Raw genomic sequence first — 72,089 nt, forward strand, 5'->3', positions numbered from 1 at the left:
GTGGGGGACCACATGGTCCCGGTATGAGTGAGTAAGCTATAGCAGAACAGAAAAAGCAGAGGAAAGAGAGTGACTGTCTCACGGTGTGCTCCAGTCTGAGGACCTGTAGAGGCCACCAAGAAGGGTTTCCTGGAGACAAGGTTGTCAAGAATAAGGAGGACTCCCTGACCGATGTGGGTCAGTGGGTTGGGCATCATCCTGCAAAGCAAAAGGTCACAGGTTCAATCCCTGATCAGGGCACATGCCTGGGGTTGCTGGTTCGAGTACCCAGTATGGGCAGTCAGGTCTTGAACGAGAGGCAACCAATTGATGTTTCTCTCTCACATCGATGTTACTCTCCTCTCTCTCTCTCCTTTCCCCTCTCTTTAAAAATAAATTTAAAAAACCTTAAAAAGAAAAAGGAATGAGAAGGATTTGGAAAGTGAAAGGAAGAAGGGAAGAAAGGTGAAGGGGAACCTGAAGGAAGGCACCGAGGCAGCGCTGAGCACAGGCATGGAGGTGAGGAGGCCTGTTTGCAGAGGTGAGGGGACAAACAACCTTCCTCGTCAGGGTTGCCTGCGGTTCACAGCCTGCTGGACCCCTGGGAGTCCATGCACACAGCCTGGCAGCCCTGAGGGGCAGAGATCACCATCCCACTTTCCCGAGGAGGAAATCACACAGGAAGTCATGGGAATTACAAGAGGGAGGTCAAGGGGCCACAGGTTTTGTGTCTGTTCTCGTGCGAGGAGTTGACCTTTCCCTGATTTTTAAAAGCTCTTGGCAGCTGCTTTACCAGGGCAGACCATACAGTCCACTCCACAGCGGGCTGTGGTTTCTCTTTCGCCTGATTTTTGTCCTGTTCCAGTTGGCACTTTAAAACACGATCAACGCTCTTGCCTTCTTTAAGCCGTTTGACTATGACTCCTCCTCTTCTTGGTTCCCTGCAATACGTTTTTCATCCCATAGCCATGGGAAAGGGAGGAAAGGTTTCTTCCTTCCCTCCCAAAGCTCACCACGTGCCGGGACCATGCCGAGTACGTGTATGTGTGACAACTCACTTAGTCCACGCCACCAGTGGCTGAGGATGTTGTGGACAATGACATGGATTCTGAGCAAGATACAGCCAGTTGCCTGAGCTCACACTGGGAGGCGGTGGGGCTGAGCTCCGACCTTAAAGCTGTTTGAATTCAGATGAGCAGAATAAGCAATGTCAGCTGGGAAAAAAGCTCAGGACACAGAGCCTCACCAGAGTGTGAGTGGGCAGTGGGAAAATGTTTCCAAAACAAGATGTACTCTTTCATGGGTTCATACCTCTTCACGTGCTAGCCTGCTTCCTGTCCTTTCCCACCTCTGCCCAGCAGCTCCTGTTTATCTTGCAGGCATCCTGGGGATGCCTTCAAGGGCCTCTGCCTGCAGTAGCTCCTCTTCCAACCTCCCATTTCTTCGTATGGATCCTTAGTGCACAATCTATTACGATGAATATTTTCCTGGGCTTCTTTTTCAACTGAGTATAAACTCCCAGAAGCGGTGTTTTTAGGGGGCTCCAAATGCTCAACTCCTAGTGCAGCACTTTGATTACCACACAGAAGCTGCATCAGTAGATTCCTGTTGCATAAGTGAGTGAACAGTTGAAAGACTGAGTCTTGTCCTCAGATTTATTTCGCCAGGGTTGACCTAGTACCCCATCCTCCATGTTAGGCCTAAGGAGATTCAGAGAGGTGAAGTGGCATGCCCGAAGTCCCATGGGTAGCCAGAACAAAGCTAGCTAAACAAAACCGAACAAAGCAACAAGAGCCGCTTGCACCACCAAACAATGTCCGCTGTCCTGTAACACTTTGCAGAGATCAACCACCCAAAACTTCTATCCACGACTCTGCCGCTCTGACGATCAGCTCTGGAATTGTGGCAGAGATTGCTAGGTGCCTGCCCGATATCCATTCTCTTCTTGCTTAAGTGAAGAAGTTAAGTTAGTTAATTGGGGGTTGCAATAGGCCCAATTTAAACAGGACATTTCAAAGCCTCCTTACCAGCAAGGTGTGGCTCTGTGCCCAAGTTCTGGCCAATGAGATATAAGAAGTTTGGGGGTGGGAAGTAGAGGAAAGCCCCTTAAAAAGGAGGAGGACAGATACAAGCCTCTTCCTCCTCCTCTTTTTTCTCCTTTTCCTTTTAGAATGTGACATAATGATTATGACAGAGTTGCAGAATCAATCTGGGACCATGAGACAACCTTGAGGGCGGATGTGGTTTATTTTGAGGTTGAAGGAACAGAAAGTCAGGAGGAAGTTGAGCCCTAAGGACCACGGAGCCCTGAAAAGCTTGCTTCTAGACTTCTTATGTGGAGAAAAATACAGATGTCTAATTTGTTTCTGTCACTCTTATCGACTTCTGTTTTTTAATCAGAAAACACAGGAAGGCGAGTAAGGGGTCATTGGCTCTGGATCTGGTGGGCTAGGCTGTTTTCAGAAATAGAGTCCAGGAAGCTGCCAGAGGTGAACGGGTGTCCTGAGGTCAGAGATCAGGGCTATGAAGTCCCAGTTCACTCGCCAGTGCCACCTCCCCATTCAGGAGGAACCGGGCAGGGTGTGGAGGCTGGGAGACAGGTGGGTGGGGTTTCAGTTCTTCCCACAGCAGTCCATGACCTTGGATTGATCTCAGCTGGTTGCACTTTGGGGGTTCGAATAGACTTTGGAGAACCAGAGTCTGTGTCAGATAAGGGGTCACCTGCCTAGCAGCCATTTCCACTTCAGTTTTCCTTGTCAGAACACTGATTTTGTTGCTTATTATGTTAATTCTTTTTCCCTTTCACTGACTTGTTTAGGTAGAGGGCAGGGGATCATCCTCCCGGCTCCAATCCCCCCACCCCCACTCTATGAACGACAAGGGGCACATCTGGAAAAGTTTTCCTTATTCTTTTCTACAGAAGAGGCCCAAGACAAACACTAACCTCCTCTTGCCTTTGGGCATTACTGAGTGAGGGTGTGAAGCTGGAAGCTGCGGGAGCCATCTTGACACCATTAAAGAATCACCTAGAAACTGGCTTGTGGCCCTGATACCTTTCTTATGTATGTATGTATGTATTTTTAGAGAGAAGGGAAGGTAGGGAGAAAGAAAGGGAGAGAAATATCAATGTGTAATGTGAGAGAGAAACTTTGATTGGCTGCCTCTTACATGCCCCCAATCAGAGACCTGGTCTGTAACCCAGGCATGGGCCCTGACTGGGAATCGAACCGGTGACCCTTTGATTTGCAGGACAATGTCTAGCCCACTGAGTCACACCAATGAAAGGGACCCTGACACCTTTGAGTCACTGGAATACCCAACCTGGGACACCTACATCTGGACTTCTTACTATATGAGATAACAGATAGTGTTATTAGCACTTTTTTCTTGCAGCCATAAGTGTTCTAACTTAGATAGAATTTGACCTCTTTATTTGACAAGTGGGGAGAAGGAGAATGAAGCTCAGAGAAGGAAAGAAACCCTCCCAAGGTCATACTGTGGCATAACAGTGGCAACCTGGAATTCTATTCTTCTATCTTCCTCTCTAATAATCAGAAAAAAATTTTTCTGCATAACACATGGAGTCATTTTAAGAAAAAGTAAAATTCTGCATGTGTTTGGGATACATGGATGCCATCTCAATGGTTTTTCCCTTTTCAGATGAGGAGTCACAGGCATGGGGTCAAGTCCAATTCTACTACAATGAACATGATTCCTTGTGACAACAAAAAGAATAATCATTTCTCAAATTTATAGAGCACTTCATCATTTATAGAGCTGGCCAAGGTTTTCATGTCCATAATTTCAACATTTGCCAAGGTTTTCATAGCCATAATTTCATTAGATTCTCACTAATGAATCTAATGGATCTAATAGATCTATGGATCTAATGAAATTAGAGGCATTGAATCTAATTTCATTAGATTCATTAGTAGGGTGGGCCAGGCCAGAATTATTATTCCCATTTTACAGATGAGGACCCTGAGGGTTAGAGAGGCGAACTGATCCAGTTGAGGGAATCCCAGCCCGAGGTGTGAGTGGATTAGTACAGGCCTACCCTTTACTGTTCGCAGCACCCTGTTTCCTGCTGGGGTCTAGGGTAAGAGCCACAGGACTCTGCAAAATGGGCCAAATGAGTATTGCTATTGCCACTTTAGACTTGAAGATGTAGAGGCTTGGAGAGGTGGACCATGTGCTTAAGATCAGAGCCAGGCTGTTTTGCCTACAAGTTGTCATCTTTCCATGACTCCACCGCATTATCTATAATCATTCTCAATATCAATACCTGACTTTGTGGTGAGCAGGGCAGACAGTTATAGCCACCTAGTATACGGAACATGTCACAGTGGGAGTGGGAAGGTCAGTGACTTGGCCGAGATGACTGTGCCAGTAGCAAACATATGAATCTGGGCCTCCTGACTCCCTGTCCTTTGCTCTCCTCCCTCTCCTTCCGGCTTCCATAGCCATAGATGATATTGGCTTATGTTACCTCTTGAAGGAATCATTTTTCCTTTTGTCTCTCCAGGGAATGGGCCCATTTTAACTACTGCTGTACCTGATTGCCTGGACCAGTGTCTGGATCAATATAAATATTTGTTGAATGAATAGATAAATCTATAAATTCCAAGCAAATATTTATTGGTGGTCAGCCATCTGGTGGGCCTTGGGAGGAGGTGAGAGGGTCAAGGTCAGCAGTGACAAGGTACATATTGGAGTCCACCTATGAGTTCTCCTTGTCTGCTTTGCTCTCTGTCCACATGGGCCAAGTGTAACATCCTACACATGGCTCAGACTTGAGCAATCTGAGCAGCCCCAGCAACAGCTCTGGTGGGGCTTAGAACAGGCATTGCTGTCAATGTAGCCTAAAGGTCTGTATATTCACTTTATTCACCCATGCATTCATTCACTCCATCCATTCATTCACTTGTACAACAAACACACGCACTGTTGGGTCCTGGGGATACCAAGACACACAGTTTCTGCCCATGAATTGCTTGCAGTTTAGTAGGGCCACAAGTAATTAGCAAATATCAAAACAGTGGGATAAATGGCTGCCATAGCAATAGGCAATAGAAGAAGGGCACCTTATCCAATCCAGGGCCCCCAAAATGCTTCATACACAACTACAGCTGCCATTCATTGAGGTTTTCCATGTGCCAAGTTCTGTGCCATGCTCTTTACGTTCATTGGCCAATTTACTTCTCACAATTACCTTGTGAAGAAAGTGTTATCATTTCCACTTTACAGATGAACAAACTCAAGCTCAGAGATGGGAGGTGACTGTCCCAAAGCCACAGAGCTCACGTGTGCCAGTGCTGAGGTCTGACTCAAACAGCTGGGCTCCTAACAACTGCCCTGCATGCTGAACAGACTGCCTCCTGGCTAATAAGGTTATACTTGGGTTGTATTTTGAAGGATTGGTATGAGTCAACCAAGTAAATTGACTGCAGCAAGGAGACATTGTAGGAATTGTGGATTTGAAAGATCGGTAAAGGCATTTGAGACTAAAGGAAACTGCATGGGCAAAGGTAGAGAGGTTGAAAATAGCAGGCTGTGTGTGAGTGGGGCAAATGAATGGAAGGGAGGTCCTCCCATTGATCTTTGTGGAGTAATTATACAGGGAATCTTCCTGAGTGATGGAGCCACGGTGCATCGTCTCATTACCCTGACAATCCCGTTGGGACTATAACCTTTGAGTGACTGGGTGACTGGGTACATTAAACATCACACGGGGAAGTCCTGTTGGAAAGACAAACCATAGCTGGGCTTCGTGAATTTGTAATTTTTGGCCAGGAGGACTGAAAAATAAATGCCTGGACCTAGCTGTCAGAGAGAGGAGTGGGAGTGTGGCTTTCCCGTGGCTGAGGGGATAGGAGGAACGGCTGGGTGCGTTGCTGATGCTGTTGGAGGGGGGTGGCTCTATTCCTCCTCTCCCCTTCCTATCTGTCTTCTTGCCTGCTGTACACACTCACTGAACACACAGTGCGTGTCCAGTTTGGGGCCATGGTAGGTACGTGGATGAGTCAGTTCTGGTCACTACTCTCAGAGCATCTACAGTCTAGGAGGCGATGGGACGTATTGATAGATGTTCTAGTTAATGATTCTGGAGGGAGAATCAGTTATGAACTGTTTTTTTTTGTTGGATATACATTTCTAGGAAACCATGTGTGCCCAGGTGTAGGAAAACAGACAAATATTATAGAACCCCTGTTTCTGAGAAGCCGTGGTTGAGAGAGTGTTACCATGGAAGCAGCACGGTGCACAGAGGATGGAGGAAGAGTGAGGGAAGCCACAGAGGTGAGAAGACATTTGAGCCAGACCTTCCTCCCAGCCAAGGGCAGTCACATTCATGGGTCATGCACATGTTCTCTGTGGAAATGGATTTTTGATCTAGTATTTGAGAATCCTTCACAGACTCTGTGAATTCCGTACAACAACCTCCATTTTTCTACTGAGGGAACTGAGGCCCAGAGAAGTGAGATAAACCACCCAAGACCCCACAGCTGGCAAGTGGCAGAGCTGGGGGCAAACCCAGGGCTCTGGGTTCATGTTCTTTTCAAGACACCCTGCTGCCTCTACAAACACAGGGGAGAGAGTGACAAGGGCCATGTGCCCATGGGCTGTCTACTTTTAGCTCTTTCATTGGACCAAGGCCCAGAAAGTGTCCCATTGTGTCACATCTGTTCAAGGTTGTGGGTGATCTGTGGGCTCAGGCTTAATCCAGTAGGAGGATTTATAACACAGGTTGCCCGGCCTCGCAGTGGGAGAGCTGGTTAATCCTCCCAAACCCCTGTTCCAGCCCCATCCCTCCGTCCTACTGCTGGGGATGGGCTCTGAGCCCCTTTGGAATGGAAATGGCTGCGCTCACCCTGAAGCTTTCCTTGAAGACCTGAAGCTTTTCTTGAAGTGAAGGTGCAAGGCAGAGCGCCTTGTCCAGGCAGTGAGGCGTGCAAAAGTGGGCGGGGGCCCTTTGAAGGGTTTCGAGAAAAGGGAAGGAAAGGGCCCTGAGGCTGACTGAGTGGGCACACTTTGCTAAATGCTTTACACACATCTGCGCGGGGCTCTGAAAACAGGGTCTCGCAGAGAGATGCCAGCAGCCCCTACTCTTTCCAGAGGAGCCAGTCAGACCCCAGCTCTGGAGGGCAGAGGCCATTTCCCCTAGAGAATGACCTCTTTCTCTCGAGAAGCTGCCTCTTTCAGAACTGTGGCTACCCCCAGCGCCAGCCACTGAATGCAATTGCACCAAGAAATAAATAGTTCTTGCGGCCAGAGAGACGCTTCTATACAGTTTAATTTGGCATAATGATAAGTTTCTTCAGCACATTTTATTATGTGCGTTGTTGTTGTAGCAAAACAATGTTTGGGTACATGAAGTTTTTTATTATTGAAAAAATAGTAATTTTAAAAAAGTTGTGAAGCACCCCCTTAAGGCTGATTCTCTCCCATAGTCACATGCGTCAGTGATAAGCACATTCTGAGGTTGCTTTTGCCTTTTCTCTACTTTATGTTTTGGAGAAACCGGGGAGACTAAATTATGTGGGATGATTCTAAAGGCCGTGAAGGCCAGGGAAGGGAGGAGGGGTGCCTCCTGAGATGGAGCACCCCTGGGCGTAGGCATCTCTGGCCAAGGACCCTGGCACACATGTTGTACCCCACAGGCCCCCAGGAGTGCCGGCTTAGGGGTCTGCTTAATCAGAATTCAAATCCTGGGTCTGTCCTTTGCTAGCTGTGTGACATTGGACAAATGACTTAACTTTGCTTCTTTCTTTCCTCCCCTTTGCTCCCCACGCTGAAGTGCAAAATTTCTAGAAAGATTATGTCACTATGCCGAGAAATGCGAAGTCACCCAGTCCATAAATAATTGACTTCCTAATGAGGCACCTCTTTTCATCAAAACATCAAGTGGGGAATGGGGGACACTTCTAGGGAAGTGCTAGGATTACACTGAGGAGGAACTTGGAGTCGGGGGCCCACGCCTGTACGGGCTAATTTTTGCTGTGTGCATGAGTGGGTGCTCTGGCAACAATAACATAATATTTGTAGTAAACACCAGCTAGGTGGTGAAGGAGACAGTTAGTCAAAGGCCCCTGACTAAAGGCCGAAGAGGTAACATTGAAGATATTTAATGTTTGTTTTAGCCTGTTATGTCTACACATTCTCTCTTAGTGCTTACACATTCTCTCTCTCTCTCTCTCTCTAAAGATACTTCTGAGACAAATGGGACAAGAATCAATTTCTTGTATAAAAATGGATGTAACATCCCTTGCTTAAGAGCAGTGGTATTGTGATTATGTAAGGGAACATACTTAAAATCATTTGAGGCTTGGTAATGAGTTTTTGATACAACACCAAAGACATGACTCATGAACAAAAAAGCTAGTGACTTAAACTTGATTAAAATTAAAAACTTATGCTCTGTAAAAGACACTATTAAGATAGACGATAAGCCAGTGAATGGGAGAAAATGCTTGCAAAAACATTTCTGATAGAGGACTTGTTTTCAAAACATACAAGAATACTTAAAACTCAGCAATAAGGAGATGGAGAAAAGACCTAAACCGACTCTTCACCAAAGAAAATACAAAGAAGGTAAATAATCACGTGAAAGAACGATCATTTGTCATTAGGGAACTGCAAAGTAAAGCAACAATGAAGTCTCACTGCACACCTATAAAAATGACCCAAATTCAAAACGCCGACAACACCAAATGTGGGCGAGGATGTGGAGCAACAGGCACTCTCATCTACTGCCGGTGAGAATGCAAATGGCACGGCCGCCTCAGCAGACAGCTTGGCAGTTTCTTACAAATATAAAAATATGCTCACTGTCGTCCTGCAACGCAGTCCTAGGTATTTCTCCAACTGGTTTGAAAACTAATGTCCAAACAGAAACCTAGTGTTTATAGAAACTTTATTCACAGTTGCCTTACACTGGATCCCCTCATGACACACACCCAAGATGTTCCTCGGTAGGTGCATAAACCATGGCATGTATGTCAAACAACAATTATTCCACAGTAGAAAAATAAAGAGCTATTAAACCGTGAAAAGATATGTATGAGTCTGAAGTGCATATTGCTAAGTGAAGGAGGCTTATCTGAACACTCCGCATACTCTACGATTCCAATTATGTGCCATTTTAGAAAAGGCAAAACTATAACACAGGTAAAAAGATCAGTAGTTGCCAGGGTTTTGGGGACAGGGTTGACTAGGTAAAGAAAGCATAGAGCATTTTTTGAGGTGTGGGGGTGAAACTATTCTGTATGATACTACAACTGGATACCTGATGTTATGCATTTATCAAAACATGTAGGGTTGTACAGCAGAGTGAACTTGAATGTATACAAATTTAAAAAATTACTTAGAAGGTCAAGAATTCCAGGATGGACTGTGGAATGTGACAAAACAATCTAATTATATGACAAACGTATGAGAAAACTTCAGTAATAGAGTTGGAGGAGGCAAGGTGCTGACCTCAGTCATTTTGGAAATGAGCAGAGTTTGTAAAACTAAATGCCAAAAAAAAAAAGGACTGTATGTAAGCACTGTACTCTAGTGGAAAAAATTTTTCCCATGGAATATAGGTTAACTCTTCTGATTCTGCTCTACAGTATACTAGCATTGAATAATAAGTGGATGGTGGGGGCCAGCTTTCTTACCATGGAGTGAGAATGCACGGTTGAGCCAGAGGAGGAAGCTAGAATCATCCATGGGGTGATGACTTAGAGTTGGAGGCATCAGTATGAACTCTGTGTAGTTTAACATAGATACAGGTGGTTACACACAGAAATATTTCTAGGTTACCAGATGAGTGTATACACACATATATTTCCTGGCTTTGTCAGCTGAGAACCTGGGAACAATGATGCTCCAGCCACAAGGAGCACACCTCGTACCATTCTGCAGTAAAAGGAACCAGTTCTCCTCACAGAACCTAAGACTGGGGCAGGAAGTGTGTAAGATGAGCCTAGAGCAACTCGAAGTATCAGAAAGTAAGAAAGTGCTCAGAGCCAAAACAGAACAATGATGGAGTGTGTCACAGGGATGCAGGAACCAAACGAACGAGCTCCCAAAGGCCAAAGCTGGCACAATTTGAGCAACAAAATAAATAAGCTCATATTGGATTATGATACAAAACAGAAAAATAAATCTCCATGAGTCCACACAAATATAAAGAAATGATTAAATAAATAGATCAATGGGGGAGAACATACCAAGTTTCCATATAGTAGAATTCCATACAGCAGACAATTTATGTAGCTTCTCTGCCTTCAGTGAGGGAAAGCATATCTCCTGACACTGTGATTTCCTTCCAAAGAGTGCTGTATGGAAAGAAGGAACCAGTGACTTCACAGAGGAGAAATCTGACAAACACCACCTCAGCCAGGTGTTCAAGGTCAACATCAACAGTGATAAGTCAAATTGGTGCTATGCATCTTTGGCACAATGTGATCAAAATGGCGCTTTACCTCCGTGGTCTTTCTCCCCAAACCCTGGTCTATCCAGTCATCAGAAAAACATCGGACAAAGCCTGACCAAGGGACAGTCTACAAAATACCTGGCCAGCATGTGGCAAAACTGTCAAGGCCATCGAAGACAAGGAAAGTCTGAGAAATTAGGAGTCACCACAGCTAAATATAATGTGTTTTCTGGGATGGGACTCTGGAACAGAAAAAGGATATGAGGTAAAAATTAAAGATACCTAAATAAACATGACCTTCACTTGATAATAGCGTGTCAGTATTGGCTCACTAATTCTAACAATGCACCCCATTCATGTACAGTGTTAAAAACTGGGCGTCTGGGTAGGACCCGAATGGGAATTCTGTGCTATCTTTGCGATGCTTCTGTCAATCTAGAACTGTTCTGAAATATGAAGTTTATTCCTTTAAAATGGGGTAGTACCATACAAAACCATTTGGTGAATTGTTGCTATGAAATGGTAATAAATGGTAATGAGACTGAGAAAGGTGCACTGACTTAGGTGGTGTACAAGGAGAAGAGCCCCCGGAGCCACAGCCTGAGAAGGCCTGTTTCTCCGGAAGCTGGAATTCCAAGGGCCCGCACCCTGGCAGAAGACAAGGTTTCACAGAAAAGGTATTATTCTTCATGAGATAAGGTGAGTTTTATTTCCTTTGGATAGGGAAGAGGAAACAGAATAAAACAATAATGGACATTTGTAGAGTACTGAATTATTTGCCAAGTGCTTTGTCTGTTGTAGGTGCTTTATCTCATTGAATCTTGATGAGGTTGGCACAACTATTTCCTTAGATGTAGGAAAAAAAGAGGGAAAACTGAGGCCCAGAGGACGTGACCTGCCTGATAATGTATAGCTGATACATTATAGCTGGACAGGGTGTATGAGGCAGGATTTGAACCCAGGAAGTTTGGCTGCAGAGCCCTCTCCATGAGGCTACTTGCCAGGAAATACGATGGTTCTCTGGTTCTCTGACCACTCACATCCTCTGCAATGTGCCCAAACTCCTGGAATGTGTAGTGTATGCATGTTTGTGGTAGACACGAGAAAAGGACCTGCATTTTCTATCTTGGATGACTCTGGACTATCAAAAACCAGTAAGAGTTTAGGTCAAGTTTACTTAAGTCTCTGAGTGTCAGGACAAGGGGGAAGTGGTGGAGGCATAGTACTTAGCTGACACTGGACAACACTATCGTTATTACTACTGGCCATCCCCTTCCTGCCCCACTACCTACTCACCCCTCACTCCAATGCCCTAGAGCTTCCTTCAAGCCGGGCCACTTCCTCAGGGGAAACAGGATGTCTTCCACAGGCTGGAGCCAGGTCTCTGGGGGTGGGAGGTGGGAAGAGGCTGTGTAATTGGTTGACACAGAGCTAGGCACCAGAGAGGAAGCAATGCTTCCGGGAGTTGAGGAAACTGTCATTTCCTCCTCCAGCAGGAAGCAGCCCGGGCTATTCTCAGCACCCGTGGCCATGCGGAGCAGTGGAAATCACAGCCTGGCAGTGTCTCACATTTGCCTCCTGCAGTTTAACAATCTCCCAGTCAAAATAAACTGGCTCCTTGGGTCTCCGGGGCATGGTTAAGGTAATAATTGAGAGAAAGAGAAGCCAGAGGTCTGGCTGTAGCACAAAGACGCGGAGAGACTTTTAAAATATCAGGCTGGTATTGACTGGTGGTGCCTCATTAAAGTGGTTTAATTGAAGCATTGTGAAGACAAACAAACCAAGAGATTTAGTTACAGTTTCTCCAACAGTCAGTCTCTCCACCTCATGAGAATCCAGACTGGTGTGGATAGGGGGGATTGTTGATCCTTTAAGCATATATGTAGATGAATTTTCAACAGGAAACCTCTATGATTCAGTAGAAAGGAAACTGGAAAATGAATCAGAGAGACCTGGGTTAGAATTTGAACTTCGGCTTCCATGCCATTTTGAGACAGTTACAACATGGCCGACCTAATCCTGTTCACGTAGCACAGCCCACCCTGTTTACCTCACCAAGCTACTCTGAAATCAAGCTTAATTCCTTCTTTCTTTTATCTGTTCATGTTTACTGGTTCCAGAGCCCCGGAGATTCCCTTCTCACCCCCTCCTTCATTCCTTCAGTCTTTCCATAAAAGTTTACTGAGCCCCTGCTTAATGTCTTGCCTTTGGAGAGTCAACAGGGAATGTTAGAGTTGATCTCCCTTTGAGAAAGCAGATAACAAACAAGCAAACACAAATATGTGAGGTAATTTTACACTGTGGTCATAAGCATATGGACATAAGGTGTAAGGACTTAAGCGTATGCCTTGACAGAAAGTGACCAGGATTGGCTGGGAGGGGCTGGGAGGAGGGGTTACTCTACATGAGGGGGTGGAGCCCTCCCTGAGGAGGTCACATGGGAGTGTTACCTCAGGGGTGGAATTGAGCCAGCTCTGCAAGGGGATGGGTCTTCGAGGGCATGGGGCCTCTGTTCATTGATTTCATGTGATTTACTGGGAGGTTATGGAAATAGGAGATGTGGTGGTGAGCCAGATGGTCAAGGTCACTGCGGTCTTGGAGCTTATATTTTGAAGGGGAAAGAGAGAAAAGTGAGCACACAAATAAATAAATAAATACAACTAGGTATTGATAAACACGCTGCAGAGAATTAAGACAAAGGTTGGTCCCAAAGTAGAGTAACTGGTTGATCAAGGAGAGGAAACAACAGTGTAGATAAAGGGCCTGAGGCAGGAAGGAACCTGCTGGTTAGATAAACAGAAGGACTAACCTGTTCCTCTGACCCTCACCTGGCCAGTTCTCTGTGCCCCACTGGTCATATTCGTCTGTGCTCAGATCACAGTGGCTCTGAGTCCCCACCCCATGTACGTGTTGACTTGAACAGAATTCCAGCCTGTTCCAGAGGTTCTTTCCGGGGAGTGCTTACAGACCTGCAGCTTGGGTGTTGCTGGGCCGCTGTCCCCTACTGGTGTGTCTGGAAATCCACAGACGGCTTGACCCATGTTCACATTCAGAACTGCCAAGCCCTCCCTGATGGTGGTCTCCCCCAGGACACAGGCGGGGTTGCTGAAGGTTTAACAACACTGATGTTGAGCGAAATGCAGAGCTACTTGCAGAGAGATGAGTCGATGAGATGAGACAGCGAGACCCCAGAGGGAGCCCAGCAGGAACCCAGAGGGCTGCCCTACCTTTGGGAAGCAGGTCATGTACCAGAGAGAGAGATCTGGGGCCAGTTTTCAAAAAAGTTTTTTTTACAGAGTGCCTGCTCTGTACTAGATTGATGCGAGGGGCTGGCAGTACCAGGGTAAATGGAAGTCTAGGCCTTGATCTCACCACTCATTGATCTCCCAGTTTCGTGGGCCTTTAATACCACGGTAAGGCATCTGGATGTAATTCAAAGAGCATCAGGAGGCATTTGAATCACCCAGGAGACTTTCTGTGGCAAGTTACAGAGAACCTAACCCATGCTGGCTTGAACAATAAAGTGGGTTTATTGGTTCACCATAACTGAAAGGTTGAAAGGTGGAGAGGCTTCAGATGTGGTGCGGTCAGGGCTCCAGCTCCGTGTCTCTGTGATTCCCTTGGCTCCGTCCACATCCCCATAGGCCAGCGCCTTCCTTAGGCCATGGGATGGCTGCAGCAGACACAGAGGCTGATTCCACTCAAATCCTGGAGGGACAGAGTGAGAGAGGAGAGCAGAAGATTACTCCCCACAACCGCAAAAGATACTCAGTGCCGAGCGTCTGACTAGCAGTCTCTCCTCACACCCCACCCAATTTCTGCAGCCCAATCTCTGTGACCAAGAGAATGCAAAGCCCAGATTACCAGCTTCTGCAGCGGGGCCAATGGGACTCCCAGGACTGGCCAGTTAGTCTCCCTTCTGGAGCAGGGATGGATGCTGCCCAAACCACAGCAGGAGGGATGCTGGGAAATAGCAACAATGCCTGTTACCATGGAAGATGTCAAGCACCAGGTTAATAGAACCTGATGTACATTTTTATACAGATCAGAAGAGTGAAAAAGAAGAAGCAGGAAAGACCATTAGGAGCTGCTACCCCAAAGAGAGACGGTGGTGGGCGGGACCGAGGGAAGGCAGGGGAGACACAGCAAAAAAAGGACACATTTGAATTCCCTTTTTATCATTTAGCAGCTGAGTGACAATGGCATGTGCCATTACTTTTCTATATCATTTCCCAACTATGTATGGTTATATAATTCTTAGCTTTATGACTGCTCTTAACATAGTTATAATTTTTAGCTTTCAGGATTTGAGAAGTCTGTTAAATGTGCCTACCACAATTTAGACCCTCAACAAATGGCTTTATTATTGTTAGTGTCCAAACTCCTTCGTGTGACATACAAGTCCCTTTATATTTTGGACTCAAGTGACTCTGGGTGGGGGAAGGGAGAGTCTCCTGTGTTCAGCTGATTCTTGTGGTCTTCCCATCAAATGATGGCACTTCCCCAAATGGGAAAAAGGTCCATAGCCAGTTATACAACTTCTTTTTTTGTTCGCAGGGATTTTGTCCCTATCAGTCAGTGTGCACATCTCGGACAGCAAAGTAAGCTGTTTGTCATGTTTTTAGTTCACAAATATTGACAAAAGAATGAGGGTTAACTCAGTGCATTTTAATGAATAACAACCCAGCCAGCTTGCTCAAATTTCCAGAAATGTTCTCCTGAACTGAGTTGCAGTGTGGTTTTTGCCCCTCCCTGAAGCCAGTGTCCCGGGCCCAGGAAAGCCCCTTGCCTGTCACTGTGACTCCAAAATGTTTGCTCCAGAATCAATGGGTTGAGTGTTCCCCTGAAAATCAAAATTCTGCACAATACAAATAAAGTCTTAGTCGGCAAGGGAGATAGGAATTCCCCGTGGAAATTGAGTCCACACTTAGTAGGGGGGCTGTTGGAGGAAATGGATAGGGTCGGAGAGGTACCACATTCCCTGCTTTTAGGTGAGTTTTACCTGGTGGGCACCTGTGAGTGTGAGGGTTAGAAAGGCTTGGGTTTTCCTCTCAGCTCTGACACTGATTACCTGTGAGACTGTTATGCATTCCAAACAGGCCAGGCACGGGGGATAAAAACGACAAACCCTGCTCCTAAGACATGACTATCCAACAGTGGCTACAGAGAAGTAGCTTTCAACAGAGTAGGATAGTGGGGGAAGCGGCAGTAGTGGGCATGGGAGTGCAGGGGGGCGCTGAGTCCCGCTTTGCTGTGGCATTTGGGGGAGAGCATCACGGAAATCTTCCCAAAAGAAGCCTAGGAGCACAGAGCAGTGCGAAGGAGGAGGCCCTGGCTTGGAGAAGTAGCCGGGCAGGGGGCACAGGGGCTGTGTCCCAGGCAGAAGGAAGTACACTCAGAGTTCTGGAGGCAAAAGTGAGTTGGTGTGTGATGGGGCAGTGGGGGCAGATGAGGCTGAGTGGGGAGCAGGGGTCCAATAGTGAAGGCCCTGTGACCCATTTTTGTTTCACTCTATCTGGGAATGAGGGAGGGGAGCTATTGAAGGGTTAGAAGCAGCAGAAAGGCACGGGCACGTAGATGTTTTAAAGCAGTTTTGGCTGATGTGCGAAGAATGGACTGAAGGGAACAAGACAGGAGGCTGGGACAAAAGAGCTGAGGTCATCCACAGTGTAGGTGAGAGATGATGGCAGCCTGGACGGAGTTTGTGGAGTTGGAGAGTAAGCGTAATCCATGGCATTGAGGGATATTTGGAATGTGGTTACTTGATCTGAGAGAAAGAGTGAAATGTGATGTGTTAGACACTCGGATTGCTTCATCCTACTCCTTGGAACACCCCTGTGAGGTGGGTGTGGCTCCCAGAGGTTAGGCAGCTTGTCCACAACTAGGAAATGGCAGGGGCCCAGGTCAAACCCAGGTCTGTCTGTCCTCCACGGCCCCTCGTTTTTCGTCACTAGGTTGTGCTGCTTTTCTAAGTTAAATATAATAATTTATTGCTTACCAGCTTCGATTAGGGCCATAGAAGTTACACTAATTCTGAAGGATTTAAATAAAAGGATGCAATGCAGATGGAAGAAAGTCGGCGGTTGATGTATGTGGGAGTCATGCTCTTCTCAGCGTCCACATCTGTGCACCACCCACCCACCACCCTCACTGGGAGTTTGACGAGGTCAGTTGCCATGTTTACTAGGAAGTCTTCCTGGGTAGACCTCCTTCCCCACCAGAATTGGTGGCATTCGCTACCCTCCCAGCCTCGACTCTTGGCACGATTTCTTCTCTGCACAGGCCTGGAAGCTTCTTGAGGGCACAGACAGTGCTTTCATCACTAGGAGATCCCAGAGCCTAGCTGAGGCTGTGTACTTGTGAAATATTGGATGAACGAGTGAAGGCAAGAAGATCACACTTGCAATGAGAGGGTCTGCTTGTCTTGGTGGTATGTGTAAGTGAAGGCTTAGTTCATGTCCACTATACCAAATGCTGTGCCCATCCTTAGGCCAAGTGTTGTCGCTTCTATGCCCTGGGAAATCATTCTCTGTGTTTTTGTCCCCTCTCTCTCTACGGAGCCAAGACTGCACAGCCGTGTCCCCTTTCTATGTATTCAGCGGCGTTCTTCCTTAGCCGCTGTTCTCCTGGCTCTTTTGCACAAATTACATATTCCTCCTAGCCTGGCTTTAATCACCACAACCTTGAATCCTCATCACATTCTCTGCCCCATCGCAAACCAGTGCTTAGAGGACACTGGTTTCTGAAGAAATGGTATAATTTTCATAAACATGGGTCATTTCCCCCTTGCCTCAATGTCAGATATGAAACCACCACTTAACAAAATGTACCAGAAATGAACAATGTCTGAACAAAGGCTGAGGACAATAGTTTTATTTTATGTTTTTGTAGTTCTGTGAAATTGCTTTCCTAAATAAAATATTCCTAATGCTTTATTTACCAAAGCTTTGGGTTTATTTTGGGAAAACTCTCCTGAACCCGAGTCTTTGGATGTGGTTCTTATCCTAGTCACATCCTGGGGAGGTGATTTGTGACTCGTTTGAATGGGCTCTGGCTTTTTCAGGGAGCCCCTGGCACTGAGGAAGAGGCAGGGACCAGAGGATGTCAACTCTCTGTTCATACAAAGACAGAGATGACAAACCACCGGCTTGGGTGGAAGTGCCCCCCGGCCCCCATCAAAGGAAGAGCTGAATCCCCCAGGCTCACACACTCCAGACAATGGCAGAAGTGAGCCCAGCTCCAACTTTATCGGTTATCTCTTCCAGGGAATGAAGTGTCTCACAGTTTCCAACATCTGAGTGATTTGTGAATATGAGGAATTCAGACACTGGGTGAGTAAAGCTGCCAGTGCTGGGAATTTTCTCACTTCAGGAAATTTTGGTGTGAGCCACGCTGGAACCTCACCAGCAGGTGGACCAAAGGGGAGGAAGTCTAGACAGGCGGTGGGAACGGCACTGTGAGAACGGACCAGAAGGCAATGCAAGGACGTGGCTCTTGTGTCAGACAGTTCTGTGTGGGATTCCTGCTCCCTGAGCCTTAGTGTCTTCACTAGCAAAATGGGGATGATGATATCTAACTTGCAGGGATGTTAATGAGAATTAAATTCAATAATGTCATACCCGATACACAGTCAGGACATGGGACAGATGAGTTCTACTCAGTATCTACAGGTGTGAGGTGAACTGAAGTATCACCCTGGTGAGGTTGGTCTAGTTTGAGGACAGACGGTGGTCAGTGGGCTATCTAAGCTGGACCTTGCAGTTCAAAGGACTGGGTCTGACTCTTAGAGGTAAGGGGAAGTGGCTGGCCAAGGTCAGGTGGGTTGTGGGGGTCATGCATAGTCTGGCTTTAGGGCGGGGCTTTAATCTGAACTTTGCTCCGTGATGAAGCTCACACGGTTCCAAGCACATCCCGGACCGTCTCATGCAGAGCAGCAGTTCTCAAAGCGTGGTCTGAGGACACTGGGGGAACCTGAGACACTTTCAGGGGTTCGTGGGACCAGAGTTATTTTCATGCTATTTGTCCTTTCTCTGCGTTGGTGTTTGTGGTGAGGGTGCAAAAGCCACAGAGGGCCAGCCTGCTGCACTTCGGGATGAGTCCAGGTGGTGGTGCCCGTCCGTAGCAGTGATCACCATGTGATCACCACCACACGTGTACGGAAAGTAAAGGCCAGTTTCCCTTAAGAATGTTCTTGATGAAGCAGTATAAACGGTCAAATACATTAAATTTCAACCCTGGGTATCTGCCTTTTCAATTTTTGTGTGATAAAATGGTGAGTGCACTTAGAGCATTTCCACTAGACCCCAAAGGACAGGGACAGTGTTGAGGAAAAGCGCTGTGCAATTGTGGGAGTCAGGAGCGGGGCCTTTTTTTTATGGAACGTTATTTCCCTGGAAAGAGCGACTGGCACACATACTACAGTTATTCAGTCATGGGTGGTTGGCAGATTTTAATTTTTTCCCAAATAATGAAGTGGGGGGGGGTGTCGCTTTAAGAAAGACAGGTGATGGTGTCTGCTGCGAATGGCAAAATTTGATTTCAAATAAAAATAAGAATTTAATAAAACTCGTATCTTTCACTATGAGCTGTCAGGTTCATCACAACTAGTCTTTAAAAAGACACAACCTATGTTTGGGTGTAGTCGTCAGACATTACAAAGATTTGCAACCTTGCGAAACATTGCTATTCTTACTAATTGTTATATAACTGTTTTTCATTAAAAAGTATGTTATTTAGATTAACATGTAATGAATTTACCACTGTTATTTTAAAGGAATTAATAAATAAATGTTTAAAAATGTTCTATATTCTAATTTCTAATGCAGTAATTATCACTAGATATGATTCACATAAAGGAAAGTTCTGTAGTATCTTCAGCCATTTTTAAGAGCGTTAAAGAAGTTTCAGTTCAAATCTTGGTTCTGCTATCCTAGGCAAATTACTTCTCTGAGCCTCATCTCCCCCCTCCCACAGAGATAATTTTAACCTCAGGAGGGTAAGCTGTGAGGACGGAAGAAAGCTTAACATATATGACTAACATACCTTCTGTCATAACGTAAGTGCTGTAGAAGTACTATAATAGCAATAGTCCCTATAACAGAGCTTTACAGTGTGTTGTTCTGTGTCCCCGCTGGTTTTCCCCACCAGAATCTGATCCATTTATCTCTATACCCTGGCTCAAAGCTTAGAACCCACTGGGTGGTCATAAGATTTGGAGAGTGAATGAACCAGAAGCTGGGAGGAGACAGGGCAGATCCCAGCTGGATTCCTGATAGAGAATTGAAATCATAAATGAAGAAGCTCAAGGTCAAAGTGGTAAGAATGAGACTTCCAGCAGGGGGAGGAGCCATGAACCAGACCTGAACTGAGGTGGGAGCATATACGGATGAGAGAAGAGGGTTTCGGATGTTTCCAGTGAATTCCACTTTGGTAGCCTTTCATGAGCAGCTGTCTGTTACAGGCCAGTGGGTGTACCAGGCTCTGTGGTGACACAGGGTGGAGACTGGCCCCACCTGCTGGTGGGGCTGGGTAACACTGCCTGCCTGACTCCACCTGGATTGGGAGACAGGCTTGCAAATAATGGCGACCCTATTGCTGCATGGAGTGAGGAGATCAGAGAGGAAAGAATTAAGGGTAGAACATCAAATATGGGTTCCTCCTAATTTTTCAAACTCACGGTTTACATGATTCAGTGTGTGTGTTTGACCATCTCGTCTTCATCAGTTGTTATTCTGAGGTGTTTTGGGACATGCAGGGAGGAAGGGAAAAATGTCATTCAGTGTCTACTCTGTGTCAGGTACTTTGTTTATGCTTCCCGATTTAATCCTCACAACAGGCTTGTGAAAAATGCACTAGTTCCTTCATTTTGGAGATGAGGAAACTGAGCCTCGGGGAATGTAAGGGATATCTCCATGGGCACATGGCTGGTCAGTGACTTAGCTGGGATGTAAAGCCACGTCTGTGTGACTACCAAGTCCGCACTCTTAAAAAAACCCAAATTTTATTGTATTTTTATTATATAACTAATGCATATTTGTGGCTAAGAAGGAGAAAATACTGATAGTAAGTAAAAAAAAAAAATCATCCATAAATGCTACCATTCAAATGCAGTCGTATCTCTGTGCTTGTTTGCTTCAGGACTCATCCAACCCTGTACTTGTTGCACTTCGACGAGGCAAAATCAACATGTTCCGGCACTTGGAGCTTGCCTGGGACTCATTGCACTTGAGAGAACTTGTATGAGTCATGACTCTGCCCTGCAAGAGAAGATGCCTCATTGTTCGGTACTCGTTGAACATTGTTCAGCACTTGTCACCCATTCCAGAACAAATTAATGACTGCGTAAGAGTATTGGTACATCTCTTCAGGTTTTTTCCATGTATAAATTTGTAACCTTCTTCTCTGCTTAACAATATATTATAAACGTCTTCCTGTGTCTATAAATGTGTTTCTGTATCATTTTAAAAGACCACATAGTATTTCATTCTATAGATGTAGCATTTTTAACCAATCTTCTGTTAAATATATATTTTATATGAAGTTTTTCACTAGTACTAAAATATACTGCAAGAAACATCTTTGCAGCTTAATCTTTGTGTATATCTTTATTTCCTTAGGGTAAATTCCTAGAAGTAAAATTGATTATTTAAAGTACATTTCAATATACTACACCACCAAATTGTTTCCCAGCAAAGTTACAAGAATTTTATTTTCCCACCAGCAGTGGGTGAATGATCCTGTTTCCCTGCTCCCTCAACAAGAGTTTAAATAGACCTCTTTCCAGTTGGATCGCCAAACACAAAATACCTGTTTCAGTAACTCCATATTCTTTTAATTCCCCCTTCTTCCTTCTTGACCCAGGTCCAGAAATACTATGTACTAGGATATAAAAAAATTAAATATGTAAGTTACCCAAGGAGAAAACCTCTGCTTCCTGTCTGAGCTGGGCAGGGTGGTGGTGGCCAGGGAGCCCAGTGGGAGGGAAGGTATGGGTCTCAGGGGGTTTGGCAATGAAACCAGTTGGATGGAGAGGAACGGGATACTGGAAATCATGCTCACCTACAGGGTGCTGGTCAGTGGTTAGAGGCTGGCCCAACTGCACAGGGGGCAGGGTGAGTCTTGCCCAGGGCACTTGCTCCCCAGGGACTTTGGTATGCAGTCCAGATAGAGAGCAGTTGCCAAGAAGTTCACCCAAGCAGATGAGGCCTATGGGCAGAGGGGGGCGCAGGCTCCCCTGTGGGCAGCAGCTTCAGGGAGACCGGAGAGAAGTGGAATTTCAAATGTAGAAAAGACTACTTTTGGTAGCTAAATAGCCTACCCAGTGATCCCAAAGGGCTTGGCCGCTGGAGGGTCTGTCTGTCTTATAAGGTGACATTCTCTCCTTTGGTGAATTCTCCTTGATCCGTGGGCATTCAGACTTAGACTCCTATTTCGTGAGGTTGCTGGCAGCCTGTCTGTGACTCGGGAGTAGACTCTCCTCATGAGATACAAGGAGGTCTCAGGAACCAAATTATTCGTGGAACTTGCTAAATTGAGGTTACAGGGATGGTATACTTCTGTTGTCATAATAGGCTCATGCTCTCCCTGCAAGCAGACCTCCTGGGAGGGCTGTGCGGTACATGTGACCTAGGAACAAGGAGAAATAGATACGTCAAATGTTTAATGACATCTTTGTAAGACTTCTCAATTACTAATCCCATAGCAGGAGCAGTCCTGCCAATGGGGCTATACTGTTATCACAAGATGTTGGATCAAATCTTTGACTTTGTGACCTTCTCTTTTTTTCAATAGCAAAGGTTGGTGAGCTGTGCTGTGCTGTGACTCATCTTTCTTCGTGAGCCGTGGGGGTTTCCAGCCTCTCAGGCCTGGAGCCCTTCTAGGTCCTCCAGGTAAATTTGCGTATCTCTGTTCTGATGCACTGATTTTGAGGGTCAACTCTTGAGTGCGGCCTCAGAGCCTTTACTTCCAAGTTTGCACACTTCGTGCTCATATGCTGGCCCAACTGAAGGCCTCTGGGTTGGCTCGTGGACTCCAGGCTCTAGGATGGGGTCTGACAAGGGCAGAGGCCCAGTTCTGGAGGAACTTGGTGATTGAGCAGGAAATCCCAGCAGAGGGTAGGCACAGGGACTGTTGGGAACTCAATGGCCTTGACGGGGCCCTGAGGCATAGCTTATCAGAAACACTGGGAATACCTTCAGTGAAACTGGGACCACCCTCCGGAGGGGCCCAGCGGGCTGACGTACTTGTTTCCCTAAACCCCGACTGCCCACATCAGGACTCATCAATACCCCTAATGAATGAACTTGTAGATAGAGTGGGAGAGGACAATTGGCCCCAGCTTTAAGAATGAAAGGGCCTTGAAGGCTGAGGCCTCACAGAAAGTGAGGCTTGAAACCAGACATTGGCCAGGCAATGTCTAAACCCGGCCTGTCTGTACTTCATTAGGGGTAGAGCAGAGCTGTGAGTTATTTATTTATTCATCCTCTACCTTTCTACAAAATATATAAAGGCAGTGTACTTACAAAGATACACCCAAAATAACAAGATAAAGTATCATTTCGAGTCAAACAGTGTAGTAAAGAGAAAGAGTGTAAGGAAGAAGAAAGACGCAAGCTTGAGCACGTGAGGCAAGTATGCACATCACAGACGTTGGTAAGTCCTTTATCTTGCTGCAACTTTGGGTCAGGTTTTCCAGTAGTAAAGGAAAAGGGGGCATGTCCAAGACGTCTCTGCTAAGTATATAGGGGCCCAAGGCACACTTTCATATGTAAACATAATTTCTCTCAAACACTTGAGTTTGCTCAAAGCAGAAATGATGTATGTGTCTTATTTTACTTCGGATGCGTCAGACTGGGAGATGTGACTTTGGAATTAGACAAAGCTGGGCTCAGTTTGGGCTCTAGACATTAGCTGTGTGACCTTGGAAAGCTGTTCAACCCCTCAGAGCTTCAGAAAGTTGCTGAGACAATTCAAGGGGGGGATATTTTTGCTCTGGTTTTCATGGAGGAAGAACCTGACACTCAGGGAAGGATGAACTTCTCTGGTTCTCTATTTGCTTGCTATATATGTGGCAGACTCATATTTATCTAACTTTGTAGACTCTTGGCAAAGGGGGCTCAGAAAGGTTTGAAGGCTTGTGGACTTAAACCTGGACCTTCTGGTTCCATAGTTCTTGCTCTTCCTACTGTACACACTGCCTCATCTCAACACCCTAATTTTAGCTGCCTGCCAGAGAAATTGCTTTTCACAAAGGGGCCCAAGTTAGCAGAAATGTCATCAGGTCAACAAGACAAGTGCCTGCTGACCTTTGCTTTGTGCTCCCATTGCTGGGTTATTTTGAGCCTTGAGGGTGTAAGGAGAGTAACAATTGCTACCATTGCTTCATACTACCAAGAACTACCAAGGAGAGAACTCTTGAACTGCAGCCTGCTGAGTGCTGCAAGGATCCTGGCTTTACTGGACAGCAGAAGATCCCCGCATTCTTGGGAGAAAATTTGGAGTAGAAGCCTTTCCATGAGACATTCTGGAATGCAGGCAAGTGGGAACAGAAGCTAGACCGGGCTCTGGAAGACCTCATTGTTGTGGAACGCAGAAGAGGAAGTGGGCGTCAGGCACTGGGCACTTGGGAACAAGACAGGGGTGGGCTTAGTGCTAGGGTGGCCTCCGTGGGGAGTCCACTTCCTGTGTTAATGGACGTCCAGTTGCCCTGGGGGTCTCTGGGGGCTGTCCAGGTGTGCGGGTTCGGACTAGAAAAGCATCTCCTTGGCTGCAAGCTCTCAGCGGCTTCTAGCTATTTTCCACACTGCCAACCAGGGTAGCCTTCAAGTTCACGGACCTCAGCCTTGCTGACACTGACAGTGGAGGGTGTCCTGGCCACATCTTCCCTTAGGTCTGTGAACTTGCTTCTGTAAGTAAGGCCCGGGGTTGCTGAGATTCAGCAGCTGAAAACACAGTGAAATCACTTAACTTTTTTTCTTCACAGAAAGATGAGAAGTGAAATAAACAGGATTAGGCTCCAATTAGGAGCACTTTGTCCATGATATTAATTAATTAATCAATCGATACAGTCACCATTTATGAAGTGCCCACCAAATATTGGGTGTGACTCTTGTTCATAGTGATACAGAAACGAAGAAGACATAGGTCCTGTCTCAGGAGAGTCTTAGGAGGGGAACAGACACCTAAACAGGGAAGGAGGCAAGCCCTGGTCCTGCAGGACCGTGTATCCAGACCAAAGAGCTGGTGGTCTTGGGAAATCACTGAGGGGTTCCCAGCAGGCAAATGGCAGGGTCTCTGGACACTTTTGAAGGTGAGTTTGAGTGGGACAAGCCTGGGAGCAGAGAGACCCCCCCACCCCCCCAAGATTTCAGAAACATGCAAGAACTTAAGAATGATATTCAGAGGTTAAACTATTATTATAGGCAAAGTAATCTAGGAAGTGTTAACTGACAATCAACTTGAATGAGAACCTATATTGATTTTTCACTTGACTCTTTATGAAACATGTTCACAGCTTCTTTGAGCCCCTAAAACTCCTTTTAGATATTACCAAGTTCTCCCCATTAGTTTACTAATAGGGGGTTCAGGATCGATTGCCAGAAGGTTCATGACGTCAGTCTTCGAAAGTGGGGTGAGTACTCCCATCTTGAAGAAGGGGCACCTATTTGCTCCTTCCAAATGTCCCTGGGTTCTTCCTCAATCCTCCTTACCCTTTTCCTGTTCATGAGGTTGGGTGCCTCATTGGCATATAACTCAAGGAGGGTGAGGCTGATGACTGCGTGAGACCTTCAGAACATACGGAGCCAGAACAGAGACGTATTGACCCAGAATAGTTCAGGCTGGGAGGAGACCACCAGAATCCAGAGTGTTGTTAGCTGGGAGGGATCTCAGTGTCTGTAGCTGGAGAAAATGTTTGGAGGGTCAAGTTCATTAGGCAAGGTGAAAATGGAAATGGAAAATAGGCGATGAACCTAGGAGCAGGGAGGAGTGAGGCTGGAGGAAGAGATAAGGACAAGTAGCTCACAACGTGGTACACAGAATGAGATTTGTGCTGTGTGCCCTCTTTTCACGATTCCTTGTGCTAGAGGTCCAGGCATGTGGTTTAACAGAACCACTCAGGGCATTCAAGCAAAACAAAAATTTAAATAGGAATGTAGGTCTAAAAGTGTTTTAGAGAAATCCAGAGCAAGAATACATATATACACACACACATACATACATTCATACATACACATACATACATACATAAATAGGTGTCTAGCAAAAAGCAGAAGAAAGTGAGGGGGGAAGTAGGGTTAACACCTACTTGTGTTAATGAACTCTAGTGGCTGAGAATACATGGCTTCTAAGTAATTTTAAACACCGAATCTCTACTCAGATTACATAGACATGGTAATGGAAATAACTGCAAGAACAGGCTATATATATATATAAAGACCCAGGAAAAGAGAGGCTGGAGGGGGTTTGGGGAAAATATGTAAGTTAAAACCAACCAGCTTGAAGCCTTTAAAAACTGTTTTTTTTATGGTGCAGAAGTTGCCAGCTAAGTGTGTTGGTGTGAGCATATTCATGACTCTCTCCTCTGCTTCACCCCATTGGTGCTAGTGTGGATTTCTAGATGGGGAGAGATCATTTTGGCTCACTGTTTCTGACCTGGGTTGGGATGACAGGTGTCATGGCTGCCTCAATGGCTCTCCTTGCCTCTTGTTATCACCAAGGCTGGTTGAGACCACCCTGAGGCCTCTCTTATTGCACAGATTCACCCTATTCTTAAAGGGGCACCATGACGCAAAGTTACCCTGAAGGTTGCAGAGGTGTTTCCTGTGCAAGGATGCCTGGCTGAGGAGATAAGATGCAGCCCACAGTCAGCTTGCTAAAACCCTGTGCTCCAACATAGAGAAAGGCACGACTTCCTTTAATTTACACAAAACAGCACACATGCCTACAGTGGCCTTGTCCTGGCTTCATGCATGATATTCTCAGCTGATCACTTTTGCTACATATCACAGCCTAGTGAATCAGAAGGACACTGATGAGTATGCCCCCCGATACTGGTTTAGAAGTAAGGCCAGAGAATATAACAGACTGATGTGGGCAAGTTGCTTGGTTTGTTAGAATCCGAAGCTGAATCTGCTGGTGCCTGATTATATATCTTAATGCTCTTTCCACTGTGCCTCCCATTAGCACCTTCCCTTTTCCAGACTCCTATCATGGAAATTTCTAGCAAGCATGCCTGTGACGAAGAGAGGCTGCCAGAACAGCGATCTGAGCTTGGCGGCCAATAGCCTGGTGCTCTGTGTCCTTCTCGGAAACACAGTACCAGGCCCGGGAGAGAGCACGTATGGGATGTTTTTGCTGAACATCTGATCCAATCAGCCTGAAATTGTGTCTCGACTCTTCCCTAGCAACTTTAGGCTTTTTCCTTGCAGGGTAGAGTGAATAGAGACAAAGGGAGGTAGGAGGGCAGGGATTGGGTGGGTTTGCAAAACATTAATAAGTATAATCTGTGCATTAATCAGTATAATCTGTGCCTTTTCCCTGACCTAGCTTGGCCCAGCTGCACTGGTCTGGAATTCCACATTCTGTTGTCCTTCTAAGAAAACAGAACTGGATCTATTTAGCCCTAGAAATTGCCTGTGTAGACTTTTTAAGAGAAGTTGCAAACCAGATGGATTTGCTGTTTACTGTGTCTAGTACAAGAGAAACATCTTATTTCTGAAGGCCATTGACCGCATGTTCTGAAAGGTTTCCCGACCACTGTTCACATTCTGGTCACTAAGCCTGGTCAATGTAGCTTTCTCCCTTCTTACTTACCTGAATGCTCACTTCTTGCACCCTCGCCATAGTGCTCAGCTATTGGCTCTACTGTCCAATTCCTTTCTCTAGGAACTACAGTTCTGTGTCAATCTATGTGGTTACAATGATGGGGCTCTGACAGCTACTGCATAATTCCATCCATGCCACTGCCCTCCCTGGTCACAGATGATTAGACCGGGAATGTGCACCCGCTCATTCAAGCTTCTGGGAATTGGAATAGGGACAGGGAGAGAGATTCAGTCTTTCCTTGGGCTGCTGGCTCGGCATGGAATAACCTGGCTTCAAAAACATCAAATAACCATGATGTTTCCACCATGTTGTTTGACACTGGACAGGAGGGCAGATGCGGACCTTGGTATAAATAGTATTATAAATTTCAAACAGGAATACTGAGACCCGATCATGTTCCTTCCTCGGGGTTTCAGGAAATGCCCTTATATCCATGTGATAAAATATGCCTTTATTTATTTTTTTGCACAAGTTATTGTCAGTTGGTTTCTATTAACTGCAACAATGAAGATTCCTTTCTGATACCTTAGCCACATTTTCTCAAAGTGTAACCCCTGGACCAACAGGCAGCTCCTCCACTGGGGGACTTGTTTAAAATGCAAATTCTCAGGCTCATCCCAGGCCAGCGGAAACAGGAAATCTGGAAGTGGGGCCCAGCGATCCGGATTTTTAACCATCCCCCGGGTTCTGTCGATTTGGAGAACCGCTTACCCAGCAGTCTCTTTAGTGGGTAGCAAGAGCATGGCCTGGCCTAGATTTGACTCCTGGGTCCACGAACTAGCGATGTGACTCCAGGCAACTCACCTCACCTCTTGAAGACTCAGTTTTCTCAGCGGTAAATGGAGGATAGTTATGTTCACGTTTGATAGCAGCGCTAAGAAAAGCAGGCCTGTCTTGGCCCTTGAGAAGAATGCGTCTTGTTCTTCTCTCTGTGGACCCCCTTCTAAGGTAAGAGAGGTCATGTTGAACTGAGTCATTCCCCATGGAGACACAATCTGAACTTCTAAAGAACACCCATTGCCTAAATAGAACATGTTACTGCTCAGAGCTTATACTATTTCTGTACACCTAGATCTTACTCCTGGGGCCAGGATCCCCTAGGCTATCACTGGACAGTTGGGAATTAAACCCAACTTATCTGAAACACATTTTGATCCCTCAGGTTTCACTGACTTATTTTTGTACTGTGTTGTAAGAACCATGCAATATGGACCATCTCAGAATAAATCAAGGAAATCAACAAATTTATATTTGGGAAAGGAAAGCACAGGCTTCCATCATTCATTTACTCATTCACTCATTCATTCACTAACACATTTGTTCATCCAGTTAACACTCATGGAGTTACTTCTTGGTCTAGACACCATGCCAGATGCTAGGGATTGTGCCTCCTCCTTCTCCTACCGACTGTTGACAGGTAACAACAGGAGCATGCTGGTCAGAAATGGACAGGGCATGAGGGGATTAGAGTCAGGAGATACATCTGCTGAAACAGAGGGTGGGTGTTAGGAAGTACCGAGGCATGAGAGTCAAAGCCAGTAGAGAATACAAAAGCAGGGGAGTCAGCATCTGCTTTGGTTCCAACAGCATTCTGCTCTGCAACGAACAGCAGTGGGCACTTTTCAAAGAACTTTCAGTTCTTTGGACCACATTTGAGCTGATCCCAGATGGATGACCCCATGGTGGGTAGATTCACCCACCAAATACTGTTCGTATTCTACAGAGGGTAGGCTAGTCAGCCCTCATTAAAAAAGAATCCAGTGTCTGCTACTACTTGACAGCTGAATCGATCCAACCCCAAGTGAACTCCTTCTGGTATCCAGAAAGTCTGGCTATTTTTTGGATGAATCTCCATCCAGTTCTTGGCTTTCATATAACTGGAAGTTCCAGTTATATGTAAGATGGAGTAAAAATATGGAACCTTTTCACAGGCAGCTCTGCAGCAAATGCATGCATGTGGATGCTCCCCCCGACACGTCATTTAGAAAAGTCAGGGACCAGTATTTGGGGCACAGAAGAGGCATGGGTGGTCTGTGGGAGAAGACGTCTACTCAGTGCTTGAGTCTTGAACCCTGCCTGACATGTTAAGGGTGGTTCTTCTGTTTGCGTCAATTTAAAAAACGGCTTACTGAGAGGCAAGTTATGTCTTTCTTATTCCCAGACTTTAGATATTAAAGAAACTCAAACCAGAAATAATGACTAGCATGTCATATGGGGTTGCTGACATCCTCGACCTCATTTCACCCTGGCCACTAGGCTGGAGGAGGAGTTAATAGCATTGTATTCTGACTTAGCAGGTGAGGAGGGGAGGTTCATCGCATCAGAGTGTCTGAGCTTGTCGTTAACCCCAGTTTCTTGACTGCAGATTTATGCTCATTCCACTGCACCAGGCTGTTCTCAAGGAAAATCACAGTTGCCAGAGCATGGGATTATAAGGAACTTGCTGGGGGAATTCAGAAATATGGAAACAAGATTATCCTCTGAGAGTTAAAATTTAAGGTAGGCACAAGAGGATTAGCGAGGAGACAGGATGGCTCCCAGGACTCTGAGAGTCAGCTGATCTTAATCCAACCATAGATTTAAATATATTTGAAGAAGGAAGGAAGGAAGGCAGAGTCCCAGAGGGCAGTTTTGGCACTCTGTCCATACTGTGTGCTGGGAATCCCGTGAGGTCCTCTGAGTTAGGTGCTATTAGATAGTTTATTCAGCTAGTTCCTCCTGCGCTGATACCTGGCTCACTCGATAGCCTCCAGCGTGTGTGATGTGACATCCCAAGCAGTGTGGCCCACAGGGAGGGAAGGCATTAGCTGTGCCCTCATACATCAGTTCATCAGCCAACGTCTAAGCTACTGTACACAGGCCTTTATTGGTTTGTCACGACTAACCTGTGAACTGATGCAAACGTGGAGTCTCAAGAAGCGAAGGGGTTTGCTACCTGTCACAGGGCCATCACATGGCGGCATGTAGACTTGACCCCAAGATAAGCTCTGGGAAAGGCTGTCATTGGAGTTCCATAAAGGTGGGGATTTACAGCAGAAGGCTCAAGGTGTTCTGGTAATTTCCACTCCCTACTCTGGTTCTGTCCCGGGAGCTCATTAGAATGAGGGCCCCTTGGCAATTTGAAGAGCACGGTCCTCTTCGTTGGCTTTACCAGGGATTTGGACAAACAATCTGGACCCCAGTCTGGAGTTCCAGTCTAATATCAATTGACAAAGAGAGTCTAAGAACCATTTTCAGTAGCAAAAATTGTATCTTTATCTCAGATACTGCTGTACACACTGACTAAACTGTTTGGGCTGGAATTGTATCCATCCCCTCTAGTTGCATTGGGAATCTCAGGCTTTTCATGAGCTCTGGGTAACTAGTAAGTATTAGTTCATTGAACTTCAATAAACACATCTCGAGTACTTACCTACTATGCGTAGGGCACTGAACTATGTTCTAGGGATATGGAAACAAAGAAGACATTCTTCCTACTTCAAGAAACTTGCAGTCTAGGGTGGGAAGCATATTTTAAAACATTATAACAACACTACCTTCTCATTGCAAACAACTCAAATAATAAGAGGCACTTAGTTTTTAGATGCTGGAGAGCCATAGTAAGAATCATACTGGGGCCTCACACAGTGGGACTGGCATTTGAAAAGATCCTCAGCAGCAGCATGGAGGTCGGCCTACAGCTGGGTCCGGCTGGAAGCAGGAAGCTTGGGAGACTAGCAAGGAGGCCCTGGCCCAATCGCCCCAGAGATGAGGAGGCCTGAACTAGGGCAGAGGCCTCTGAGGTGGATTTGAGAGCTCTTTGGGAGAAAAGTATGTGTTGGGTGGCTGAAGGGTAGGGAAAATAAAACAACTTTGGCTTAGGAAATGGACCTTGCTAGACAAACTTTTTCACAAGTTAGTCTCCTGGAAGGAGAGAGTGCAGCTAACCAAACAACCCTCTTTTTTGGGCAAGAGCTCCCACCAGGTGAATGGTTTGCCATATTTCCAATTCCAGGAACTGGCTGGAATAACACTTATGCAATGGGAACACACGAGGCCCACATCCAGGAGCCCGGCTGGTGGAGAACTTGGCAAGGCTGGGTCCTCTGTGGGGTGGAAAGTCCTGCTGATCTGCTTCAAGTGAACTGCCCTTGGATGTCTGACTCCAGGGGAAGTCATCCTTGGCGGTGTGGATGACTGCAGGGATGACTGTGTGGGCAGCTGCGTGGGCCCAGAGCCACTGGCAGAGAGGAGCTGGGGGCCATGCAGGGAGGGATGTGATCACTCTTCACGGTCACTTCTGTTGTAAAATAAATAGAGGACACCGTGCCGGTAGGAAGCCCTGTTCTCTCTCCTGTGAAGTGAATGAAGGGAGAGCCAGGAGCCAAAATAACCTGGTCCATCTCTTCCGTGCTGCATGACCCCGGGCAAGTCACTTAACCTCTCTGATCCTCAGTGATCCTGTGTGTACAATGAGGGTGTGCATAGTAGTCATCTCCGGTTTTTGCAAGAGTAAGAAAAAAGTGAGGGAAAACTACGAATACTATGCCCAGAAACTTGGAAAAAGTAAATAAATAATAGTGCTTGAAGGGTCAGCTCCCAGGGGCTGGAGTTGGGGAGGTGGGGGGAGGCAGAGGGCCATCTGTCAAATCAAGAGACAAGTGAGGAGTATTTTATAGCAATAAAGGCAGACTAACTTTAAGCATCTGGGGTGAGTAGGCTCCTAAACACTTGCTGGCAAACCAAATGCATGCAAATCAAATCACTCTCAGAGCTTCAAGGAGGTTTCTTCTGCACAGACATCCTGATGGGAGTCCTCTTGTGAAATAGATGTTGCTGCTGATTACGGTGTAGTGTGCTGCTGTCTTACCTGGACCTCTTAGGGGGGAGAGACGATTTATCTGTGTTGACTTCAGCATCTCCTTGGTCCTCTTTCTTCTTTATTAAACCAAATCATTTGTAGAGCCATGTATTTATGTAGTGTGCCTTAAGTAAGCCCGAAGTGTTAGTTGGGATGGATTCATGTTTCAGTTTCACAGGTGAGGAAACTGATACTCAGAAGGATTGTGAAGTTTGACTACATTCATTCAGCTGGGAAGGGGTGCATTTAGAACCCAAGCCATGTCCTTTCACAGCCAGCCCAGGGTTTATTCTTGTCGGCTGTTAGCTCTTTCCAGAGACCCCTGAGTACATGTAAAAGGCATGGCATGGAAGACCCAGAGAACGTGGGCAGGAGGTGAGGTGTCATCACCAGCATGGATGTTTCATGACTGAGTGCAAGTATGTAGGACAAATACTTAGCTGAGGAGGCTCCCTTCCCTTGTTCTCCACCCTGGCTGGGTATGTTGGGAAGAATTCTGGGCCACCACCACCTCCACCACCATTAGAATATCAATAACACGTTCTTCAGGGAACATCCTGAAAGTCCTCCTACCCAGCTCATCACCAAGTTCTCCATCTTAGACAAAGGGTCTAGCAAGGTTAGTGAGAAATTCCTCTCAAACCTCCTGCTCTAGCCCCTCCCAGCCCGGGTTCCTCTCCTTCAGTGAGCTGCACCACGGGGCAGGAGTGCTCTGGGAACCCAACTTCTCACCTGCTCCATTCAGAGGCAGGACTCTTACCCTCCAAGCATCGCTCAATGCTAATGGTCATCACCGATGAGTGGTTCTCAAGTTTGTGACAGGTGGAAAATTTACTCAGATTTTATTCTATAAAACTTAAAATGACTGAAAAGTAGTTTCCCCATTGCTCCTCCGAAGATGGATGATGTAGCTTTGAATTCTGGTGCTTCCAGCTCAGGGAAGTGGGGTATTTGATTGAGGGGACACAGCAAAGACTCTTGGAGAAGGTGGCATTTGAGCTGATACCTGAGTGAGGCAAAGGAGCTAGCATGTAAAGAGATGGGGAAGGTCCTCCTAGAAGAAGGGAGCAGTAGGTACCCAGGCTTTGATGCAGAAAAACTTCGGAGTGTTCAAGAAACAGAAAGGTGAGCACAGCTGGAGCTCAGCGTGTGGCCAGCGAGTGAGGAATGGAGGGGCAGCTGGGGAGGATGGGGAGGCAGGTGGGGCGGAGTCTGCAGGACCTCAGCTTCCCCATTTGTAAGTGCAGGGAATAGCGGTTCTGCTGGCTGCAGAGAGCTGAAGGCACATTGCTAACTGAGACACTATTGCAAGTTTAGGTCACGGGCTCTTGGCACTGTTTCTCCAAGGACTAGTGGAGTACCTCAATACGAGGCTCACTGTGGGCTGCACTGTTTTCCTGACTTTCCTGTCACCTGATAGGCAAATGAGCAAATGGCAAAACCAAAAGCTCCTGGTTTGGCGAGAGTGCCCTCCCTGTGGCCATCTTGTAATTAGCATGTACGTTGTTGTCATTTTTTTAAATCCTCATCTGAGGACATGTGTACCGATTTTAGAAAGAGGGGAAGGGAGGGAGAGAAAGAGAGAAACATCGATGTGAGAGAGAAACATTGATCGGTTGCCTCCCGTACATGCCCCAACCACAGAACCTGCATCCTAGGTAGGTGCCCTGGCCGTGAATCAAACCCGTGACCTTTTGGGTTATGTGGTGATGCTCCCACCAACGGAGCCACACTGGCCAGGGCTCACGTGTGGGTTTTCAGTGAGGAGCTCAGACAGGCAGTAATGCACTGCCACCTCTAGCACCATCATCTTGGAACTGCAAGAGCCCAGGGAAGGCCTGAGAGAATTGAACCTGGGGTCAGATCTTATCCGAGCAGCCGCCTCTTCATACCATCTGCAGGTGGTTCGTCCTCCCTCTTTCAGTGTTTTGTGGTGTTTTGTGGCACAATGTATCCTCTGACCAAAGCAAAGCTCCCTTATCTTTGCACAATTTTTCAAAAACACGTAAGGCTCTTTTTCCAACAGTAGAGCCCAGGAAAGGTGAAGAGGAAGACAACCTTATTTCTGTTGTAAGGCTGACGAGGCACTGAATAATCCCAGATAAAAAATACAGTTGTCTTGCTTTGTCCTTCTCTCTAGAGCTGATAGTCAGGCAATGTATGACTATGTATGTCATAGGGCTATGTATGTATCTCATTTAACAATTACATGCACAATTCAGAGATGTGGTAACTGTCTCCCCTGAAGTCTCTGTAAGCACAGCCATGTCCCAAGAGCTGCTTGAAGAGGAAACTCACTGTTTCCTTCTCATGCATGGCTTCTGAGCCTTGTGGTGTGGCCCATCTGTGTCTTTATACTACTTTCAAGTCCACTGCTTCCGCTTTACTTTCTGGCCTGGCCTTGCCCTTGGACCCTGGTGATCGAGTCTATTTATTCTGCCAACACTGGGGCTCCCTTTCAACCCTGAATTCTAGTCCTTTGTAATTTGACTTGTGCCTGGGACCCCATCAGCCTTGGTGTGCTCCCACCATGGGCAATTCCACTGGGTCTCTGGGGGCCCCACAAGCAAGAACTCACATGCAGAATTACCCAGTTGGTCACTTGGTCTGCCCCAGGACACACTGAATTCATACTCCAGGTTGTGGCATCTTCCTCTAGCTCTAAGGGAATGCATTCACTCAATACCCACACAAATTATCCGGCACTGTCCTGGGTTGGGAGTACAAGGAAAGGGGGTGGGCTTGCCATAACAGAGAGGAAATAGACGACTTTGAGAAATCTGAGTTCAAAGTAAAGCTGCATCAATTAGTCATGTGACCTTGGGAGAATTCCTGGACTTTTTGAGCCTGAGTTGTCTCATCTGTGTAATGGAGATAATTACTACTTTACATGGCGATGGGTACCTTAGAATATTCAGTGAGGTAAGGTATTTGAAACACTTGGCGTTCAGCAGATGATGAACGAGAGATAGCCATGTACAAACACCGGCACACCCACAGATACACTGGTCTATTTTGAAAAGAAAAAACCCCCAAAACATAAGCCTTAAGTATTGAGAAATTACCTAATGTTTCTCTAACTTTCCCCCCCCGTGCGCTCTTCTTCCTTCTCTATCTATGAGCATGTAACTGATCTATATCAAATGAAGTGGTCAATGTGGAATTATTAACTAATTGGCAAACAAGCTTTCTGAAATGGAGCTCCCATCACTGCATGTGCCCGTGGGTGTGTGTGCTTGTGTGTAGCTGGTGAAATTAACATGCGATGTGTGTGACAGTGGGGGGGGGCTTTCGTCTGTATTCTCCTATTTGCTTTTGTTTTTAAATTGTAGTAAAAACACAGAACATAAAATGTGCCGCCTCCACAATTTCTATGTGCAAGTTCAGCAGTGTTAAACATCCTCGCAGGTCGTGCAACCAGTCTCCGGAACTTTCTCACCTTGCAAAGCTGACACTCTCTTCACCCATTAAACACCTTCCGGCTTCCCCGTCCTCCCCACCCCCACAGCCACCACTCTCCCGTCAGTCTCCGTGAACCGGACTGCTCTAGGTACCTCACAGAAGTGGACTCATACAGTATTTGTCTTTTCGACTGGCTTGTGTGGTCTCCTGTGTGAGACATGCTTTACTATTATTCCTACTTCATGGCGGGGGAGGAAATGAAATACCAAGGGCATCAGATACCATGTACAGGCAGGAGCCAACTCGTGTTTGAGTTGGGTTGTACAGGTATATATACATGAGTATATACTGAAAGTTGTGCATAAAATGGACAACATACACTTATGTGCATGTTGAAATCTGTCCTTACATATAAATAGTCACTTATTTATAAATATATAACTGTAAGTGGCATCATTTTAAGAGGAAAGAATTTTTTGGTTCCAAATCTGTCTTGTGTAATCGTCGTGAACTTAGAAATAAGGAATATAAAGTAGTCCCTAGTTATTGCCACACTTTGCGAGTTTATTTGGGGGAAACCTATGTAGTTGATGGAAAGAATGCAGGCATGGGAGCTTCAGCATTTATGGCGCCAGCTGGGCAGTTCAGGTTTCCCTGTCTGTTCTCTTTCAGGTGATAATACTTACTCTCTAGGGTGGTTCAGAGGATCTTGGAGGCTGGTATATTTGAGGGCCCAGCCCTGGCTCGTTCTTATTACTACTTCCACACCATATCCATCTCAAGGATTCCTTCCTGCCTCTGTGTTCTGGGTTTTAACAAAGGCTTGCCTGCCTTCCTTCCTTCCTTCCTTCCTCCATCTCTCCTTCTTGCCTCCTGTCCTTTGTCCTTCTATTTCTCTTTCCTCTCAGCTAAATGATCCCATCTCTTGTGCCTGTGAAAGAACCCACTAAGGAATTCAATGCCACTTTCAGGCCAACTGCAGAACTCCCACTGCTGTTAGGGAGATTTCTGGGCCTTTAATGAGGGGAGAATTTGATCCTAAGACTCCTGTTAAGATAAAGGCTTGGTTGCTTTATTAACTCTATCCAGCTGGGGTACCAACTCACAGAGAAATAATTAAACACTCCCAGTCTAAGAAAGGTCAGGTCTCAGAGAAAACCTGGCCTGGATATTGTGAGAAAGGAAAGAAAGGTGATTATTTACCCCTCTACCAGGAATCATTTCTTGAGAAACTAAACCTGTTCTTTTCCTTTCTCTTTTTTTCTTTTTTTAAATATACTTTATTGATTATACCATTAGAGTTGTTCTATTCCCTCCCTTCATTCCCCTCCGCCCTGCACACCCCCTCCCCAACCTTTCCCCCTTTTAGTTTATGACCACGTGCCTCAAGTACTTTAGATTCTGTATTTCCCATAGTATTCTTGCCCTCCCCCTATCTATTTTTTACCTACCGTCTATGCTACTTATTTTCTGTATCTTCTCCCCCCTTCTCCTCCTCCCACTCCCCTTTTGCTAACCCTCCATGTGTTCTTCATTTCTATGGTTCCACTCCTGATCTAGCTGTCCTCTTGGTTTGCTTTTGTTTTAGGTGTGGTTGTTAATAACTGTGAGTTTGCTGTCCTTTCACTGTTCATATTTTTATCTTCTTTTTCTTAGATAAGTCCCTTTAACATTTCATATAATAAGGGATTGGTGATGACGAACTCCTTGAACTTGACCTTATCTGAGAAGCACTTTATCTGCCCTTCCATTCTAAAGGAAAGCTTTGCAGGATAGAGCAATCTTGGCTGTAGGTCCTTGCCTTCCATGACTTGGAATACTTCTTTCCAGCCCCTTCTTGCCTGTAAGGTCTCTTTTGAGAAATCCGCTGACAGTCTGATGGGAGCTTCTTTGTAGGTGTCCCCTTATCTCTTGCTGCTTCTAGAATTCTCTCCTTCATTTTAATCTTGGCTAATGTGATTATGATGTGCCTTGGTGTGTTTCTTCTTGGGTCCAACTTCATTGGGAGTCCCTTTGATTCTTGGACTTGCATATCTATTTCCTTCACTAAATTAGGTAAGTTTTCTTTCATTATTTTTTNATTCTGTGAGCATCCTAATCACCAGTGTTTTGAACTCTGCATCTGAGAGGTTCGCTATTTCTTTTTCACTTAGAGTTATTGGCTCTGGGGCTTTGAGTTCTTCTTGAGCCATCTTTTGGCCTGTTTGTGCCTGTTACATAGGAGGAGCGGAGCCCTGGGTGTTCACCAGGGCGGGCAACTCAGTCGCTGGGTTGTGACGCTGTATGTGGGGGCGGGGCCAAAGGAAAGCAATGGCGGTCCCCTCTGCTGCCTCCCGCCACCTCGGGGGCCTGCGTGGTCCATCTCACTGCTCACTCCTCTGCTGGTTTAGCTGTGCGCAAATGTGTGACTGCGGCCAGCCCGCCGCCCTGCACCCTCACTGGGTCTGCCCGACACTACCCGGCTGCCTGGGCGTCTGGAGTCGGGGGATCTTTCCTGCCCGGCCCTGCTCCGCTGCTGGCTCTGCCCCTCTTACCGGTCCAGTTGAACGGTTCGTTGTTGTCGGACTTCTGTGTAGTTCAATTTTCTGTTCTTCGGCTGCATCTTTGTTTACTAAACCTTTGTTGTATTGAAACTTGGTCGTGGGAGAAGGCACAGTGTTTCCACCTACGCCTCCATCTGGCGGAAGTCCTGGTCTTTTCCTTTCTGGAAGAATGCTCTTCCTCTCTCCTCCACAAATATGGACTTTATCTTAAAGTGCATCTTTACTCATTTAGCTGTCAACAAAATGTTGCTGCCACCAATCCAATGCCAATAGGAGTTCCCCATCTGGGGTACGGTAAAAAGAGACTCTATTCAGGTAAACAGTTTGGAAACTGGGGAAATGCAGCCTCAGGTGGAAACTGGCACTATGCTCCCCCAAGATAAATGGGGGAGTTGTTTATGAGGGGGGCCCAAGAAACTCAGAATGATACGCCCCTTATAATACAGGCTTCCCCAGCTAGGTGAACATTCTAGAAACCCATCGCTATCAGTGTAAAGGCTGGTGTTGTTGTGAGAGGCTGCATTCAGCTTCAGTGAATTTTTTTGAAGACTCTTTAAATGCATTTGCCTATTTTGATGATGAGTGACTTATGAGCACACCTTCCCACTCCACGCTGAGTGTTCAGCAGTTTTTGAACAAAAACAGCATGATCCCCATGCCCCACCTTCCCTGTTCACCTGATTTTGCCTCGAGCAACTTTTATTTGTTTCCCCAGATGAAAAAACTCCTCAAATAGAACTACTTTGCCAATGCAGAAGAGGTAAAACAAAAACCAGCAGAAGCACTGAAAGTCATCAAAATCGATGAGTTCAAAAACTGTTTTTTCTTTCAAAATTTTAATATATTTTATTGATTGTACTATCACAGTTGTTCCATTTTTTCCCTTTATTCCCCTCAGCCCTGTATCCCCCCTCCCACCACCATTCTGCCACCTTAGTTCATGTCCATGTGTTGTACATATAAGTTCTTTGGCTTCTCCATTTCCCATACTATTCTTAACCTCCCCCTGTCTATTTTCTACCTACCATCTATGTTTCTTATTCCTTGTACCTTGTCCCCTATTCTCCCCAATGCCCCTCCCCATTGATAATCCTCCATGTGATCTCTGTTTCTGTGAACCTGTTCCTGTTCTAGTTTTTTGCTTAGTTTGTTTTCGTTCTTTAGGTTCAGTTGTTGATAGTCATGAGTCTGTTGTCATTTTATTGTTCATAGTTTTGATCTTCTTTTTCTTAGATAAGTCCTTTTAACATTTCATATAATAATGGCTTCATGATGATGATCTCCTTGAACTTGACCTTATCTGGGAAACACTTTATCTGCCCTACCATTCTAAATGATAGTTTTGCTGGATAGAGTAATATTGGATGTGCGTCCTTGCTTTTCATGACTTTGATTACCTTTATCCAGCCCCTTCTACACCTATAAGGTCTCTTTTGAGAAATCAGCTGATAGTCTTATGGGAACTCCTTTGTAGGTAACTCCTTCCTTTCCTCTTGCTGCTTTTAAGATGCTCTCTTTATCTTTAATCTTGGGTAACTTAATGATGATGTGCTTTGGTATGTTCCTCTTTGAGTCCAGCTTCTTTGGGATTCTCTGATCTTCCTGGACTTTCTGGAAGTTTATTTCCTTTGCCATAATGGGGCAGTTGTCTTTCATTATTTGTTCAAATAAGTTTTCCTTTTGTTGCTCTTCCTCTTCTCCTTCTGGCATCCCTATGATTCGCACATTGGAATGTTTAAAGTTGTCCCAGAGGTTCCCGCGCCTCTCCTCATTTTTTTGAATTCCTGTTTCTTCATTCTGTTCTGATTGAATGTTTATTTCTTTATTCTGCTCCAAACCATTGATTTGAGTCCCAGTTTCCCTCCCTTCACTGTCAGTTCCCTGTATATTTTTTATTCCACTTTGCATAGCCTTCACTTTTTCCTCTATTTTATGACCATACTCAACCATTTCTGTGAGCATCCTGATTACCAGTGTTTTGAACTCTGCATCTGATAGGCTGGCTATTTCTTGATAGCTTAGTTGTATTTTTCTGGAGCTTTGATCTGTTCTTTCATTTGGGCCATTTTTATTTTGTTGTTGTTTCAGTATGCCTGTTACATAGTAAGGGGTGGAGCCTTAGGTATTCACCAGGGCAGAGCAACCCACGTCACTGTGTTGTGGTGCTGCATGTGGGGGAGGGTTCCAAGAAGGAACAGTGCCGCTTGCTCAGCTCTCTGGCTTTCAGTCACTTCCTCTGTTACCAACAAGCAAATTGGGCCCTTCTGGTGCTCATTCCTGAGTGGGTGGTTTTGTGTATGTTCTAGGACCCTGGGGGTCTCTCCAGCAAACTCTCCTGTGAGGCTGGAAGTTTCTCCTGCCACAGCATCGCCCACAGGTGTTTTCAGTCAGAGGTTTTGAGGCTTTATTTGTCTGTGCTGGAATCCTGGGTATGCAGTCTGTTTCTCTCCCCAGTTGTTCTTCCTGGCTTATCTGAATGCAAATGTGGGACCACCCACTCTTCCAGCCACCACTTGCCTTCCCTGGTCCTCTAGCCCCTGCCTTGCTGTGAGTCCCCTCCACTCTGTCTGCCCATCTCAGCCCCTCCTGCAGGTCTGGGTGAATGTTTCTTCTTTAACTCCTTGGTTGTTGGACTTCTGTACAGTATAATTTTCTGGCAGTTCTGGTTATGTCTTGTTTTTAAATTTGTTGTTGTCTGTCTTTTGATTGTGTAAGGAGGCAAAGTGTATCTCCCTGTACCTCCATCTTGGCTGGAAGTCCCCAAAACTGTTTTAAGCAGTTGAAAATGTCTCAATAGGTTATTGCCTCAAGTGGAGAGTGCTTTGAAGGTGACTGAAGTTTAAACATGTAAGAATAAATACCCAATCTTTTTATATTTAAATAAATTTCATTTTGGGTGCCCCCTTGAATATAAAGTACTTGCCATGGTGATCTCTGTTTGGTCCATTTGTATGCAAATTTGCCGTTTGATCAGTCCACATAGCACTGTCCTGATTGTTCAGAGTGTCGCATCCTGACTGATCATTATGGAGTCACTCTGATTGGTCAGTAAAGATACAAATGGGAGATATAGCCCTGCATGTCCGATTGGCTGGGGCAGGTTGAAGGAAGATTCCAGGGACTCCTTTAAAAGGGCTGGATCAGAAGGCTGGAATATAGCACAGGAAGCTTGGTAGCTTAATCTGTGGCTTTTCCCTGAAATGCAGCATGTGTGAGAAGCCTCCTATAAATAATGGCTGCTGGACTCTAGTTATGAATTTGGGCCCCATTCACCACAATAAGTTATTTTTGACAGGTATATTTCTTCTTGGGGTCAACACAGCAAATATTTATTGAATACTTACTATGTGCTGCATACTATGTTAAGTTTAGGGTGAGGACTGGGATACTTAGAAGACATCCGGCTCATTAATACCATTTTATATTAAAAGAGATGACGGCCCAGAGAAAAGTAACTAATCTAGGACAATAGATGTAGTCAGGACTTGTTCCTACTGTCGCTGCCATAAAATGATTCTCATCCCAGGCAACTCTGCCCCCCTTCCTGTCCCTTCCCACACTCCCTGATCTCTCCTGCCCGTCATTGGCACCTCAGTTTTAGCTGTGCAAGTGCACTGCAGCTGGGACCATGCCTATGCCCATTTTACCTTCCTGCAGGTAAACAGTTTATTAGAATACAGGAAGTTCAATGAATACAGCAGGATAAGGGAAGACTTTGTTCAAAAGGAAGAATTCAAATTGTCTTAGAAGGAAGAGAGCAGCGCTCAGGAGAGAGATGAAGGATTAGATAGGGGCCTGTGCTGTGTGTATAGGTCATTAAGGAAGGAAGCGATAACCTGAGTGAACACTGATAAAAAGCCCAGTGTGTTTGCAGACTGGTAATTTGAAGGGCTGAACTTGAAGGCATATTCATGAGGCAGGCAAGCTGGGAGGAAGACAGAAGGGGATGGCCCAGGGTTGTTGTGGGGTAGTGGAGTTCAAATCCTTATTCTATTAATTTGCTAGCTGTGCGACTCTGGGCTAGTCACTTGCCTCGGCTCATTCGCTCTTCTGCAATACTGACCGCTGCTGGGGGGCTGCAAGCATCAAGTGCAGCTACACAGGTCGACGGCGCATGGCCCGTTCCCAGATGGCGCTAGGTGTGCAGGAAATATTAGTGTCATCTTTAACAGTGGAATGTTCTGCTTTGTGGGTTTGTAATGCAAGATCTATAAGGCAGCTAAAGGTTAGTCATGAAGCACAGAATGATATACTTAAAGAGTTTGAGCAGTGTCTCTAAGCCAGAAGAGGTTGGAGGTTTGTGAGAAGTGAACAAATTATCTTTTTGTTTGCTTTTGTCTGTTCTTCTGTGTTTAGAAAATTGTGGTCAGGACATGTAAGACATAGGAATCCGGAGGCAGATGGGGTCAGGAGTTGCTTGAAGGACTGAAATAAGTCGAGAAATTTCCTAGAACAATGTGTGAATTACTGGAGAGGAGAGGTAGAAACAAATTAGAAAAGAAACAACAATAATTAACATCCCTTGAGTAGTACCAGGTACTAAGAACTTTAGTATGTATTCTAAGAACTTTACAGACTTAACACATTTAACGTATCAAGTATATTAACTTGCCCTGTATTCATAACACATCTCTGATGAAAATCATTTCCAACACCATTAGGAAATGGGGAAACTGAGGCACTGAGAGGTTAAGGTGCAAAAAAGGCATGTCTCTATTCCTATGTACTTTTAGAATGGATTTTAAAAAATTCTTGACAAAGTGTGCCCATGTTATAAAAAATTCAACAAAGGCATTTATTGTCTATTGTCACACAGGGTGAGTGTGTTGGTGTTTCCTTTTAGAATATTTTAGACTATTTTATCCACAGCTTGCAGGTATTGTAGTAATGTGCATTTATGGATATCCTGAGTGCATTCCCGTTTGTCTTTATAATGGTAATTTTAATGGTGGCTTAATATTTTACTGAATGGCTATATCAAGCTATTTTTGGCTGCTCACATGAACCTTTTGGGACATGAATCTTTGACAACACCTCTGGTCACGTTTTAAAGATACATTTCCTGGTGTTGAATTCCTGAACGAGATAAAGTGACCATTTTCATGGATCTTAACTCATATTGCCAATTTGCTTTTCCCACAGGGTTGGACATATTCACAGTGCCCTTGACAATGTAGAAGGCTATCACTTTCACCACACACTTGTCAGCATTAGGTATTATTATTACTATTGGTAGGTTTACTGGAGAAAATATGGTCAACCACTTCAATTAAAATTTGCATGTCTTTAATTATTATTGGGGTTGATCATTTTTCTTCATGTGGGATTGATACTTGTGGTTCCTCTTTAATGATGTGTGTGTGTGTGTGTGTGTGTGGAGGCAATCGTTTCAAAGCAAAACTTGCATGTCAGGAAGAGTGACACATAAGAAGGAAGCTCCAGAGCCTAGCAAACCGGGAGAAAGGCCCTGCCCTGACCTCGCCAACACAGGGCGAGGGCAGAGCCCCTAGTGAAACATGTGCCGCCAGGGCCTTGCCGTTGGAGGAAAAGGAAGGGCTGCTGTCTGCCGGCTGTCTTCTCCTCCTTCCTTATGAGACAAGTAGGGTACGTTCGTTGCAGAAAAGAAAAGGAAAGAAAGATTAAAAAGAAAAACCATCCATATCGCCACCATTCGGAGATACGCTCTTTATCATTCTATGAAATATGCTTACAGAATCTCTCTCTTTTAAGTATTAACCGTGTATACCACGCACACACACACGCCCCTCTGTGTAATGGCATCTACTTTGAGCTTTTATCCTTCCAACAAGGTATTTCTAGCTCCTACCTATCCCTCCTCTTTCATTCTCTCTTATCACTGAAATACCTTTGATCTAGCCTTTGTTTATATTCCCTTATTCACACTCACTTAAGAGGCCTTCGACCTTGGGGTCACAACTTCAACCTCTTAGGGGAATTATGTCTGACCAAGCGATAGAGTTGGCTGCAGTTATTTCTGCTGTCTGTTTTTTAAACCAGATCCTATTTGCTGCCATGTCCTTTTAATTGACAGAGAGAGGACAACTTGCCTTGATTCGGAAGTAGGCCTATGAGATACATCTTTTGTGTGTGCTATGCATGTGATCACTTTGGTGCAACTTTAGTTGATTTTCTCCAAAGATGTGATGGAAATGTCCATATTGGGCTGACCTCATTATTTCTGTGATTAAAGAATTACAGTTGCAAGGGCACATCTCTTCATAGGCCCATTTTATGAATGAGGAGCCTCATTCTTTCCTGAAAAAAGCGAGGGTGAGCTGGGTGGATAACCATAGGAAATGCATTCCAGGCAAGGGGCGCCGTGGCTGCGAGAGCTCAGAGGTGGGAAAGCGCGTGTGGGAGGCACATTGAGGAGGGGTGTGCAGGATTGCTTGCGCTGGCATGAATGAGAGACAGCATGGTCGGAGAATAGGGGAGAGAAGTGCTAACTGTTTAGAGCCTGGTAGGGTGTTCTAAGGACTAGCTTCTACCGAGTGAAATAGGGAACCATGGAAGAATTTGAATAGACAACTGATACCTGATCTGATTTTATAAAGTATCACCATGGCTGCTGCGTGAGAAACATCTATAAAGGGGCAAGGGTGGAAGCTGGAAATCCAGCTGGAAGGCAACTTCAGCAATAACCCAACACGGGCTGATGGAAGCCTGGATCTTGGGGGCAATGGGGTAGGTGGTGAGAAGAGGTAGAACTGCCGAAGGTGGAGCAAGCAGGCTTGGCTGATGGAGGGGAAGTGGGTGTGAAAGTGCAATAGGACCTGAAAGTCTCATACCCAAATGCGTACAATGGAGTTGCCAGTTACTAAAATGGGGAAGTCAGAGCAGAGCAGGAATCGAGAGTTTGGTTTAAGGCAAATCACTTTGAGATGTCTATTACATGGTCTAGTTGAGATGTTAGGTATGGACTTAAATAGTTGGGTCTAGCGTTTTGGGAAGAGGCCTTGGACAGAGAAACATTGAAGAATCTTTGGCATATACATAGTATTTAAAAACCATGAGTAAGATCGTTAAGGAACTGAGCATAGAGAGAAAATAAAAGGTCCCTGAGGACTAAGCCATCCAGCATTTCAAAGTGGCACAGTGAGGGGGACTCATTGCAGAGGAGGAAATTGGAGCTTGGGGAGTTAAGCAATTTGCTTCCCAGTGAGTAACAGAGATGGGAATCCAAACTCCATGGGTCTGACCCGTTAGCACTACTCCGAATGCCGAGCAAAGAGGTCTTTTTCTGGAGTCATAATATATGGATGGCTTGCCAGGGCCTCCCCTCTAACTAGGCTGGGATAGCAGGCTATGCCCTCAGGTGCGAGCAAATGACACTTCACACACTGGTAGAACCAGATGACACATCCATCAGCTCCACCTGGTGTAGTACTCAGGGATCTCAAGGGAGGAAGAAAGAGCTGGTAATTAAGAAAGATTCCTTTCCTGAGCTACAGTGGGTCACAGTGACTGTCAGGGTTGAAAGATTGATGACTTAATAAAGACCACCTGAAAAGGCAATTGACCAGCAAAAGAAAAAAATCATTGCCACCCACTTACTGCCCACAGCATCTCAGAGACCCACGATGAAAGCAGAGCTGCTTGGAACTATCTATACCAGACATCAGGGGGCCCCCTTTTAGTTGTGAATAATTCCCCACCAACCACAGGATGCCTTCCTTCATTCATTGATAAACAGTACCATCTGCCCCGTTCCATGACTGGATATGTAGAGATAAAGAGGATACAGTTCCATTGCTCTCAGGAGTTCAAAATATCCTGGAGGTCATGACTACATTCAAGATTCAGAACAAGAGAAGTGTTCCATATTATAAGACTGCATGTGTTTTAAAAATTCATTTCTATTATGGTATGGGGAATTAGACCCCAGTAGGCAGTAAATCCTCAGTAAGTTATTCACTGAAGTGTGTGTGTGGATCCATGGAGAAAGGGCCCAGAAGTGAAAATTAGGACCAACATTACAGCTACACATTTGCTTAAAAACAACAACAGAGAACCACAACTTTATGACTTCAGATAAGTCATTCTTTGCATCTTAGTTTGCCCATCTGTTGAAAAGCAGGTTAGGTTAAATTATCCTTGCAGATCTCTTATATCAAAGGCTAGAATTTGTTGAAAAATCTGAAAATTCACAATCAAAACTCCCCTTCTTAAAATGCTGCTGAATGCCACAATGCATGTTTCATGGGACAGGCATTCTAGAGGGCCCAAGAAAGAAAACAGCTGCATGCATGCTCCGTGCACCTTGCCATTCTGATTGTGGAGCCACCCGCTTCTCCAGTACTCTTCAGATCCCACCTTTTCAGGAGTTTAGTCAATGGGGGCTTGGCTGGGCAGGTTGCCATACAGCAGCCCAGTAGTGGCAAGGTGGAGACTATGTGAGTTAGCTTTGCCTTTTTCAGTGTCTGCCAGCATCGGTACACATGTTGGTCAGGAATATGGCTGCTGTAGAGCTTCCTCATGGCTTGAGCCAAATGGCTGGTTCCCCAGCCCAGAATTCTGGCAAATGGAAGGCATAATGCAAAAAAGAAAGGTGCTCTTTTCAATGATACCTCCTGAAAGAGAATTTGCTGAGTATTCTCATTCAGTACAGAGGGTTCCTGTTTGGGAGCTCCTAGCCTCGAATTTTCCTAAGGGAGACAAGCCCTGAGGCTGCATTTTCCATCCTTGTCACCATCTCATTGGTTCTGGCTTTTTCTCCCCAGGGCAATTACATAGCCTCCAGTGAGGATCTGTCTTCAGTCTTCTCCCAGTCCATTTTCTATGAAGGAACTAGAATCTTTTTGGCAGAGAGAGAGAGAGAGAGAGAGAGAGGAAAAGAAAACACCCCAAACAAATGAGGTCATGTCATCTTCCTGCTATGAGCCCTCCAAACACCCAGCATGCCTGCAAGTCCTGGACAGTATGGTTTATTTCCCTTCCCAATCCTTTCTTGCCCCATTGTGTTGCTGTCTTTTCCATCACTAACTCCATCCACTTTTGATTTCTTAAATGTGCCACTTTCCTTCCCACCTCAGGAGTTTTGCCTCATCTTCTCTCTCTGTTCAGGCTTCTCTTCTCTCTGCCCTTCCCTTCCTCTTCCTCTGATTGTGTTCAGCTCCTCAGAGAGTCCTTCCCTGACATTTTACCTGAAGTGAAAGCTCTCACTCTTTGCTGGCTTGGCTAATTGTGCATTGCAGCATGCAGATATTTTATTCGTGTGTCTCTGTGTTTGCCCCACCACTCCTGCTAAACTATAAACAGTAAACTCCCAGGAGAGCAGAAGCCATGTCTATGTTATTTATGGTTGCCTGCCTCTACAGTGCCTACCTTAGTACCTGGTACATGCTAAGTGCTCGATAAATGTTTGCTAAATGACCCATCTGGTTCTGCTCAACTTCCTAAAACCAATCCCCACCCCAGCGCACTTAGCCCTGCTACACCAGAGTGTTGGCAGTTCCCCCCCAGGCAGCAGTCTTCCTATCCCCTGCTTCTGTGCCTCTGCCTGAAATCCCCTTCTTTCCTATGCTTTGCCTGAAAAAGTGAACTCATCCTTCAATGCAGCTCAGATATCATCTCCTTCTTGATGCGTATCCATCTCCTCTGTCCAAACAAAGGGCATCTGTTCCATGGCCTGTGCACACATGAGCCACAACCCCTGTCACTGCCTTGTGCTTGTCTGTTTCTACACCTAGCTAAGCTCTTTGGGAGTGAGGAATCTATCTAATTCATCCCATATACTCACCTCTTAAAAGTGTTTGTCACATAGTAAGGGGTGGATGAGTGTGGAGGAAATGCATGTTTGGTGACATTTTCCTGTGTGGAGCCTTCCTCTCTGAGAAAATCCCTATCCACATACCTCCTGTTTGAATATTCCCCCTGAGATTTTCTCTGGGCCTCCTGGGTTCAGGAAGATCATCCCTCTGAGTTTTGTCTTTTAGGGTGAGGCAGTCAGTTTGGTTTGGAAAGCAGAGTTTGCTATTACCTGCTTTAAAAAAACCCTTAGCAATTAGCACAGATCCCCTGGTGGGTAGAGTAGCGAGGAGCCAATGCTCCCCAATACTTTGTTTATTGCTCTACCCAGTGGTAGGACTGGTGGTTAAGGATTCATTTATTCACTCATTCATCCACTCTATCCGTTATTCTCCTGCTATGTGTCAGGCATTGTGTTTGTGCTGTGGTCATAGAGATGAAAGAAGTCCTGCTCCTGAAGTATTTCTTGTGGGTAGGGAAGTGCAGACAGACAGACAGAATGGTGCGATCAATGCTCTGATGCAGTATGTGTTTTCAGAGTCTTGTGGGAACATGGGGAAAGGAGAGCTTTCACCTACCTGAGGAGTGGTTAAGGAAATCTTCTGAATGCAGGGGTTCTATTTGTTGACTTCTGATAAGTGAGCAGAATTGCTTTGGTGGGTCAGGGAGGTCAGAAAGGGAGGAAAAGAAAACTAGGAAAGATAGAGGAAACAGAACTCACAATGGCAAGAGGCAAGGAGTAGTATGTGTGGCTGAGAAATTAGGAGGCGTTTACTGAAGTCCAGAGCCTTACTGCTTTGCTGTGTGGATCAGCAGGGTTGGCATCACCTGGGAACCTGCTGGATCAGCAGACTGTGGAGCTCTACCCTGGACCAACTAAACTAAAATCCATTTTCACAAGATTTCTAGTTGGTTCCTGCCCACATTAAAGTATAAGAAACAGAGGGTTCTGGCCAAGATGGATGTGTAAGTAGAAGCACCTCACTTCCTTGCACAACCAAAAGAAGGATAGGATAACAATCAATTTAAAAACAGTAGATAAGTAGAACTGCCAGAAAATCAAACTGCATGGAACTCTGACAACCAAGGAGTTAAAGAAACATTCATCTATACCAGAAAGAGGAGCAGAGACGGGCAGCTGGACAGAGAGGAACTGCTGAAAGGCTGCAGACCATGTGGGCAAGGCAGGGGCTGGCTGACCAGGGAACTAAGAACTCAAAACCTCTAGCTAAGGCCCATAGAACCCTAGAATGTACACAAACCCACCCACCTGGAAATCAGCACCTGAAAGGGTACAAACCACTTGTGGGAAGCGAGTGGGGCTAGAGTGGAGTTCCTGCCCCCTCCCTGCCCCCTCCCCCACAGACAGCGCCAGATGTAGCAAAGAGCGTTGCCCTGCCCTGGCAAATACCTAAGGTTCTGCCCCGTACTCTGTAACAGGTGCACTGAGACCAAGAAATACGGCCCAGATGAAAGAATGAATCAAAACTCCAGAGAAAGAGCTAAGTGATGAGGAGATAGGCAAACTGTCAGATGCGGAGTTCAAAACACTGGTAATCAGGATGCTCACAGAAATGATTGAGTTCGGTCACAAAACAAAGGAAGAAATGAAGGCTATACAAAGCGAAATAAAAGAAAATATATAGGGAACCAACAGAGAAGGGAAGGAAACTGGGGCTCAAATCAATGATTTGGAACAAAAGGAAGAAATAAATATTCAATTGGAACAGAATGAAGAGCAAGAATTCGAAAAATGAGGAGAGACTTAGGAACCTCTGAGACAACTTTAGGTGCTCCAACATCCGAATTATAGGGGTGCCAGAAGGAAAAGAGGAAGAGCAAGAAATTGAAAACTTACTCGAAAACATAATTAAGGAAAAATTCCCCAATCTCGCAAAGGAAACGGACTTTGAGGAAGTCTTGGAAGCTTAGAGAGTCCCAAAGAAATTGGACTCAAGGAGGAACACACTAAGACGCATCATAATAAAGTTACCCAAGATCAAAGATAAGGAGAGTATCTTAAAAGCAGCAAGAGGAAAGGAGACAGTTACCTACAAAGGAGTGCCCGTAAGACAATCAGTCTTAAAAAACTGTCTTAGAAAATAGTCTTAGAAATCATTTAAGAAATGATTTCTTAAAAAAAACTTACAGGCAAGAAGGGGCTGGAATGAAGTATTCCAAGTCATGAAAGGCAGGACCTACATCCAAGATGACTTTATCCAGCAAAGAAGTCATGTAGAATGGAAGGGCAGGTAAAGTGCTTCCCAGATAAGGTGAAGTTAAAGCAGTTCATCATTACTGAGCTCTTATTATATGAATTGTTACAGGGTCTCATCTAAGAAGTAAAAGATCAAAACTATGAACAGTAAAATGACAACAAACTCAAAACTATCAACAACTGAACTTAAAAAAAAAAACAACAACTAAGCAAACAATAGGAACAGGAGAAGAATCACAGAAATGAAGATCACAAGGAGGGTTATCAGTGGGAGGGGGAGGATGGAAGGGGAAAGGTACAAGGAATGAGAAGCAGAACTGATCGGTATAAAATGGGGGAGGTTAAAATGGTATAGGAAACAAAGAAGTCGAAGAACTTATATGTACAACACGTGAATGTGAACTAAGGAGGGGGGAGGATGCTGAAGAGGGGGATGGTGCAGGTAGAGGGGGGAGAAAAAAATTTGCACAACTATAATAGCATGATCAATAAAATATACTTAAAAAGAAGAAAATGTTTAAGAAACAGTGGGTAAAGAGGTGTTTTTCAATGGTAACATGGATCAAAATTATCTGGAGGGTTTGTTCAAAGGAAAAACACAAATCACTAAATCCTATCTCAGAGTTTCTGAATAAGTAGTTCTGAATGGGGCCTGAGAATCTGCATTTCTCAGAAGTCCCTGGGTGATATGCTGATGCTTCTGGTCCAAAAACCATGCTTTGAGGACCACTGGAATAGAGCATACTGGAAAGGATCCTTTCTGGGAAATGAGCTTGGGCACTAGCTGGATTCCAACCCTGAAGGGCCCGATTGGAGAGGCGTGGCCTTTCTCCCGGAGTGTGGTGGAGCACTGTGGAGTTTTAAACAGGAGAGTGAGTGGTCAGACTTGTACGTTGGGACAATCACCCTGGCAGCATGTGGAAGAGGGGCTAGACAACGACAAGATGACTGACTGTCGCTGTATTCCAGGTGGGGCCGATGGTTTCAACTGCAATTTGGATGTCAAAATGTACAGGAATCAGAGACTGATTGAACGTGGGGGTGAGACTCACAAGCCTTCCTTCTCCTCGGCACTGGGTGTGGGGCACAGCCCGTGGTACTCTCGGCGCCCGTGGCTGTTGCCCTTTCATGCCCAGAAAGCCGCCCGTTTTATTCGCCTTGTCTTCACAAGTCCGCCTGTGGCTCCATCTGACAGGTTTCAGCCTGCAGTGTTTGAAGAAAGGGGTGCAGTAAACCACTCAAAAATAGGATTTATTAATGGGAGGCATGTAATTACTGCCAGACACAGCAATCTGAAGAGTTTATGGCCTAAGTGTTTGGTGTCATTCATTAAAACAAAGTGGGTTCTGGGCATGGACACTGTCACCCTGTGACCAGACCCGTCTGTTTATGTAATAGCCCATCCCCCGCCCCATGTCTGCAAGTTGAGCCCGGCTGAAGAAGCAAAGACAGATAAATCACCAGGGTGGGGGTCTGGCTCTGTGGGTGATGGGCCTCTCTTGGCCCCTTGGAGGGACAGGTCCTGGTTCCAGAGCAAGGCTCCTAGAGGGGATCATGGCCTGTCTGCTTTTTGTCTCCTGGGCTTCTGACTCTATGGTAACAAGTCAGCACAGGACCTTTCTGAAGGACAGTCCCGAACACTTGTGACTTCTCCAAAGCCTTCCTTGTGTCCAGTTCACGTGTCAGCAGACCCTCAGAGAAGCCCGTGAAACGGGCAGTCCAGGTTAGCACCGCCTCTTGAGCAATGAGGAACTGAGGTCCAGAAACCTTTCATGGGTGTCCCAGAGTCACATGGCTGTGGGAACAAGCTTGTGCTGAGCTTCTCTGAAGCCGCTCGCACCTCTCAGCTGGGTAGGCCAGGCTGCCTCAGGTCTGCGACGAGAGCACTGGCTTGTCGTGAGGACGGACCTGGCTGTCAGAGGTGCTGGCTGCAGCAGGACTTGGGCTCGAGCCCAGGGTTTCTCTAGGCTAGTTCTGTGCGCTTGGGAAACGTGCTCTAAGCCTCGGTTTCCTCAAACAGAAAATGAAGAGAGGGAAGTAGGTCAGCTCCCCTCCAGGGTTCGTGAGGATGAAGGGGCACTGCTGGTCTCGGTACTGGCCAGTCCTCTTTCCCGTGACATGTGACCACCTCTGAGCCTCACGGAAAGCTGTGTGCTACTCACACAGGGATCCTGACGCTCAGATGAGATAATAGAGGGAATATGCTCTGGAAAATCCACACACAGCATTCAAATGTGAGTTAATAATAGGAACAACGGGTCTGCCACAACCCTGCCAAAAAACCCCAGCAACTTTTGAGACGAAAAGCAGACCTGAATTCTAGACTCTTCATCATTGTGATTGCTTTTGCACAGAGAAACTTTTCTGTCCTTTCAAACATCTATCTCAAAATGTTATTTTATTTTGAGGACTGGAGAGACTGTGTAAAGCACAATATGGGAGCCATAGTAAGCAGCGGGCACACGGTAGGTATCAGAATGCTAATTAGGAGTCTCCACTGACTGTAAACTCTTCCAGGGGCCTGACATCTTATTTGTCTTTGTATTCCCTTGGGTCCAGCACAGGTTCTGGCGTACAGTGGGTGCTCAGCAATTATTTATTAAGCTGAACCAAATTGGCTTCTCTCATGTTCCATGGGTTCTGTGAAGGCAGAGCCTATGTTTTACTCATTTCTCTCTTTCCAGAGCCGAGCCTAGTGTCTGGCACAGAGTAGGTGCTTAGTGAACTCAGACTGGATGGAAATTAAGTACTGCGAAAAATCAGGCAAACACTTCTAGTGTCTGCACTGAACCACAGGGGGAACCCAGGGCTCCAGGTAGGAAAGGAGTCTGGGCTTTGTAGCCTGAGCAGGAGCCGGTCAGATGGCAGGCTCACTTCAAAGGCACATGGTGGGGAGGGAAGAGGATGCGGTTTCTCCACTGCCTTTTTGGCTGTGTGGGAGCTTCAGTTGGCGGCAGAGGTGGGGCAGGGGGAGGTTGGCGGCAGAATGGAGACCTCAGCCAGGACCGTAGAGATGGAACAAATGAGCCAGAGGAGAGGCAGCAGCTCTAATGGAGACAAAGCGTGCTTGAAATCCCCTTCCCCTCTCTGCTTCGGTAGGACCCGTGTGGCAGAAGCATGTGTGTGTGTGCGCGCGCGCTAGAAGGAAAAAAGGCTTTGCAGCCAAATAAATCTGAGAGCAGGTCCTCCCACCGCAAGCCAAACCAGGGCTGTGGGATCTTAAACATGTTTTTTTCCTCCCAGTTCTCCATTTCCTCATCTTAGAAAATGGGATCAGTGATTCTTACCTTACAGGGTTGTTGTGGATATCAAAAGAGTGTTTTGTAAGCAATGAAACAGCTATTTATTAAGCACCTGCTCTCTCCTAGGCACTGGGCCTCATAGCTACATGGATTTAGTGCGTAATCTCCTTAATCATCTTGAAAGGTATATTCCTTATTCTCATCTCTAGTCTCCACTTTAGAACAGAGGAAATTCAAGTTCAGAGGCATCGAGCAATTTGCTCAAGTGATAGTGCCCGAAATCCAACTGGCTTTGTTTTGTAACGCCTACACGGTGAATATGTACACGATGATTATATTTAGCGCATCGTTGTCAAGCCTAAAACTCTCTCACAGGGGCAGTTTTTCTTTACTGTCAGCACTTTTCTTCCCCCCATCTCCCTTTTTTTCAAAAACTGCAAACTTTGGCTAACCTGGCAGTCGGCAGAAGGAGGGTGAGTTCCACTAAGCCATTTAAACATGATTTGGTTCTCTCTGTCCAGGCGCTCTTTGGCTTCAGTGGGACATAGATCAGGGAATTATTTCTAGGAGTTTATATGAGGGAAAGCTGCTGAAAGTTAAACTCCTGGATGACCCAAGAACATCTGAAATATCAAACTATTCCTCCAAAAGAAAACTATCAACTCAACATTTTTTGGAGTCTTTCTTTGAAGCTTTAGCCAAGTCGGAGACAAATGTGGACAATCAGGAAAGCCAATTAACTTTTACTGAACTCTACCATGGGCCTGTGTTTGGATGTATTGTCTTCTCGATCTCTTATAGTCACCCTGTTTGGTAGGGATCATTAGATCCATTGGACAAACAAAGATGCTCAAAAGGTAAACATTTGTCTGAGATCACACCACGATGAGGTGTCAGCCAAGATTCAGACCTTAGCCGGTTTGGTCCTAAAACACAGGCCCTTTTACTACCACTCTCTGCTTCTCAGTCTGCAAGTCTGCTTGCTGATGAGAGCTGTTGCCCCCCCCCCCCCCCCCCCCCTGCCNTCTGCTTCTCAGTCTGCAAGTCTGCTTGCTGATGAGAGCTGTTGCCCCCCCCCCCCCGACCCCCCTGCCAAACTCCCCCTGAAAGGAACCTGTCTCTTTGTCCTGTACAGCACCAGAACGATCTGAAGAAAACTTCATACCTGCAGATTCAGAGGGAAAAGGACTTTGGCTTTGACACTGCAGGAGACCACCAAAAGGCTGCAGCAGCACACACGGGTGAGCTCAACTTTTGGAAGGTGTGCTTTGTGAAATGAACACCGGCTGGATGTTTCTATTTTGGGATGTGGGTCTAGGCATCAGGAACAGGCTGAATCTCTCTCTCTCTTTTTTTTTGGCAGGGTAGGTTGAGCTTGAGGGGAGGAATAAGAAAGAAGTAAGGAAGGAGAGCCCCTTCCAGTTCATTCAATTCAAAGGGAGTAGCATGTAAGTAACCCATGTGCAGATTCCATTATTTAGGTCTATAAAGTAGACGTGTCCTCCTTGCTCCACCCCATTTAATTTTTTGAACTCTTGAACTGTGTCTGAGAAAAATCAAATGAACCTTTAAATACTTGGTTTGCATGCCATCTTCAGAGTTCTCCTTCTGGGGCTGCAGCAAGCTCACAGACTTTGGAGTTCACAAGGTACCGGTTTTACTTTCAGCCATGTCACTTACCTCTCTTTGTGGCTTTGTGTTCACTATCTAACCTCTCTGACCTCAGTTTTTTCATCTGTAAGACGAGTATGTTAACGCTTGCTTTTTAAGGGTGGCATGGTTATAAAGTACTTGATACTTAGGAGACACTCATTAAACATTCATTACTTTTTCCTCCATGTGTCAAAAAGTGCAAATTCTTTATCTATATCCTCTAAGGTAAAGAGGTGGGCATGAATGATGACCTATAACTTTTAGGACAACTTGGATCCACCCTGATTGTCGGCAGGAACCATCCTCTGTGGTTAAGACCTAAGCCAATGCCCATTATGTCATTATGGAGCCTGCAGAAGTGATTACTAATGTTGCTTTTCCAGTTCACTGCTGAGCAGAGAGGAGAGAGTTTTTCACACTGCTGGCGGTTGGTTGGAGCCCAACGATACAAATCACAGATGGCTTCCTCGGCAGATGTGGCTCTGTGGAGCTGCAGTGTGGGTTTACAAGGGGTTTAATGAAAACCTGGCAGCCTGCCAGGCTTAAATCAATCCTCTGGGGTTCTCAGCTCATACACACACAGGCCAATCTGCAAATGTCCAGCCTGTTGATGGTATGGGGAAGGCTAGGGTGAAAAGTTTTTACCTGGGAAACAAAGCCAAACGTATCTGGCTGAGTTCATAGGCTTCGGGCCTGGGAGATGGAACAGTGACGTGGAAGGGAAGTTGGTAGGAAGGAGGCCTACATCTGGAAGATGTCCAGGTGGCTACTGCCCAGCTGGGGGTGATCTGGGTCTAGGGTAGGGCGATGGCTTTCCCAGCTGCTTGAGGATCACATTTTCTTCTCCCTTGCCGTGGGTTGGTCTGAAAGGAGTGAGCAGGAGCTACAAACAGTGTATGTGGAATAAGAGAATAGTTTCAGTTTAGTTGACGGTGTAGACTGGAGCTGGGCTTGACTATTGTTGCCTCTGCTAGAAATGCTTTTACCCTGCAAATGATCCATTTGCTATTTTTCGTCTGTTTTATTTAGGCTCTAGTGTCATCTCCTTGAAAAGCCTTCCTTGATCACCTCCCTGAAGGAGAACCTCCGAGCTTTTAGCTGTGTATTTGTTTTATAGCATACCACAACTTATTTGCCTGTTTGCTTTCTGTTTTGGTCCAGGGAGCAGGATGTAAGCTCCCTGTAGGTGGGAGCTCCAACTAATGTAGCCCAGTGCCTAGTCAGGTACCTGGAACATAGCAGACATTCCATAAATGTTATTGGATAAATGAATACATTTGGGACAAGAATAAGCTGGATTAGCGTTTGCGGCTTCATGCCACCACTTATAAGCTGTCTAACTGTCTAAATTATTTAATCTTTCTTAGTATGGGATTCTTCAGCTGTAAAGAAGGATGAAATACAACAGAGGGTATCTGTTTGTGTAATATCTGGCACATAAGAAACATTTGATAAATCAAAGCTATTATTCAGACATTGAGGAATTAAATTAACCACAAACAAATATTTACCACATCCCATAGTAAGCATTTTTGCATACATTATCTTACACGATTCTTCACGAAATCCCTGTGAGACAGTCTTCTCGTTTCAGAACAGAAAAAGAAAAAGCAGACTTGGAGAGATTAAGTACCTTGAATAAGCTCACATAGCTACTCAGTGACAGAGGCAGTATTGAGGCATTTCTATTTTTAAAGCCATAATTTTCCCCCATAATTCCAGGCTGCTTCCTATTAACACTCACTCTGGATAAATAAACATAAGGAAGCCACATTCTCTGTTCTCTGGGGGCTCTGGTTTAGGTGATAAGACATATGTAAGGGTAAAATGAACACTAATAAAAAACAACTCTTAAAATGCTGCTTTGAAGTTTACAGAGCTTGTTCCAATATTTACAATATATTCAAGTTTTAAAAGATTATTAACCAGGATATATAAATAATTTAAACAAGTCAATAAGAAAAAGACAACTCAATGGAAAAATTGACAAATTATGAACAGGCAGTTCGAATGGCCAATAATCACATGAAAAGATGTTTAACATTACTAATCGTGGGGAAATTCAAATGAGAATAATGATCAGACTGGCAAAAATAACAGAAGAGATCGAGGGTTGATGAGGGTAAGGAGACACATATCATATCACACTAGTGGTATTATAAATTGATAAAATCAGTTTTGGAAGCCACTGGCAATACCTAGCAGAGGTGAAATTGAACATACCTTGGGACTAGGGCTTCCTCTAGGAAGTAAAATCATTGCCTTGGAGAAGCTCTTGCGCATGTGCAGAAGATGTACAAGAAGGGTCGGTGTCAGCATTTCCTATAGTGTTGTAGTAAGTTGCTGGAAATGATCTAAAAATACATTAATAAGGGAATGGATACATAGACTGGTCACTTGTAGATGAAATATAAAAAAGGAGCTGAATGAATAAATTAAGGCTTCACTGAGCAATATGGATGAATTGCAGACACCTGTTGTTAGATATAAAAGAGCAAATTGCAGAAACACAGAGATAATTTGATATAATATATGCACATTTAAAAACTTTATGATTCTTGGCACCCACTCCACAAACAAGAGTTCCTATCCCATCAGCATCATCATTCCAATTTGTTTCAACTAGCCTTCTATAACATGTTTTATTACTCTCTCCTTACACCGTCCCGCTCTGCCCAACCAAAATCTGGACAGTTTCCCACGGGCAAGCATCTGGTTTGTCTGTGTCCAAGATTGGTCTCCGCATTTCAGTTGAGTCTGCCAAAACCCAGGGACAAGCAGAATGGTTGCTTCTATTTCTCTGAAGTCCTTGCTCCTATGAGTGTACGCAGACATCCCAAGCATTGCTTTGGGGCCCTTTCAGAGTGGAGCTAACATAAATAAATGAGAGCGTGTGAGTGTGTGTGTCCATCTCTATCTCTCTCAGAGTCTTTGATGGTTAATTTTATATGTCGACGTGGCTGACCAAACATTATTCTGGGTGCTTTTAAACTTTGAATAAAGCAGAATGCTATTCATAATGAAGATGGGACTCACCAAGTCAATTTTTAAAAAGACTGATTTCCTCTGAGCAACAGGGAATTCTGCAACAGATAGCTTTTCGACTAGAACCACATCAGCTCTTTCTGGGTTTCCAGGCTGCTGTTCTACCCTGTAGATTTTGGACTTGGAAGCTTCCATAATAATGTGAGCTAATTTCTTAAATAAATCTCCTTCCATTTGTATACACATCCTCTTGGTTCTGTTTCTCTGGAGAACCCTGAGTAGTACAGAGCCTGCCATCTCTAGTTCAAATCCAGTACCCATGGGCACTTGATATTCTTGTAACTTTCAGCTTCTACAGTGAGAATCCTGGTTTCCAATAAAGTTAATGTATTTACTCATTTGTTCTAACCCAAATATATGTAAGAAATCAACTATTCTGGGTTCTTCAAAAATGTCAATGTCATGAAAAAAAAGCAGAAGGAATGTTGTATATTAGATAAAATTAAGAGACATGAAAACCAGATACAATGCATGATACTTGTTTGGGTTCTGGATTGGAAAAAAGAAAAATCCATAAAGGGCATTATTGAGAAACTTTGCATATACAATATATATTAGATAATATTTCATAAATTTTAAATTTGGAAGGAATGATAATGATATCATGTGAGGGAATATAATTGTAAGAGATAGGGGATGCATGTTGTATTATTTAGAGATGCAATGTTTTGATGTTGGCAAGTTATGCCTGCATGGCTCACACAACATGTATGTATTATGTAATATATACAGAGAGAGAGATGGATAGGGAAAGAGGAAGAGTGGTGTGTATGTGTGAGTGTGCATGAGAGAGAGAGAAAGAAGAGCAAATGTGGCAAAATATTAACATTTGGTAAACCTAAGTGTAGAAAAATAGGAGTGAAAAGGACTATTGGTTTTTTTGTTGAAAATTTTTGGTTTAAAACTTTTGGAAGACAAAATATGGGTGAAATGGTATCAGATATCAACTATTTTGTATTTAGTAGTGAGAACATTATATGTCAAGTATTATGAGTTTGTAACAAGAATTATATGTGGGGGGTCCCTGCAAATCCAGAATTTATTTACAAAAATTGTGTATTTATTCTTACATGTTTTAACTTCAGTCGCCTTCAAAGTACTCCCCATTTGATGCAATACACTTATCAAGATGTTTTTTCCACTGCTTCAAACAGCTTTTGAACTCATCAATTTTGATACCTTTTAGTGTTTCTGCTGTTTTTTAAAAATATATTTTATTGATTATGTCATTACAGTTGTCCCATTTCCCCCCTTCATTCCCCTTCACCCTGTACACCTCTTCCTCCCCATTCTCCCCCTTTAGTTCATGTCCATGTGTCATAAGTTCTTTAGCTTCTACATTTCCTATACTATTCTTTCCCTCCCCCTGTCTATTTTCTACCTACCATCTATGCTACTTATTTTCTGTATCTTCTCCCCCCACCTCCTCCTCCCATTCCCCTGTTGCTAACCCTCCATGTTATTTCCATTTCTATGGCTCAGCTCCTGATCTAGCTGTCCTCTTGGTTTGCTTTCGTTTTAGGTGTGGTTGTTAATAACTGTGAGTTTGCTATCCTTTCACTGTTCATATTTTTTATCTTCTTTTTCTTAGATAAGTCCCTTTAACATTTCATATAATAAGGGCTTGGTGATGATGAACTTCTTGAACTTGACCTTATCTGAGAAGCACTTTATCTGCCCTTCCATTCTAAAGGAAAGCTTTGCAGGATAGAGCAATCTTGGCTGTAGGTCCTTGCCTTCCATGACTTGGAATACTTCTTTCCAGCCCCTTCTTGCCTGTAACGTCTCTTTTGAGAAATCCGCTGACAGTCTGATGGGAGCTCCTTTGTAGGTGTCCCCTTATCTCTTGCTGCTTCTAGGATTCTCTCCTTCATTTTAATCTTGGCTAATGCAATTATGATGTGCTTTGGTGTGTTCCTTCTTGGGTCCAACTTCTTTGGGACCCTCTGAGCTTCCTGGAGTTCCTGGAAGTTTCCTTTGCCATACTGGGGCAGTTCTCCTTTATTATTTGTTCAAATAAGTGTTCCACTTGTTGCTCTTCCTCTTCCCCTGCTAGTACCCTTATAATTCAGATGTTGGAATGTTTAAAGATGTCTTGGGGGTTCCTAAGCCTCTCCTCATTTTTTTGAAATCTTGTTTCTTCCTTCTTTTCTGTTTGGTTGTTTCTTTCTTCCTTCTGGTCCACTCCATTGATTTGAGTTGCAGTTTTCTTTCCATCACTATTGGTTCCCTGTGCATTTTGCTTCATTTCACTTAGTGTAGCCTTCATTTTTTTCATCTAATTTGTGACTAAAATCAACCAGTTCTGTGAGCATCCTGATCACCAGTATTTTGAACTGTGCATCTGGTAGGTTGGCTATATCTTGGTTACTTAGTTGTATCGGCACTGGAGCTTTGATCTGTTCTTCCATTTGAGCCATTTTTTTGTCTTGTCACACCTGTTACGTATGAAGGGTGGAGCCTTAGGTGTTCACCAGGGCAGAGCAATCCAGTGGCTGGGTTGTGATGCTGTATGTGGGGGCACCTCAACCCCTGAAAGTTTTTCCAATGGGTGCTTTTAGGCTTTATTTCTTGTTGCTGGGGCCCTGGTTTGAGCGGTCTGTCTCACTGACCATTTTTAAACCTGCCTGGTTTATCTGTGTGTGAATGTGTGTCCACGGTCAGCCAGCTGTCTTGTGAGCCTTCCTGGGTTTTCGTCCCTGCACCCGCCCGGGTCTGCTAACCACCACTTCCTCCTGTGGGGACTCCTCTCCACCAGCCAGCAACTCTGCTCCTCTTACCGGTCTGGATGAATGGTTCATTGTTGTTGGACTTCGGTACAGTTCAATTTTCTGTCTGTTTTGGTTGTGTTTTTGTTTCTAGATCTTTGTTGTCCTTAAATTTGGTTGTGCGAGGAGGTACAGTATTTCCATCTATGCGTCCATCTTGGCCGGAAGTTGCTTCTGCTGTTTTTGTTTTACCTCTTCCACATCTCAAAAACGTTTCCCTTTGAGGAATTTTTTTTCATCCAGGGAAACAAAAAATGTTATTTGGGGTGAGATCAGGTGAGTAGGGAGCGTGAAACATGGGGGTCATGTTGTTTTAAGTCAAAAACTGCTGAACACAGCGTGGTGTGGCAAGTGTGCCCATAAATCACCCATCATGAAATGGGCAAATGCATTGAAAGAGTCTTCAAAAAAATTCACTGATGTGGAATGCAGCCTCTCACACCAGGACCAGCCAATACATTGACACAGAGGGGTTCCTAGAACACTCACCTAGTGGGGGAAAGCCTGTACTACAAGGGGCTTGCCCTCCAGAAGATAATTCCAGTTCTTTGTGTGTTTCCTCTCATATATTAAGTACTAACTTTATTCTAAGTAGTTTACATATATCATTGCTTTATTAAATTCTCATTATAATCATTTGAAGTAGCTAACATTACAGTTGAGGGATCTGAGGCTCAGAGAGGTATAGAAACTTGCATAAGGTCACCCAGCTTGCAGGAAGCTTAGAGAGAGGAATGGCCTGCTCAGGCCATCAGCTGGATAGTGACCATGGCAGGATTAGGACTGAGGTGTATGATTCTTCTGTGGATGGGTCTATTACATCAGAAAGGTTCTTCCTTTTTTTGTTTTCTTAAGTACTGGAGCTCCATTTAGAGAAAGTTGCTTCCAGCTCATTCAAAAAAGAAAAGATTCTGTTTCCCCCTTCTGCTTTGAAAAAGATAAGGCATCCAGCTTCCTGTCCTTGGCTCTTACCCAGACCTTTTATACTCATTCTCAGCAATGCATGTTCTTCCTGGTTTTTGGGTCACAACTTTATCAGATGCCAGAGATTTGAAAACCCAAGCAGGCAGCAGATGCTTCAGACTAAAGGCCAGCATTCCTATTCATAAGCTGAGGGACAGTGATTCTTTGTTTGCTTCTAGCTATTCTCACGCTATTCACTTTAAACACAAGCATAGAGTTAGCCTGGTACAGTGTTCTGCAAACTGAGGGGCATGACCCACTAGCGGGTCTTGAAATCAATTTAGATGGTGGCTGACAGCATTTAAAAATGATTTAGAATCAAGTTAGATAGACGAGAAAATACCAGTACATGCTCATTTTGAAGGTAGGTATTGTTTCGTGGGTGCATATACACGGACACACAGAAACACACATATGTTTGTTTTGAATGGTGGTATAAACTTTACTTCTTATTATTAGTCACAATTAAAACAATCTGAAAGCTCAGGGCAGGGACCAGCCAATGCCTGTCCTGTGAACAAAGTTTATTAGAGCACAGGCATACCCACTCGTGTGTGCATTGTCTTCAGCTGTGCTCACAGTACAGTGGCAGAGTTCAGGGGTTGTGATACACTATATGGCCTGCAAAGCCTAAAATATTTGCTATTAGGACCTTCACAGAAAAATGAGTTGGTCCCAATGGTCTATAATGAGGCAAAAACTTCTAATTCAAAGTCAAATAAAGCTTCCATTGTATACAATCTCTAGAATGTCTCTCTAGTGTTTCTACCCCAATAGCTATCTAAGTTGTCGTCTTCATATATGGATTTATGTAAATGCATATGCATATACAGAAGAGTAAGCATGATGAGAGCAATTCTTGCCTAAATATCTATTTCTAACATAATACGTGGAGTATTCAGAGGCAGTGTTCTGCTAGCACACAGCAAACAGGATGGCCTTTCCATTCTAGGAAAATATTTCAGTGTTTAACCTCATCGCACTCAACCAGACATTTCCTTGCACAGATTTTCAAGTGAAATATTTCAATCCTGCATTCATCTTGGGGGCCACATGTCTTATCCAAGTTAAATATTTCCAGAAAATAAATGTCTAGACACCGTCTCATATAAATTAAGCACCCGGTTTTTAAAAGATTTCTAGCAGACCTCCTTTTTGGTGTGTGGGTGAGTATAATTCTACTCCTGTGAGAAGTTATGGGTAAAATCTGATGAGCCTATGTCCGTGCACCTGCAGGTGGCTAAGGAGCGCTGCCCAGCCTTTAGTGGACAGTGGGACAAGACGGGGCAGACAAGACTCGGCAGTGTATGTCATAGAAGAGGAAAGAGTTTCCTTTTTTTGATACCATCTTCTACAGGAATCTTGGATGAAAAGCACATATATGTTGAGACCTTACCCAGGGAGGTTTGCCTTAAGGGTTGAGTCCTCTTACTGAAAAATGAAGAATGTGTCAGGGACCACACATGAAGATGAGATTCGGCTGCACTGCTTTGACTTTCCATTTTATTCATGATTTATTCAAATCACAGGCTTTGTTTAATCAAGTGAGCCATTTTTAATGCTTTTGATACTTATATTCTTTTTAATATATACTTCTGTGTCACTGTGATGTAATTTAGTAATTTTACTAAAAATGAAATTTTAAGAAAGATCAAATACTTAAAAGAAAAATCATAAAGTGTTTTTAAAGCTACTCTTATATTTTTATAACATATATTTATATTTAAAATAAATATTATATTTATATAAATATAAATTTTATACTACATAAATATAAAAATTATAAAATGTTTTATGTAAATATTATAAATATAAATATTTATGATTCATATAAATATACAAATATATATTTTATGTACAAATGAATTACATATTATACTTTATGTAGTCTTATTACATATTTTAGCTACATTCATTATTATAAAGAAAATAATTCTACATGACAGAATTTATAGTGGAATATATTGAACCACCTAAAATTCTGTGGAGAAGTAATTCAAGAAGCAGTCATTACTTTCCCCCTTCTAGGTTTTTACAAAATTATGCACAGTACTTTTCTGTGCATCATATTTTTTTTAAGGGAGAATACTTGGGAGAATATTCAGAAAATGGAGAGAAGAAAGAAAGAGAGTTTACGTTTTACTGAGATACATGTAAAAGCCTTTTATTTTCCTTAGCCTAAATCCCACAAACAAAAAAACAACAAGGTTTCTCAGTGTGTCTCCATTTCCATGTATTCATTTAATGACTGGTTTATGGATGTCTATTGCGTGCCAGGCATGAGGCCCGGTGCCAGAGAGCGGAGAGAGCAAGGCCTATGCTCTAACGGGACGTCCATGCAGAGGGAAGGGTGTGAGGAAAGGCAGGAAACAAACAAGGTAATTTCAGACAGTGATAAAACTAGGACTAGAACAAGACCTGATGATGTGCGGGACACAATGGGCATGCTAGCCTGGGGAATCTGGGAAGGCCTCTTCAAAGAGGTGGTGTTGAAGTTGAGTCCCAAATAAAGAGAACCCAGCCTTATAAAGACTGGAGGAAACAACTTGAAAAGCAGAGAAAAGAGCTGATGGAAAAGTCTTGAGGGGAGATGTGGGAAAGAATTCATTTTGAGTTTGCAACCTGTATCAGTAACTTTTAGATCATTATTTTTAAAAGTAAGCTTATTGGACCCTTGTCTTTTCAGCGTCTCACAGGAACAAAGTTCAGTAGTCAAATGATTTGGAAATTGGGTGGGGCTAATGATAATGCCTTTTTGCCGAGCTGGCATTTCTTAGCAAGCTCCATAGTAAGGTGACTGCTCTCCACAGCTGAGGATTCTCTGAACTCTGCATAGGAAGTTCTGTGCGACACTTTATTTTCCAAAGATGGCTACAACGATCTCTCGCATCCCACGTAGTCTTCCTACAACATAACCTTGACATTCACAATTTCAACTGGGGACATTTAGTTTTCTCCCCTGGAATTTGGATAGCCTTGGCCTATACTAGACATGACTCCATGTGACGTCCGGTGCCAAGTCACAAAAGGCAATATGATACAGCTTCCTTTTGGTTCTCTGGGGATGGCAACCCTGAGAATCCAGCTGCAGTGCTGTGATGAAGTACAGGTAGACGCATGGAATGGCTTCCTATAGGTGTTGTAATTGGCAGCCTCAGTGGAGGCTCTCACCAACCTCTGCATCAGCCCCAGACACGATCCCTGCTCCCACCTGTCAGCCTAGTGTCTTCCAGCTGAGGCTACAGACACTAAAAGGGATACATTAAAGAGAGCAGCTGTATCTGCTACGCCCTTCCCCAATTTTTGGCTCACAAAATCTCCGAGCACAATAAAATGATTGCTGTATTATACTATAAGGTTTATTTCACATCGGTAGACAACTGGACAGATCCTTAGTGCCTATTGTCAGCTATAGGCACTGGTGGTCTCTTCAGGCAAGAGAGGGTCCCCTCAGGCTCTAAAGCCATTGTACTAAAAACTCAACCTAGTGGGATCCCAGGGCTCAAGTCCTTTATCACTAAGATGAATGAGAAGAGGGATCACGCAAAAGGCCGAGCTGGATGGAAAAGAGGCAAAAGTCCCACATTGTTGCCGGTAGAAAGCCAGCCGCCATGCATATCTGCTGGCTTTCATGCTATCCAGAATGTGGCCCTATTCCACACGAGCACTCAGAGCCAAAGGACAGGCATCACCTTCATATGTCCCAAACAAACTAAATTATTTGCCACCCTTTGAGAGTGCTGTGCAAAGTACCCCTCCCCAAAAAGTTTTGTTCAAGCTATTCCTCCAGGGCATCAAAATCCACATGCAAATGCATTCCCCACTGCAGCTGGGAAGGAGTTTACTATTTAGTCTCTTTGAACTCTACGGCATAGAGATGAATTATAGCCCCTGCAGATATTCTGCCTGATTCAAACCCAACTTATTAGATCATGGGCACTTACTTAAAATGTCTGAGGTTCAGTTTCCTCATCTGTAAAATGTGGATGATGATGTTAGTGCATATTTCATGGAGATAGTGTAAGAATTAAATGACTTAATTTGTGAGAACATTTCAAAAGCACCTGGCTCATAGTAAGCACTATAGTAAATTATACATATGAAACATATATTTATAATATAAATATTTGAAATGTACAGAATGTATAGAATTGGTGAGTTTGTATCTGTTTTGTTTGTTCACTTATTTTGTTTTGTAGATTCCACATATAAGCAAAATCATATGGTATTTATCTTTCTCTGTCTGACTTATTTTACCTAGCATGATCCTATTTTACCTTCAGATCCATTCATGGCATTGCAGATGGTAAGATTTTATTCTTTTTCATGGCTGAGTAATATTCAATTATATATATATAATATATATATGTGTGTGTGTGTGTGTGTGTGTGTGTGTGTATAGGCACAGGTTGCTTCCATATCTTGACTATTGAAAATAATGCTGCAATAATCAGAGGAGTGCATGTATCTTTTTGCATGAGTGTACTGGATTTCTTCAAATAAATACCCAAAAGTGGAATTGCTGGGTCATATAGTAGTTCTATTTTTAATTTTTTGAGGAATCTCCATACTGTTTTCCATTGTGGCTGCTGCAGTTTATATTCCCATCAATCTTGTGCAAGGGTTTTTTTTTTCCTCCACATCTGCACCAACGCTTGCTATCTGTTGGTTTACTGATAATAAGTATTCTGAAAGGCATGAGGTGGTATCTCATAATGGTTTTGATTTGCATTTCCCTGATGATTAGTGATATTGTGCATCTTTTCATATGTTTGTTGGCCATCTACATGTTCTGTTTGGATAGATGTCTTTTCCACTTCTCTGACCATTTTTTAATTGGATTGCTTGTGTTTGGGTGTTAAGTTGTATGATTTCCTTTTATATTTTGGATACTAACCCTTTATCAGATGCATCATTGGCAATTATCTTCTCCCATTCAGTAGGTTGTCTTTTTTGTTTTGTTTCATCTACTTATTGTTCAAAACCCATCTCCAGAATCACCCCAGGAATGAAGTCTTCGATGACCCATCTGAGAGAACTGGCCACATCATCCTTGATGTTGCCACTCAACAAGCTTCTGCTACTCTACCTGTGACATTGGACTATAGGTTCCTTGAAGACAGGGGCTGTGATTCTGTCTCCAGATCCTCTGACTTCGTCAATGTTCAGCAAATGAGTGAATGGATGCATTTATCACATCACATTGTAATTAATCTGCCCGCATACCACTATCATTGTGCATCGCTGTGTATCACGAGCCCCCTGAGGGCAGGGATTTATTCCGCTCATCTATTCAGTCTTGTCTTTTCCTATTTATTCTCTCTCTAGTGCTGCTACTCACATCGAATAAGTAGGATGCTATGTTTGTTAGATGAGTGAGTCAAGATAAAGAAAGCTCATGTGCCTGCATTTGGGTCATTTTTTGACCTTTAAGTGAAGTGAGATGGCATGAGAGAGTCTATGGTGGATTCAAAAGAACGCCTTACAAGAAGCCTTATGCTCTGGGCTTTACCATGACCTTAGCCAGTCACTTACTCAATTTGGATGTATTGACTAGTCAGCTACACTAGTGGTTTTGAGAACTGAACAAGACAGTATACATGAAATGCTTGACACTTAGAGGTGCTCAACCTATGTTAATTTTCTTTTACTAGGTTAGTGTTGTAACATGGATTCAACTTGGTTAGTTCCTTAAAAGCAAGATTCTGTAGGTCTTCAGGCATAATAGACAGTTTAAATTGTGTCCCTCTGTCAGCTAGATATTGAATAGTATCCTTGGAACCCAACACTGTTCTTTGCCAGGAAGATATTAGCCTACACCCAACTTCTACTATTTTAGGATTTGATGACTTTGGAAAGAAGATAACAGTTGACTTTTATGCAGATAGAGGATGGCTGTGCTCTGGAAGGAGGTGCCAAAACCTCAACTAATGCCATTTGGAATGAATTCAGCGTGCTCTGAAGTTGGGCATTCAAAGGCTATTATTTTTATGCCAACATAACAGTTTATTCAGGAAGTTGGAAGAAAAAAAATCAAATCTCATAGCAGCGAACTCCAAGGGAACTAGAAAAAATTTTAACCCTGCTGTTTATACATGTTCAAAAGTCAAGAAAATGGGGAAAAAGTTGTATTTGTCAGGATAGTCTTGGTAATGCTATGGCTACAAATAACTTCAAAATTTCAGTGACTTCAAAGAGCAAAGATTTATTTATTTTTATTAATACTCTGTGATGATTATGTGAAAGCAGAGTTCTGCTGTTCTCACTCCAGAATTGGAGGTAATGGGGCCTCTACCAGAGGCAGTGTTGCCAGTTTCTGTGGCAGGTGACATACGAGGTCATGGTGAATTATGTACTGACATATGTCATATCTGCACACACTTCATTGGCCAAGCAGGTCATATGGTCTTACCAACGTCATGAAGTGAGGAAGTATAATCTTACTATGAGTTCTAACAGGGGAGTACCAGAAATGTCATCAAACCACAATAAAACAGAAAAAGTAGATTCAATAAAGTAGAATAAATAGGATTCCTTTATTCTACTTGGGAAGTAGAATAAATAGGATTCAGCTGACGAATAAAGGGAAATAAAAACGTCTACAGGGATGGCTTGGTGTTTGACTTGAATGTTTGAGTAAAGATGGTGCAATTTACTGAGAAAGATATGCTACATTTTAGACATGTGGCATTTGCTCCAGCTGAAGGCAACCAGGAGAAGAGATATTAAATAGGGGGCTGGATATATGGATCTAGAGGTTAGGAATAATATGTAAACTGGAGATAAATGTTTGGTGGTCATCAACTCAGAAATGATGGTTGAATCTAAGGGAGAGTGGATAGAGTGAAAATAGCTCACAATACCAAAGTAGGACAATATCAAGTGTTGTAATTGGGATATTTTGCAATAATGATAGATATGCAAATTGATATAAATTATTTTGGAAAACAATTACCTAGTAAAGATGTGCAAACTCTGTCACCCAGATATACTTGCTCTGGTTTTATGTCTTAGATAATTTCAGAGACAATGTATAAAAGAGGTTCAGAGCAGCATTGCTGTACAAGCAGAAAAAAGGAAAAGAAAAGGGAAGCAATCCAAATATCCATCAATAGGAGAAAGGCTAAATAGATCATGGAGTGTTCATACAATAAAACGAGGCAGGAATAAAAAATAATGAAAGAGCCTCATAAACAATGTGAATTAATCTCAAGAATACAATGTTTAGAAAAAGAAAGTTTCAGAAGAGAACATCCAGAATGATTTTTATATGCTTTTCAAAGGCTTATAAAACTAAACAATTGTGGTAAAACTTAAAAAATAAGCAAAGAAATGATAAACACAAAAATCAGGGTAGCAGTTGTCTCTGCAGGGAAAAGGTAGAGAATAGAACCCCATAAGTGCAGACAGGGGTTTCAAAGATGATATCATATTCTATTTCTTCAAAAAGGGGGCAAGAATGAGATTATACGTTGTGCTTGTTTCCTTTTCAACCTACATCTATTTCACATTTTTTTGTTTCTGCTCAATACTTATTGATTTTTGAAGTAATAATCTAAAATGTAGAAACAAAAATAGACACACAGACCAGTGGAACAGAATAGAGAGCCATTATTAAACCTCTGCATACATTATCAGCTAATATTCAACAAGAGAGCCGAGAACACCCAGTGGGAACAGGATAGTCCCTTCAACAAATGATATTGGGAAAGCTGGATAAGCAAATGAAGAACGTGGAATTGAACCTTTATCTTACACCACTCACAAAAATTTGCTTGAAATGAATCAGAATTCAACATGAGACCTGATACTATAAAATTCCTAGAAGAAAAGGTAGGAAAATCTCCTCTCATTGTCTGAACAATGAGTTCTTTGGATATAACACCAAAAAATACAAATGAGATAAGAAAAATCAATAATTAGACTACATCAAACTTAAACACTTCTGCACAGCAAAAAAAATAATAAAAATAAAAATAAAAAATGAACAAAATGAAAAGGTTACCTACAGAATGGGAAAAAGGGTTTGCAAACACTATTGAACAAGTGGTTACTATCCGTAACATATAAGGAACTCGTACAGCTCAATGACAACAAAAACAAATAATCCAATTTTTAAAAGGCTGAAAACTGATATAAGGGAGGGAAGATGGCAGCATGGTAGGAGGGAGCAGATTCCACTTCTCCTACACACGGGAGAAAAACCTAGCCCGTCTACGGAGGAACGGACCAGGGAGCCAACAGCACCACAGCATATATGAAAATAGACAAAAAGTTGTAGTGGACATTGCAAAACCAGACAGTAAGGAGATTGCTTCAGGATGATAAGGGCCCGAGGATCAGCTCAGGTACCAGGGAGGCCGCAATTCCAGGCCCAGTGCTCACTAGGTCTGCCACAGGGCTCTTGGGACGGAGCTAGGTTAACCGCTTCCTCCCCGGCCAAATAGGTTTGAGCAGCACCAGGAGAGGCCTGGTTGCTTGAAGTCACAGAGAGGGGAATAAGGACTGAGTGGCAAACACACAGGGGCTGTGAGCACCCATGCATAGCCCTGGGAAGAGTGCGCACCCAAACCTTTGTGACCCGGAGGTGGCCTGGCCACGCACCCACGCCCAGCAACCTGGGGACAGTTGGTGTCAGCAACCAGGAACACCTGCTGCTCACAACCGTAAACCTGGGGTGAGTGTGTGCTTAGGAAGGCCCAGATCCGACACCCAAGACCCTGCAGAGAGGTGCCAAGCTAGTCCTGGGGAGAGAGAGTAGATGCTAGGTTGACTGAGTGCTGAACAGGAAGGGAGAAAAGGATACCACTTGCCCCTCAGCCTGTGGCAGCCAGCAAGACCAGGAAAACCAGTTTGGCCAGTTTGAAAGCAGCAAAAGGTTTTTTGGTTTGTTTGTTTGATTTTTTAAAAGAGAATCATAGGGGAAAAGGGGATGGACTCACATGAACAAGTATAAAGGACACATGGACAATAACTAAGGGTGGGGGGCAGAAATGGGAGGGAGGTGGGGAGCACGGGGCGGGGGCTAGCAGGGTTGGGAATATAAGACAGAAAGCTGTACTTGAACAAGAATTAAATAAAAAAATATAAAAAATAAATTAAAAAATAAAGTAGTATTTTATTTTTTAATTCTTACTATTTTTATACCTCTCAAGTTCTTTTGCTTCTCTATCCTTCTTTCTAGTTTTATTCCTTTTTCCTTTCTTTCCAATTTTATCTCTTCTTTCTTCCTTTTGCTTTTTTATTTTTCTTTTTCTTTTTTCATTTTAAACACTCGCAAGTGAGACAAATAAACCTGGAAGTGTGGAAAGACCAGAGTTGGATCTAAAGAGGGGGCATCCCAACAGTTGAGACAGTGAGACAAATTTCACTTTGATATTACAGAGAACCAGCAAGTTATTGCATATTTGTAACACTATTTTTTCATTATTCTTACATCTTTTATTTTAATAGTATTTTTGTATTTCTCTTCTTTCTGTATAGTCTTCTTTGCTTGGCTGGTTATATTGTATCATTTGACAGGTTTCCCCTGTTATCTCATTCATAGTATATTGCTAATTAACTGTCCTTCACTTCACTCATCTTCCGCTAGCACACTGTATTCTTGTTATCTAGATCTCATAGATTCTGTCATATGATTGTTGCTCCAATATTATTGTAAATAGTACCTATTCCATACAATTGTAAATACTGCACAACACCCCTCTCAGATCTTAGCCCATTTCACAGTTTCCTGAAATCTATTACAGTAGTGGTTGACTCTATTCTCTCACATACTACACCTATTTACTATCCTTTACTCTCACCTTACCTCAGAATCTGACCTCCCACAACCTCACTGCTTTCTAGATACAACTCACAATCCTTCCCTCCCCAACAAGAGTCTTATCTTCTGTCCACCCTTTCTAAAAAGTGGCTAGTTGGGTGGAATATCACAGTTAACACTATACATAGTGAAAGGATCTCCTATCTCTTCTCTACCAGCTGCTACTGTAAATATCATAGAATACTCTCTTAATATCTTAAACCATTTTGCCTTCCCCTCCAACTTATCACAGAAAAGAATAGGTAGAAGCTATGAACACCAGGATACCTAAAGGAGACTGCACCACTGAATCTCACAGGTATTCTACCACAGAAATCCACACCATAAACCCAGGGAGCCAGAAAAGACCAATTTAAGAAGCTGGAGCTAACAAGAAGAGTCTCACAAACAATGGAAAGACAAAGAAACAATTCCCAAATGAAGGGAAAGGAAGAAGTCTCAGAAAGAATGCTAAATGAAAAAGAGGCAACTCAACTATCAGATATTGAGTTAAAAGCAAATGGTTATCAGGAAGCTCAATGAGCTCACAGCGAATTACCAGAAACTACAGGGAAACTACAATGAACTCACTGCAAACTACATGAACATGAAAAAGAAA

The 72,089-nt window shown here is 44.2% G+C and overlaps 2 long non-coding RNA genes across 2 annotated transcripts; both read left to right on the plus strand.

The window, feature by feature from the left end:
• The first annotated feature begins 17,485 nt into the window (after nt 1-17,485).
• On the plus strand, nt 17,486-23,032 carry LOC118985041 (uncharacterized). The gene is made up of 3 exons (XR_005066042.1): nt 17,486-17,730; nt 20,537-20,740; nt 22,190-23,032. It is a non-coding gene; the product is annotated as an uncharacterized LOC118985041 (long non-coding RNA).
• A 19,804-nt stretch (nt 23,033-42,836) lies between these two features.
• LOC118984950 (uncharacterized) lies at nt 42,837-56,356 on the plus strand. The gene is made up of 4 exons (XR_005066019.1): nt 42,837-43,222; nt 54,372-54,477; nt 54,605-54,684; nt 55,919-56,356. It is a non-coding gene; the product is annotated as an uncharacterized LOC118984950 (long non-coding RNA).
• The last annotated feature ends 15,733 nt before the right edge of the window (nt 56,357-72,089 follow it).

Source organism: Sturnira hondurensis, unplaced genomic scaffold (assembly GCF_014824575.4).
Source record: "Sturnira hondurensis isolate 20B ecotype Veracruz unplaced genomic scaffold, ASM1482457v3 Scaffold0004068, whole genome shotgun sequence".
NCBI lineage: Eukaryota > Metazoa > Chordata > Mammalia > Chiroptera > Phyllostomidae > Sturnira > Sturnira hondurensis.